This window comes from Hemicordylus capensis, chromosome 3, assembly GCF_027244095.1.
Source record: "Hemicordylus capensis ecotype Gifberg chromosome 3, rHemCap1.1.pri, whole genome shotgun sequence".
Classification (NCBI taxonomy): Eukaryota; Metazoa; Chordata; class Lepidosauria; order Squamata; family Cordylidae; genus Hemicordylus; species Hemicordylus capensis.
Genome location: NC_069659.1, coordinates 308,216,341 through 308,288,429, shown reverse-complemented (window position 1 = coordinate 308,288,429; position 72,089 = coordinate 308,216,341). Strand labels below are relative to the sequence as shown.

At 47.9% G+C, this 72,089-nt stretch overlaps 1 protein-coding gene across 1 annotated transcript; it reads left to right on the top strand.

Moving 5' to 3' along the window:
• Positions 1 to 27,280: 27,280 nt before the first annotated feature.
• On the top strand, positions 27,281 to 30,906 carry LOC128350910 (uncharacterized). The gene has a single exon (XM_053309786.1). It carries the CDS (start codon positions 27,502 to 27,504, stop codon positions 29,311 to 29,313), a length of 1,812 nt encoding a protein of 603 aa, XP_053165761.1. The 5' UTR covers positions 27,281 to 27,501; the 3' UTR covers positions 29,314 to 30,906.
• The last annotated feature ends 41,183 nt before the right edge of the window (positions 30,907 to 72,089 follow it).

The window sequence follows — 72,089 nt, the reverse complement described above, 5'->3', positions numbered from 1 at the left end:
GCATACATACGGGGAGAGAATCACCAAAGAAGTCTAACACAGACACTTAGAATTTCAGAAGAGGAAACTTCTCCCAAATGAGGAGTATGGTGAAAAGAAAGCTGAAAGGAAAATCAGGAGAGTCACTTCGCTCCAGAATGCATGGAGTTTACTCAAGACCACAATACTAAAAGCCCAATTAGATTGTATACCCCATAGGAGGAAAGGTACCACTAAGTCCAGGAGGATGCCAGCATGGATAACAGGTAAAGTCAAGGAAGCCATAAAAGGGAAGATGACTTCCTTCCGACATTGGAAGGCCTGTCCAAATGAAGAGAACAGAAAGGAACACAAACTCTGGCAAAAGAAATGCAAGGTGACAATAAGGGAGGCGAAAAGAGAGTTTGATGAACATTTAGCCAAAAGCATCAAGGGGAATAACAAAAACTTTTCAATACATCAGATGCAGGAAACCTGCCAGGGAGGAGTTTGGACTTTTGGATAATGAGGGAGTGAAACGGGTTACTAAGGAGGATACAGAGGTTGCAGAGAAGCTAAATGAGTTACTTGCATCTGTCTTCACAGCAGAGGATACTGAGCATATACCTGTTCCTGAAACAGGCTTTTTAGGGATGGAGGCTAAAGAACTGAGTCAGATAGCAGAGACAAAAGAAGATGTTCTAAACTGTCTGGTAAAACTGTCTGTTCTAAACTGTCTGGTAAAACTAGCAAATCACCAGGGCCGGATGGCATCCATCCTAGAGTCCTCAAAGAACTCAAATGTGAAATTGCCAACCTCCTTGCTAAAATATATAAGTTATCCCTGCAATCAGGCTCTGTACTGGAGGACTGGAAAGTAGCAAATGTAACACTGATTTTCAAAAAGGGATCCTGGGGCAATCCGGGAAATTACAGACTGGTTATCTTAATATCCGTTCCAGACAAATTGATGGAAAGCATCCTCAAGGATAAAATTGTAAAGCACATACAGTAAATCAACAGGCCCTGCTGGGAGAGAACCAGCATGGCTTCTGCAAAGCTAAATCTTGCCTCATGAACCTTTTGGAGTTCTTTGAGAGGGTCAACAAGTGTTTGGATAAGGGTGATCCAGTTGACATAGTATACCTGGACTTCCAAAAAGCTTTTGACAAAGGTCCTCATCAAAGAATCCTGAGAAAACTTAGCAGTTATGGTAACTGCTAAAGTTAAGCAGCGAGGTGGCCAAATTTGCAGATGATGCAAAGAACTCATTCACTTCTCTGCAATCTCCTTATCCTCCTTAATAATCCCTTTCATGCCCTCATCATATAAGGGTCCAACCTCCTCCCTGGTAGGTTTTCTGCTTCTGATATAGTTAAAGAAGTTTTTGTTAAAAAATGTTTAAAGGATAAAATGTTTTGCTCCGTATTCTCTCATTTTGCTCTTAAAGCTTTACTTGGGATCAACACACTCCATTCAACTACTATCACCCTGTACTTCCCTATGCCTAAATCATCCTGTGGATTAACCAAGATTTTATTACTCTTGGAAGACCATTACTTTTGGAAGACCAGCAGCGCAACCATCACACTCAGTGGTGGAGCTTTAATTGCACACACAGGTTCCAAGAACCTGTGCACAGCTGCCATTGGGGCTGCCACGCAGGAACATAGGAAGCTGCCATATACTGAGTCAGACCATTGGTCTATCTAGCTCAGTAATGTCTTCACAGACTGGCAGTGGCTTCTCCAAGGTTGCAGGCAGGAATCTCTCTCAGCCCTATCTTGGAGAAGCCAGGGAGGGAACTTGGAACCTTCTGCTCTTCCCAGAGCAGCTCTGGGGAATATCTTACAGTGCTCATGCATCAAGTCTCCCATTCATATGCATCAGGGCAGACCCTGCTTAGCTAAGGGTGGTGGTGGTATCAGCAGTGACAGCAACCTCCCTGAGGGAGCAGCCCAGAGTAGACTGCCCTGCCCCCACTGCTCAGCCACCATCACTTCTGTGCATGCTGTGGGGAAGATACTCCTTTGAGGGAGTGTACATCATGGGATACTCATCAAGGATACATCAACATACATACATATAATAAACAATACATACATACATACATACACTCAACAATCAACATACATACATACATACATACAATCTACATACATACATACAACAACCAACAATCAACATACATACAATCATACATACATATATCATACATCCTTTGAGGGAGTATACATCATGTTCTCTACCTCCCCATCCCATCCCCAGCATCACTGGAGCACAGACACTGCTGGACAACATTTTCCCTCCCCGTTCCCCATTTTCTTGCAGCCAAGAACTGCAGATGCTTTCCTGGAAAGGGGGTTGGGACTTGGGAGAGGCTGTTCAGTCTGGAGATCCCAGCACTTTAGAGAAGAGCCAAGGCTGGGATCACTAAGGTCGACATTTCCTCAGTTCTTTCTCCAGGGACAGGAGAGATGGCCAGTGTCATGTTCCAGCCATCCCCTAAGCAGGATAATTGCATGTCCAGGAAGCAGGGGTGCTGCCGGGGGGAGGGGGGGAGCTGGCCACCAGTGCCACCAGGCAATTTGGGGTGGACAGCCACAACAAGGGTCGCCTATGCCTTCCCTATGCCACTCATTACACCAAAAGTGCCACTGTAGGTTAGCCACTATAGGCTATGATAGGATTTTTTGATAGCTCTGTATATGTGCAACAGCCAGACAAATTGCTGTGGAACTAGTGGTGCAACTCTCTTGTAAGTCAAAGCAGAAATGCAAGAACTCTGTGCGGATAAAAGGAGAGAGTCTCTGGAAGGATCCTTAGGACAATCCCATTTCATTTCAAGGTGTTAGTCCTGCAGGAGGTGACCTTTAGGCTTCTAGAATTAAATGATGAGTTCTAGAAGTTCAATATAGATGCTTGCAGGTGTAATTATAGGGCTTGCGTTTCTCAACCAGACAACTGATTAGCTATGGGTCAGAACAGAAGTGCATCTGCTCATTTAGCTTCCCGCATCTAGCTTCAGTTCTAAGATTCCCCTCAGAAGGGATGTGTGAACCAGTTTGAGTTCGAACTGTTTCACTATCAATCCAGGCCTGTGCGAAGGCTCGCCCTGAAAAGGACTGGGGAGAAGCCAACGTGGGGAGGGGGAACCTTCTGAGATCCCCCTGTGGTCGCTGCAGCACCCCCCAGAGGCCAGCATCACAACCTGGACCTGGTGGTGAGTTATTTAATTTTTTATTTTTTACAATTAGAACCCTGCACTGCTCAAACTTGAGCTGAACAAGGGTTCTAGTTTGGGAGTCAGAAACAAACATGCCCAGTCTGGTTCGAATTCAGACTCGAACCAAACTCCCCTACCCCTCAGAGTGAGTAGCCTAGGACACTGGCAAAGATTTGAAATAGACCTGGGGCCATCTGATTGGAAAAACAGAGAAAGCAGTTCCCAATTCACATGAAATATGAAGGTTAAACACAAGTGTTGCCACATTTAGGTTTCTTTTCCAAATAGAAGAAAAGGGAGGTTTGATTAATTCTGGAGATTATCCTTGGTGCATTTTAGACTATAGTAGAAACCACACAATTCCTTCCTTAAGTGGGATTTCAGTGGAGGGAAGGAATACTAAAGTGATTAACTTTGGAGGTTCCACAAGAGAATCTGAGACACCATGGGTTGGCTTGGGGTGTGGATCAAGAGAGGGAAAACAAGGCAAACCATATTGTGCCCAGATGGTCTTACAAAAGACCAGTGTAACCCAGGCAAGGGCACCATTAGGCAAGGACCTAGGGGCCCAGGTCCATGTGCCCACTCTCCTAGAGGGCCCGATGATTCCCCCCAAAGTAAAAGAGGTTACCTTTTATATTTCCATAATGTCTTGGCCTAGAATTCTGAAATTTGACACAGATGTTGGACAGGTTATCAGGACTCTGTGTATCTGCGAGAGCCAGGGTGATATAGTGGTTAGAGTGCTGGACTAGGACTGGGGAGACCCGAGTTCAAATCCATATTCAGCCATGATACTAGCTGGGTACTCTGGGCCAGTCACTTCTCTCTCAGCCTAACCTACTTCACAGGGTTGTTGTGAGGAGAAACCTAAGTATGTAGTACACTGCTCTGGGCTCTTTGGAGGAAGAGTGGGCTATAAAATGTAAAAATTAAAAAATAATAATATTGATTTTGTAGCATATCAGTGAATTTGTTGACTTTTAATGATTTTGTGATTTTTTAAAAAAACAAACAAACTTCTATAAGTGGCTTGTTTCATGGCAGAAAATTTACAAAAATGTCTGGAACTGAAGCCTCCTCTTGGACCATCATTCCACTCCATGTGGAACAATCTGCCCTTTACCTTCATAAAATAGGGTAAAGCACTCCCTTTGTGCCCCACCCTTTAGTTCTTCTGAGCACAGGAGATATTGATATTGAGCACAGATGTAGGGCACAGTGGAGGAGCTCTGTGTATTTAATACGAAGTGGATTGGTTAATCCATTGATTTTTATTGATTTTCCTACTGCAGTAAAGCTGCCAGAAAGAGTTCTCTCTATCCATCAAGTACTTCACACACCTAGTGAATGCACTATGCTCCAGTTGGTTTGCAGTCTGGAAGGTCTGAGTGAGTGCTTTGAAGCAAAGGGTATGTGTTGTGCTTTTAACTTTCCCCCTTACAAATGCACTATATGTCCAAGCTGGTTGGACATGTCTAAACTCACCCACTCACTCTCTTTACACAGTATGTCCTCATTCAGTATGATTCTGTAATCATATGAAAGGTTAAACAGGCCTGCACATGCTGATTCACCCCCAACCCCACACTCCCCTAGGGACAGCCCTGTTCAACATCTCCCCCCACCCACACACACCAATCTCCAGAGAAGCCTAGGCACATTGTTGACCAAACCCACTCAAGTAGAGAAGCTCTCTCAATAACAACTCCACCTGTGAAATAGCATAATCAGCCCCAGGCCTTAGCCCCATTGCTGAAGGCCCCTACCGAAGCTGGGCCTCCTTTGGCAACTGCCTGCAGGCAGATGAGGCTAACAGTTATCCAATTGGCTCTCCTATGTATTTATAGCCATGCAGACAAAGTGGTTGCTAGCCAGGCCCTCCTGGCAAACATCCAGTCCAGCTGTAAACAATTTGCTTGTTACTCAGAATCTCAGAGGAACAGGAAAAGTATGACAAATCTCAGCATCTGGTCCTTGGCTGGTACACTCTCTCACCAACAAAGTTTCTAGCTGACATATTTTCTCAAAAATGAAGAAGCAAACTAAAGATGAAAAGCATCTGCTCTGTCCTTGTTGGCTTCCCTCTTTACTAGCAGCTTCTCTGTAACCATTTCTTGCTGTAGCTTGCAATATTTTCATTTCTTTGGCCCAGTTCAGACGTAACGCGGAGCTCCTTACAGCATACCCCAACTCCTCAAAGCATACCCCAGCACTGCAGGCACAGACATAGATCAAGTGGCCACCATACCTGCCAGCACGTGGACAGCAGCACATGGACTACGTAATGAGCCATGTTCGATTTGTGTACATCGGACCGCTTCCAGTCATATCCAGAGGCAATAGGTTCTGCTGTGTAATTCTGGATCATTTAAAGCAACATAGGGTAGGGATTTGCACAGAACCGGCTGACCTGATTTGGTTCAAGTCTGGACTGGACTCGAACCTGTCCAGACCAGTTTGGTCTGGTACCCCCTCAAACCCACCTGGTTCAGCTCGGTAGCGGGGAGGGGCTTGCAATTTTTTATTTTTGTGGATTTTAAAAAACATTTTTCCCCTTCAGGGGATTTATTTGGGGTGGCGGGGTGGTGGTGGTGGTCCACTAAGGTTCCCCCTCCCCCCGCCAGCCTCTGTTCTCACCCCTCTGGCCATTTTGGCCATTTTTTCAGGGGCTCTGTAATTTGCTATGGTGCCCAGAATGGCAGCCACTGTGCATGCGCAAATGGTCTCTGCAAGGCCCCGGGCCATGCCAAGCCTCATAGGCCTCACAGAGGCCTATTTTTTGCCTACCATTTGCGCATGCACGGCGGCCACCACTTTGGATGCCGCACCAAACTACGGAGACCCGAATGGGCTGAAAAACCGGCTGAAACAGCCAGAGGGGGTGAGAACAGAGGTCGGCGGGGGGGAGGAGGAACCTCTGCGGACACACACACACCCCCGCTGCCCCAAGGAACTCCCTCGAAGGGGGGAAAGGTAAAAAAACCATTCCCCCCCACAAAATTTAAAAAAATCGTGAACCTCACAAACTGTTGGAGATGGGGGGGGGTCGATCCAAGATTGGACCAAATGTGGGGGGTTCGGTTTGACCCTGAACTGTCAAACTGGTTTGGGATTGAACCTGTTTGCACATCCCTGGTGTAGGGAGACTGGCAGCGGCCTGTGTGTGGCCGCCGCTGTAGCTCCCTGGCCCCACCCCCCACATCTGACATTAGATGTAGGGATCTGGCTAGCCACGCCCCCACATCTGACATCAGATGTGGGGGACATGGTCTCCCTCCCAAACGGGGCTGCATGGCCCCATTTGGAAGGGAGATCAGCCCATGCTGCGTTGGGCAGTGTGGGCTGGAGTGACTCTCCCTGCCTTAAAGGGAGATCTCTCTCCTAAACAGGGCTGCATGGCCGTTGGGCTGGATCCGTGACTGAATTGCTTCGATCCATATTGAGAAATGATCAGGGGTGGGGCCACAATTGGGAGAATGGGTTCAAAGAACCTGGGCCGCCACCAATCAGAAGCTGCGAGCCTGGCCCCAGACACACACCCTGCATCTGATGTCAGACATGGGGGGGCATTATTTTCATCCCAAACAGGGCTGCACAGCCCCATTTGGAGCCAAAATCAGCCCGCGCTGCGTTAGCAGTGCAGCCGGAGTGACTCCCCCAGTTTGCCATCTAGCCGTTTAGGAGAGAGATGCCCCATTTAGGCCGTGTGGTCCCATTTAGGAGAGAGACCGGCCCACGCTGCATTGGCAGCGCAGCCCGAACAGCTCTCCCTGCCTTTAAGGGGAGTGGACAACAAGTTGGCAAACTCGGGGAGTGGGCAACAAGATGATGTTCTTTATCAAACACTCTGCCTCCTGAGGTTTGTATTGCACCCTCTCTTCTGTCTTTTAAGAAGCTCCTGAAAAACTATCTATTTTGCCAGGCTTTTAGTTTTCTATGTGTGAGTGTGGGGTGGGTGGGTTTCTTTTTCTTTTTTCCTTTTCTTTCTCCCCCCTTGCCCCCTTCTACTCTGGTCTTCATTGTTTTAAGTTATGTAAGCCGCCTCAAGTCTAAGGAAGTCTGGCAGTTAATAAATTTGCTAAATAAATAAATAAATAAAAATGTGCCTCAATGTTAGCAAGTGTAAAGTGATGCATATTGGGGCAAAAAGCCCCAACTTCGCATACAGTATATGCTGATGGAGACTGAACTGTCAGTGACTGAACAGGAGAGGGATCTGGGGGTCGTGGTGGACAGCTTTTTGAATGTGTTGACTCAATGTGTGGCAGCTGTGAAAAGGGCCAATTCCATGCTTGGAATAATTAGGAAAGGGTTTGAAAATAAATCTGCTAATATAATAATGCCCTTATACAAAACTATGATGTAACCACATCTGGAGTACTGTGTTCAGTTCTGGTCACTATATCCTAAGGACATTGTAGAACTGGAAAAGGTATGGAAAACAACCAATATGATCAGAGGCCTAGAGCACCTTCCTTACAAAGCAAGGCTACAACTGTTGGGAATTCTCTCTGGTAGGAGAAACCCTTTTTCATTATAGCAGAGTGCACAGAGGCACAACACAGCAGATTTTAGTTAGGAATGCGTGTATGCTGAGATTAAAGTAACTTAGAGCCAGTTCATAGTTTCAAGTCAATATAAATGGTATTTATTAGAGAACTCCATTCTAGATAGGCAAATGAGGAGTTAGGACCTCTAATCTAGCTAGCTAGCTGGATGCAGATGGATTCTGCATCTCTGCACACATGATGCAGGGGAGAGGAGCTTGCAAGTTGCAAGGTAGAAGGAACATGCGGAGAAGGAAGAAAGGAAGGAAGTGGCTGGAAGGAAGGAAGTGTCCCTAAGAGTAGCAATCTACATTCCAAAGGGATAGTGTCAGAGCAGTAGAGAAGAGATGACCAAGGTCTTGACCCTCTAGCCCTCTGACTCAGTAGTCTGTCCTCCACTGTCATTGAGACAAGAGACAGCGCAAAGTCCTTCACTTCCAACACCCCCTCTCAATGTCTCGTGACTCAGTTTACAAGATTAGATTCCTCTGGTACATTTTGTGAAGATGAATTTGTATATGGCTATTCCTGTGCATTGGAGTCTTTAATTCGGGGATGGAGAACTACAAGCCTCATGTGGATGTTGCACTACAATATGCATCATCCCTGACTATTGGCCACTGTGGCTGGAGATGATGCGATTGTCATCCAACAACAGCTGGAGGGCTAAGGTTGTGCAGCCCTGCTTTATCTGATGTTGAAATGTTTACATTGATATACGTAATGTATATCTTTGAAAAACTTAATAGCAATGAAACAATAGATTTGTTTTGTAGTTCTCTGTGTAATAAGTGTAATAATCCTGTTCTGATCATTGTTTTGTAAGACCAAAGTGCAGTGAATAATAATAAAAATAACTATTATATTTTTGATGTCCAGCTCTGTGAAAACAATGAGACTTTGATGGAAATTCAAGGGGATGTGGATTGCCTGTTCTGTGGAGGAAGCAAATTAGAAATGGGAAATGGAAGAAAAATGTAGCATTCTACTGAAATAGGTGAGTCATTGCATATCTTGTACCATCAGTAGAACTTGCAAACTGTATTTTATGTAGTTTTGTTATACATATTGTTGAGCTGGCTTAGGAACATAGGAAGCTGCCTTATACCAAGTCAGACCAACATTGGTCCATCTAGTGCAGTATTGTCTACCCTGATTGGCAGCAGCACTCCAATGTTTCAGGCAGGAGCCTTTCCCAACCCTACCTGGAGATGCCAGGGATTGAACCTGGGACTTTCTGCATGCAAGCAGATGCTCTACCACTGAGCTAAGGCTCAAATATCTTACAGCAGACAGTGCTCACATGTAGTCACACACTGAAATGCAAACCAGAGGGCCCTGACTGACATATGGAAGTGTCCTCAGGGTAATCATGTTCCATTCCAGCATATTGTGATAGTGCAGGAGGTGACCTTCAGGCTCTTTTGTATGGCTAGTTCTAGAAGATAAATATGGACTACCTCTTCACCTTCCAAGTTAAATTATCAAATTTGTCTTCTTAGTGAGACCACCTACCACCATCACCAATGGTCAGGTGGATTTCTTCATTTACCATGTTTACCTGACTCCAAAACTATTTTCCCCCAGATTATTTGATGTTAGAAATTGGGAGGTTATCTTAAATTCAGAATTCTTTTTCTTATATCTAACCTGGATTTAACTTGTATTGGAGTCGTTTTAAATCCAGAGTAGTCTCCTATTTGAGGAATATATACGACAGCTCCCAGCATTTGTGTTCAGTTCTAAGATACCCCTCAGAACGAGAAGAGGGGAAGAAGAGGAAGGCACAAAGAACGAGAAGAGGAAGGCACAAAGTTTCAAAATAAACCTGGGACCTTTTATATAGAAAGTTGTTCTCTCTGTGGGAAGAAAAAACTTAGAAACAAACGTTGCCACACATTTCCAGCAACAGGAAAAAATGGGAGGATCGATTCGGGAAGTGATCCTGGAACTACGCTGTGAGATCTACGCGTTTGTAGCTCTGACCGCACATTACTTCGTCAATCAGCACATCCGTGGGAAAAGACACTGAAGCGACTGTTCTCTGGACTGGAGATCCCGCGAGAGGATCCGAGACAGCAGGCGGGGTGTGGCCCGGAGGGCGGGGGAGGACCAAGCTCTGTGGTGCCCCGATGATCTCTTAAGAACCCAGCACAGCCTCAGGAAGGAGCGAAGAAAACCGCCCTCCCGGCTTCAGATCGGACTCGGAGCCCTGGACCGCCGGCCACCCTTTTGCTGACGCCGAGCAGAGGTGGCTGCTGCAAGGCATTTGGGGAGCTGAACTTGAAGCTGCCGCCGCCCCTTCTGAGGAGGAGATGGTGTCATGATGGCCGATGAAGCGGAGGATCGGGGCGGGAGCCTGCAGGGAGGAGCGGGGCCGGCCGAGGAGTTGAAAGGGCTCGAAGAAGAGCCTGCGGGAGCGCCCGTCGCTGCCTCCCTTGCCCCACCACCCGCCGGGGAGGCTCCTCCCAGCTCCGAGGAGACGGAGTGCCCTGTTTGCAGCAACTGTTTTGACGGGGAGCGCCACGCGCCCAAGCTGCTCGAGTGCCTGCACACCTTCTGCCTGGAGTGCCTCAGCCAGCTGCACCTGCGCGCCACCCACCCGCTGTACAAGCAGGTCAGGTTCCGGGAGGGCCCGGACTGCGGAGACCCCCAGGGCGCCGCCGCAGCGATCTCTTGCCCGCTCTGCAGGCATCTCACGGAGCTGCCGGATGGCCGCGTGCATAACCTGCCTGTCAACACCAGGCTGGCCAAAACCTTACCGCTGCCTCCGGATCACCTGCAGCCTCTTCTGCCGTGGCAAGCGTCAGAGTCTCCTCGCCTGCGCCCCCTGTTGGACGGGGCAACGACCGCAACTGTCCTCCGCGGCGCGGAAGGAAGGCCGAGCTCCAGCAGCGACCTCTGCAAGCCCTGGCTGATGTCGACTTGGGGGAAGGTGGGCTGCTTCCTCATCTCCGTGGTGCTGCTCTCAGTCTTGGCTGCCATCCTCCTTTCCATGGTGAAATGCAAGTGGGTCTTCTGCGAGGCCTTGGTTTCCATGCCGTTTTTCCTCTTACTATTTCTCGTCTGCTTCCTGGGCTCCTGCTTGATTATCTGTGCTTCCACAAACAGGTGCAAAAGGCCTGCAAGAGCAGCAGAACAAAGGGACTCTCCTGGGCAGCCGCAACTCATCATGCTTTCCAGCCTAGAAGCCAGATGAGGGACCCAAACCCTCTAGCAGAGGAAATTATGGACACACTTGGGCCTATTGGTGGCTGGGGTTAGGGGTGGAGTCTGGCAGCCCAGTTTTGTGGCCTCTTGAACAATGGTGGGAGGAACACCATCCAGAGTGATGCAGAAAGTGGGGGAAATGGATGTGAACTAGTCTCAGGTGTGTCTGAGGTTGGTAATGGGTAGAGTATACAGTGATTAATACTGTGGAAACTGAATATGCTGTCAGTATACAATCAATGGGCATGATGTTGCTTGATGATCAGAGTAGTGAGGAAAGCTGCACACTGCAAGGCAAGACAAATATGAAAGATAAATACATGTGGATTGTGCCATTTGGAAATACCCCAATTTACAACTGATGCACTGTACATGTACACTGAGTGACTGAACAAAATCAGAGTTCTTAGGCAGAAAAAAAAGCAATGTAATAATGCCTCTTTTGCTAATAGATTGTTCCTCACCTGACAGGGCTCCTGTGTGTAATGAACTATGCAGGAAGCAGAAATACATTTACAGAAATACAGGTGTTACACTTGCCCCCTGCAGCATTTCCAGGCCAGAAACAGATTCAATTTGCATATTTGCGCTTGCTAGCCTGTTCTTGCCATATTACAGCCACAAGTGCCAGCACTAATAGAAAAAGAAAGCACTTTGTGCCATTTGTTAGAGGTGCCTTTTTTCCTAGCAGGCTTCTGTGCCTTTATGAGGAATGAGGAGCAAGCATTGGACATGCACAGTACAATATGATGACCAATATTTATATATTTTCAATAAAAGTTCCCAAAGCAGTTTACATAGATATGATATAAATATATAGGCTCCCAAAGGGCTCACAATCTAAAAGAGAAGCATAAGATAGACACCAGCAACAGCCACTGGAGGGAGGCTGGGCTGGGGATGGATTGGGCCAGTTGCTCTCCCCTGCTAAATAAAGATAATCACCACTTTTAAAAGGTTCCTCTTTGCTCAGTTAGCAGGGCTGTTAGGGGATATGTGAAGCTTTCCTTTAAAAAAAAAAACAAACCACATAGGGATATACTGGTGGTGAAGTCTTTCAGCTTCTCATGCGGTTATTCCAGGCTTTAGGAAGTGTGGAGGGGAGTAATATTATCCTTTATTGGAGTAATTTGGTCAATTTGGATCAGGTCCGTGGGTGGGGGATCTGGTCGTTTCCCCATTGTCATGCCACAATCCACTCCTGCAGGGGTGATGGACCAATTAGGATGGTCTGCCCCAAAAGGCCGCTGGACCCAGTAGGGTTCTAAAAGGCCTTGGAGGGTTTCAAAGTCGGTGCTGCAGGTGATTCTGCTGATGCCCTGGTGGGAACCTGGAATAAGGAACTTGCCAGAGCAGTAGATATGATTGCTCCTAAGTGTCCCTCCAGAGGCAGACCCGCTTCAAAATCGGCTCCCTGGTATACCGAGGAGTTGCGAGGGTTGAAGCGGCTGGGTAGGCAACTGGAGTGCAGGTGGAGGAGAACTTGGCTCGAATTTGACAGGATGCAGCATGTGACCCACATGAGGGCTTACGCGGAGGCAGTTCATACAGCAAAAAAGAAGATCTGGTCGGCTTGCATTGCTTCCGCGGGTTCACGTTCGGTGGAGTTATCCCGGGTAGTGAGGAGTCTAATTTCTACTCCTGTTTCTAATCAGCTCCCAGGGGCGTTCTGCTGTGATGATCTCAGTGAGTTCTTTGCGGATAAAATTTCCTGTATTCGGGCCGACTTGGATTCCACTTTTTCTGCAGGGTCTACGAAGGAGGTGTCCAGCAATCCTTCTTGCAGTGTTAGGTTGGATCAGTTTCAATCTGTGATTTCTGAGAATGTGGACAAGCTGCTTGGAGTGGTGCAGTCCACCACTTGTACTCTGGACCCTTGCCCAACTTGGCTGTTTTGAAATAACAGGGAAATTATTCAAGGAGGCCTGGTAAATATAAATGCATTACTGAGGGAGGATAAGTTGCCTCCATGCTTGAAGGTGGCAATAATTAGACCTTTTCTTAAGAAGCCTTCCCTGTATCCCTCAACGATGGATAGTTATAGGCCAATATCTAATCTTCCTTAGTTGGTCAAGATGATTAAGAGGGTGGTGGCCGCCAGCTCCAGGTGGTTTTGGAGGAAACTGATGATCTTCTAGACCCATTTCAAACTGGCTTTAGAGGGGGCTATGGGGTTAAGACAGCCTTGGTCGGCCTGACAGATGACCTTTACTGGGGAATCGACAGAGGGAGTGTGACTCTGTTGGTTCTCTTGGATCTCTCAGTGGCGTTCGATACCATCGATCATGGTATCCTTCTGGGTCACCTGGGGGAGTTGGGGATAGGAGGCACTGCTTTGCAGTGGTTCTGCTCCTAGCTCTCGGGCAGATCCCAGATGGTGGAACTTGGTGACAGTTGCTCTTCTAAAGGAGAGCTGTTATATGGAGTCCCTCAGGGCTCCATTCTGTCACCAATGCTTTTCAATATCTACATGAAACCGCTGGGTGAGGTCATCAGGAGATATGGTGCAGGGTGTTATCAGTATGCTGATGACACCCAAATCTACTTCTCTCTTTCATCTGCTTCATCAGGAAATGGCGTTCATTCCCTAAATGCCTCCCTACAGGCAGTAATGGGCTGGATGAGAAATAACAAATTGAAGCTGAATCCAAGCAAGTTGGAGGTGCTCATTGTAGGGGCTCAGAATTTGAGGGATAAGTTAGATCTCCTTGTGCTGAATGGGGTTACACTCCCCCGGAAGGAGCAGGTACGTAGCTTAGGGGTACTCCTGGATCCACACCTCACCCTGGTATCTCAGGTGGAGGCTGACAGGATTGCTTTTTATCAGCTTAGGCTCATTTGACAGCTGCGTCTATTCCTTGAGGAGGATGACCTCAGAACAGTGGTGCACCATCTGGTAACCTCCAGGCTTGACTACTGTAATATGCGCTATGTGGGGCTGCCTTTGTACATAGTTTGGAAACTTCAGTTAGTTCAAAATGTGGCAGCCAAGCTGGTCTCCGGGGCAACTCAGAAAGACCATATTATGCCTGTTTTGAAACTGCTGCACTGGCTGCCAATATGTTTCCGGGCAAAATACAAAGTGCTGGTTATTACCTTTAAAACCCTGAGCGGCTTAGGTCCAGGTTACCTTAGAGAGCGCCTTCTTCAGTCTGATCCCCACCTCATGCTAAGATCATCTGAGGAGGTCCGGCTACAGTTGCCACCGGCTCGTCTGGTGGCGACCCAGAGGCGGGCCTTCTCTGTAGTCGCTCCTAGATTGTGGAATGCGTTCCCTGCAGAAATCCATAATTTGAATTCTTTATTGGCATTTAGGAGAGCCCTAAAGACCTACCTGTTTGGCCTGGCCTTCCAGGGTTTTAAAATTGTTTTAAAGGGTTTTTTATGTATCGGGTTTTTATAAGGTTTTGAATTGTTATATTTTTTAGCCGCTTTATTGTATTTTAAATTTTTTATTCCCGATCATTGATTGATTTTAACTGTTTTGTGATATTTGTGAACCATCCTGAGCTATTCTGTAAGGGTGGTCTAGAAATCGAACAAATAAATAATAATAAATAACGATGGGATGGAAAGATGCTAGACCACTTTCCCCAGAGATCTGATGTTTCAGTTTGGCTTAGCTCCAACATCTGTTGCCTGTGCCTGAGTCAATTTGTGAAGGAATTATAATGAACATACCTCTATGTGTCTTAAGGGAATAATACTCAAAGTCTAGAGTGTTTATTCTCTGCATGTATAATGGGTAGAGTATTCAGTTTGTGAATAAATTATTATTTGGAGCTTTTAAAAAACCAGAAATAAACATAAGCTGGACTGGGACAGCCATGAGAACCATTTCACTTCAAAATATTTGTACCAAATTTTGCTATGTGAACACTCTGATGTTCTTCCTGTACAGCTGATTCTCACCATCATAGTGATGTGCATGGTCCGGAGCAGTCCGGACCAGCACCAAAGGGGAGCCTATCTTTTAGGGTGGGGAGGGCTTGTTTACCCCTCCTGCGCCTCTTTGCCCCCGCCAGTGGCCGTAATCTACTGTAAAATTGGGGCGCTGGAAACCAGCCGCCCCAGCCGCTTCCGCCGTGCCCCCCCGCGAGCAGATTAGAGAAAAAAAGGCTACTGCCTACAAGGAAAGGCTACTGCCGCCCTGCCGCCCTCCCACCCGCCACCCGCCACCCCCCCACGAGTGCTCACCAAGTTAGAAGAACTTAGAGAGGAGCTCGCGAACAGAGCTCCTCTCTTATCGAAGCCTCCGGCCCAATCGGGGCCTTGGGCGCGTGCGCACGCGCGCTAGAGCTCTTTATCCTATAGAGCTTTTGCCGGAGGCCCGGTCTACCCGGCTTCTTCCCGGCGGGTAGTAGCCTTTCCTTGTAGGCAGTGGCCTTTTTTTCTCTAATCTGCTCGCGGGGGGGGGGAGGGGCGTGGCGGAAGCGGCGGCGGCTGGGGCGGCTGGTTTCCAGCGCCCCAATTTTACAGTAGATTACGGCCACTGGCGGGGGCAAAGAGGCGCGGGAGGGGTAAACAAGCCCTCCCGCCCTTAAAGCAATACCCCCCCACCCGGACCCGGACCAACCAGGGCAGAACCGGTCCGGCAGTTCGGCCATTCTATAGAATGGCCGCCGGACCGGTTCGGACACACCCCTACACCATCATTTGAATATATTGGAACATATTTCTATCTGCTACCCGAAAGTACACACATGGAAGTTCTTTTTTTTAAAAAAAATGCAGATAATCTCATTCTCTCCCCACCCTCAGCTGGGCATTCAGCAATGTGCCTGGATATTGTCTTTAATGAGAAGCTTCAGTTACTTAAAATATTTATATCCTGCCTTTCAACATAATGATCCACTAGGCAGCTAATAACAAGATATCGTCACTAGACCTATGCACAGGAAAAGCATCTGCTTTTGAAGGAGATTTGGATATTCAGTTGATTTGCTCTTTGCACATTTTACTTTGCTTTGACTCATCTTGGAGTGACCCTTTGCTTTGGAGGTGAAGGTTCAGCCACTGATGATATTGAGACTCTGGTTTGAATGGCTGGACCCAGGTGGAGATGGAAGGACAGTGATCCAGATCCACAGGGAACCTATAGTCAGAGGGTCGGCATGGTGTAGTGGCTAGAGTGCTGAACTAGGACTGGAGAGATCTAAATTGAAATCCCTGTTTAGTCATGAAATGTACTGGGTGATCTTGGGCCAGTCACTTCTCTCTCAACCTAACCTACCTCACAAGGTTGTTGTGAGGATAAACACAACCATGCATACTACTCCGGGTTCCTTGGAGGAAGAGTGGGATATAAATAAAAAAGAATTAAGAGGCTATCCCACAGATATTACTGCTGATGTGGGAGATAATACTCAAAGATATTATACTTCATAATTGCCTCTGAAGTAGACTTCTTGGGCTCAAAACATGTCGGGCAACAGTTGTTTGTAATTAAATAAAGAACTGAGTATCATCTGCACAGCACCTTTAGAATCCTCCTCCTTTTATGGACTTTCTGTTGCTCCTTTTCCTCCAGCATTTCCCTTCCTTCCTGTCCCTTCAATTTCCAGGATGCAGCTCTTTAAAAGCACCATAAAAACCAAGCTCTGGAATTCTTTTTGGCTTCTGAGTTTGTTATGCTGAAAGATGGAATTGGAATTGGATGAAGGGCAGCCCTCCATGAGGTGCCCTCAGATGATGACCCACCCCATTTCCAAGCAATTCAAAAGCACCCTTAGAGCCAAGCAAGGGAGATCTACTCTGTTGCTTGGCTTCAGGATGCTTCTGCAAGGCTTCCATCTAGACAAGAGGTGGAGTGGGAGAAGAGATGACCCCTCATAGTGGACCCTCAAGGTCAAAGATCATAGGATTCTTCAGGGAGAATTGTCCTTTATTGCTCTCTCCACAATTTCCAAGGTACAGTCTCTATTCTCAAAAGGATCTCTTGAGAGCAGTAGAGATCTCTGCTTCTTGTCTTCCTACCTCCTTTTGAAGGGCTGGAATTTGGGGCAACCCCCCGCTCCTTTGAAGTAGGGTCGAAACTTTGGGGCAGCTTTCCTTAACTTTGTTTCATTTTAGACAGTTGCTACTTCAGTTCCGAAGCAAAGCTATCAGAAGAGCAATGCTTTGCTTTGATCCAGAAAATCATTTGAAGTTATGCACAGCACTGGTAGCAAAAATACAGCCATTAGGAAGCAATAAAATAAAACAATGCATAAAAATATTACAGCATAAGAGCATCAAAGAACCACCAGAAGCATTGTCACTAATAATCATGAACCTCAAAGTTCATGCAGCAGCACTGTGCTTAGCTTACTTGTAGCCTAAATCCAATCAGAACTAATCCTATGTCAGCCCCATTGGGAAGAAAATTCCATTACTTTACAGTCAATCACTGTTGAAAAGGCCTATCTTTTGTAGCTACATCTCAGCTGACAAGGAAATACAGAATGCAACCACCAGTTATGACCGGAGTACAAGGCCAGGTTCACAGGAGAAATCCCTTCCCTAGGGCCTAAGCAGTGCTCCCTCTAACAGGGATTCCCAGATGTTGTTGACTACAACTCCGATAACCCCCAAGCAAAAGCCATTGTAGCTGGGGATTCTGGGAGCTGTAGTCAAATTCTGGGAATCCTTGTTAGAGGAAACACTGGGCCTAAGGCAGGCCTGCTCAATTTAGAATCCCCCCCAGCTGTTTTTGAAGTACAGCTCCCATAATCCCCAGCTACAGTGGCCAATAGCCAGGGATTATGGGAGTTGTAGACCAATATCTGCAGGAGGGCCAAAGTGGAGCATGACCGGCCTAAGGTATCTTAATCGTAGCCTATCCAGAACTTTAAAGATCAAAAGCTACACTGGATTAAATTCACAAATCAGCAGGAATCCAGTTGTTGATAAATACACACACACACACACACACACACACACACACACACACACACATTATGTGCACAGAACAGCTTGTCCCTTATAAAATGCTGGCTTTTAGTTTCTGAATTCTCTTCAAAGTGATGTGTTTAGAAAACCAAAGAAACTCCATGTTTGCCCAGAATACCACATTCTAACTCAAAGTAACCCCGGCTGAGCCCAGGGACATTACTGCGTCACATGATCAACATCATTATCTCTCTCCACTAAATTGTATCTAAGGAAACTTGGTTCTCACAGCATTCTCACTGTTCTTTGCTGACAGTTAAGAAAACAGAATGTAACCAAATAAGGAGTGATCACCAGATGAACAATGAATCATTCGCATGCGTACTAGATACTTTGTCCACCATTTTGTTGTCACGTATACTATGTCTAGGGTATCAGCATCATTCAGATTGTTTGTATAAATGTAAGATGCACCTATAACCAATTTGTATTCAGCTTGAGAGCGTAAAGCCCGCTGATTACCTGTTGCTACCTGCAGGGCAATAAACGCCTCTAATTGATTCCCATTGAGTCTGTTTGATTGGCTAAAAAGCGGACCCAAGGACGAACCGGAATTCACATCAAAAGGATCTCAATACAAGCATGTTTCAATAATTTTGTTTAAGGATTGTGTTGCTGAGAAGAGAGCTCCTTGGAGTGCATGGAGGAGAGGACGTGTCATGCCCACAGCAAGGCAGTGCTAGCAAACTGTTAGCAGGAAATAATTGCACTCACTAACCACACACAGGAGAATTAACCACACACACTGACACTCCTCGTGATTCAAGAGATCACAAACAGATAATCTGCTTTCTGTGAAGACCAAAACCGGCTTCAGCAACATTCAGAGGAGAAAGCCAATCCTGTCACATCTAAATGAATTATATGCGCCCCAGTGCCTAAAGCCCTGCCCCGTACATCTGGCGTCAGATGCAAGGGGCAGGGCAACCAGCATCTCCCTGCCACTGCTCCTACCTCCTGTTGGCCACCTCTGCTGCTGCTCCTGCCACACTTTTTATCTTGGCCCCCATGGTGGTGGTGGCAGCAGGCAGGCACTGTGATTGCTGGGCCTCTCCAGCTGGCCTGCGTGCCTCTCCGACTGAACTGTATGCCTGTGCAATTCGACTATGGACATTGCATGCCCATGACGTTCACACAACTCAGCTGGAGAGGTACACAGGCCGGCCAGAGAGGCCCGACAGCCACAGCACCTGCCGCTGTTGCAGGTGAGTGGTGGCGGTGCGGCAGGGCAGGGCAGGGGCAGCAGCAGTGGGGCAGTCTGCTTGTGGGACCTTTGGGGGACCCCGACTCTCTGGCCCCAGGGCCATTTGTTCCTGCTTGTCCAATGGATGCTACACCCATGGGCATTATGCTAGTGTGTCTGCTAGGGCATTGCAATGAGGAGGTTATTTGTGGCAATGTGTCTGTATTATTTGGGGTGGCCCTTTCATGAGGCAAGGTGAGGCAGTTGCCTCAGGCAGCAGTTGTTTGGGATGCCAGCAAGGAGCCACTTGCATCCGCTGGAGCAGCTCTTAGGAACTGACCTGGCCCTTGCAAACTTTGCAAGGAGCGCCAGGAAAGAAGAAGCTGCTAGCAACTGCCCCTCCTTCCTGCCCCCATGCACTTTCAAAGCTTGCAAAGGTCGGTTTTGGAAAGGGGCTTCCTCCACCAGGGGCATGGGGCAGGGCACTGTCACCACTCATCAGCATTTTCCTCTATGGGTACTGAAGCAGGGCAAAAGGGTGCCTATAACTTCTTTTAAGCACCTGGTAGGACTTTCATCTGAATGACAATACATAAGATCTGGCTGTGACAGGAGAAAAGAGGGCAAGGTAGGAATGAGAAACAGAAAATTAAGAGAGGGGGGCTGGAAGGATAAAAGAGGAAAGACAGCCACAATAGCAAGAGAAACACAACTGTTAAGGCTGCTACCTTCGGTAGACTTGCCTGGGAGTAAGCTCCTGATGAACTGAGCAGGATTTACTTCTGAGTAAACGTGCATGGGTTCAGTCTGCAGTTGTGCAACAGGAGGAAGAAGAAGGGCCTGGGCCAGGGGCGTAACCATAATAGGGCAAGGGGAAGACAGTTGTCTGGGGGCCCACTGCCTTGGGGGGCCCCCAGAGGCAAGTCACATGACTGACTCCCCCAGCAGCGCACCCGCCCGGGCTTCCTTCAGTTGTATTCATCCTCCAAAATTGATGTGAGTGTTAAGACCTGGAGCTACCAGAACAGCAGGTCTTTCTCTAGTATCATTAAATGACTTGCATCGTCCACAGTTTACAAAACCTTTAAAAAAATAATTTAGGATGTTCTATTGTGGCACATAGGCGCGCGCTCTCTCTCTCTCTTACATATATATATATATATGTAACTATGCTTTTTGTTACCACTATTCAGCCTCATTTAAGATTTCTTTACTTCATGAGCTGAGCTTCAGTGTGGGGGGGGGCATTTTAAAATCTTGTCTCTGGGCTCACTCCAACCTTGCTACGCCCCTGGCCTGGGCAGAAGGAAAGACCAAATTAAGAGGGAAGTGGGGGGTGGGGCTGGAGGAGGTGGGGCAGCAGGCATCCACTGGGGTCTGGTACCATTTGCTTCTCGAGCCGAGGCTGAGGGGACTGCATTCAAGGCGTGGGGTGGGGAGCAACTGCTTGCGGAACAGATTGGGAGGTGTTAAGGAAGGCAGGGGTAAGGAATGACCCTTCTCTTCCTTAGCCCCCCACCACACCCCAACCCACCCTTTGGGGAAGCGGCGGAACGGGGGGGCGGCGGAGATCGCGGCTGCCACTCCTGCTCTGTCAGGCCTCCAAGCACCCTCCTTCACAGGAGCCGCACAGTCGCCTCCTCCGCCCGCAGCGCAGACCATCACTTCCTTTCCCGCCTCTGTCCTAAAAGACGAGCTCCTGGTCTCCATTTATGGCGAAGGACGGTGCGGATGAGAGAGGACTTTCGTTCACGGGAAAAGGAGAGCGGTGTCTCTTCTGCCCCAATAAACTTCCCCAAATTTATCCGTGTCTTTCCCCCAACCACACTTGCAGCCGTTCTGACTGAGGAAGGAGCGGCCAGTCATCCAAACAAAGCCTCTGCGGGCTCAACCGGCCCACGCAGAGGCATGTTGCTGCTGCTGCTGCTGCTGCTGCCGGGATGTCCCATCCTGCTGCCTTGCCTTCCGCCGCAGAGGTTCTAGAGCCCTCAACTTCGCGTTATTCACGCATGCGCTGCCCGCCCGATCGTTCCAAGGAGGAGTTACAGCAACGGTTCCTCTGACTCAGCTCCCCTTTCCTTTTTGGGGGAGGAAAGCAACCGTTTTGCGAGAGAGATTACCTGCCTCTGAGCATATGCAGAATGCATAGCTCTTCATGCGACCCTATGAGCAACAAGGTACAAAGAAGGTACCGCTTACTGATGTCTGTAAGACAAGCAAGAAAGAAAGACAGAAAGTACTAAATAACATTATATAAGCTCTCAACTCAGGGCACTGCCTCAGAGCATACAAAGAGCGAATTTCTCTTCTTTAGACCCTTTGAGAGACAAGGTACAGAGCCTGTGGCTTACTAGTGTCTAATAGTAAGACCCTCAAGACTCCGGTTCTCACAAACTTTTAATTAGAATTTTAATAATTTTAATTGTTTAAATAATTATGTTATACTATTGTTTTATTGTGTCTTGTGTATTTTAATCTGAGTTGACCTTTAAATATTATTTTAAATTTTGTATACTGCCTAGAGATGTACATATCAGGTGGTATAAAAATATGATAAATAAGTAATAGCACAGAAAATAAGAACCGAAGTGTAACTTTGTAAAAGCTGTCAGAAGACACAGCCTGAGAGCATGCACAAAATATATTTCTCTTCATTGATCCCTATGGGGGAAAGGTACAAATAGGACCCAGCTACTGATATCTCTAGAGAGCACAGAGACAAAGTGATAAATTACTACACTGTAAAATAGATCAAGAGAAGCACAGGCTCTGAGCATACAAAGAGTGCACTTATTTTTTATTAAATCCAGTTGGGTTGAAGATAAGTTACATATTCTAACCACAGACAGAAGGATACATTTCTCTTCTTTAAACCTCAAGTTTCTCCCTAATGGTTAAAAGGGAAAGTGGGGAAGGGGGGAGATTAACCTTGACAACCTAGGTCCTTTAGATGTTGGAAACAGCTTCTCACAGGTCCATATTTACATTGCTGTATCATTGTAATTTCTCAGCAGATCTGCATGAAATTTGGATAATTGCTGCATGATGCAATGCAGGTGCTGTGTGCCAAATTTCAGGCAGATAGGTTGGATAGTTTGGATTTTTAAAAAACTGATGGAAGATGCCTCAATCATACCTCTTAAAGCTAAGTGACAGTCATGTTTTATTGAAAGCAAACATTGCTATTATAAAAAGTCAATCAGCTCCACTGAACACATGTAAAAGCAAACCATTCATGTCCATAGTAGAGAACAGTGTTTGAAAGCTGAGGGCAGGGATGCCTGCATTTAATAATGCAGGAGTACTAACCACACACACTCTTCATTCTTCAAGGGATCACAGACAGATTATTTGCTTTCTGTGAAGATGAAAAATGGCTCTTGCAACATAAGCAAATCCAGTCAAATCTAATTGAATTATGTGTAGTTCTGCTAAGGAGATATTGAAGACACTGGATAAGAAAACTAATGCAGGATGGAATTGATGAGCCTCTTTAGTGCCAAAATTGGAACAATAACACCAGATGAAACATTTTCAAATGCATAAACTTTCAATTATGAAGTAGAGAATGGAAAAGACTGCAAAATGAAAAGAAAAGTTGTCTTTCTCTTGGAATAGTTCAAATGTTCTTGGAAACTGACAAAGTAATCAAATTAATAAAAATTGAATTTGCAAAAAGAAAGAAAGAAAGAAAGAAACTGACAAAGTAATCCATACTGAATCATGTCCAAGAGCTCAAGCATTCTAGGTAGATCCACCCTCTTCTGTTTGAAAATGCAAAGATAAGATAAGTGGGAAATGAAATATTTTGCAATATAGCCCATATCTCATCCCTAAACTATGCGTATTTCCTGAGAAATTCCACTGATTTCATGGAGTAAACTTAAAGAGAGGCTCCATTATTTCTGCAAATGGGCAAACATTTACACTGCTATTACCTCTGTAATTGGGATAGTTGAAGAACATTTATTTGATAAGAACTCATACAATTGTCATAAAATATGTCTGTATAATGGGGCAGCCAAAGTGCAGGGTTCTATCCAAAGAGGTGTAGATTTGGGCCTGCAGAATGGAGAAGGAACAGCTGTTCTAGACATATCATGGACTGGGGCCAGTAACTTGTGTAAAAACAAACTGTTGAGCTGGACACAAAACTAGGGCATAGCATCAGATATATTTCTCTGGTTATGTGGGAGTATCATTTGAGGTGGGTCTAAAACTTAGTTTGGGGTACACAGTACCACTCCCTCCTTATTTTATACATATAGAGTATATTACAAGTCTGAGAGCAGTATGTTTTGCAGTGCCTTGGACACACAAATAAACAAGAAGTGTTGGGCTGTACAGATATCAAGGGCCTGTCATAAAGAAATGTATCCTTTATGATGATCTGCTGATTTTGTGGTTCACATTCTTTTATCTATGTACTAGGCATTACTAGATTAAGGGCAGTGCATTTGGAAATGTCTTCCAGAAGTTGAGCATTGGGCCGGATATTCTGCCCACGTGTCCCACTGAGAAGCTTCTCTTGGTCATATGACTGTATGATTTGTGGTGGGCCAAGATTTCTTTGGGGGTGTAAAAACCCCAGTTCCTTGTTTATAAGTGTTTCTTGGGCACATCATGTGTCAAAGCTTTTTGCATAAAAATTATGCTTTGGCCAGGACTAAATCTTTGCGTATCTCACAGCACAGTGCATTGCTGATGGAGATGTATAATATGGTGCACCCCAAAGTTTATTTTGGTGTGCAATGTGATGAACATTTAGTCGCTTATTCAGACTGTGCATGCAGCTCTCTGTCACCATGAGGACTAAGGAACTATAAACTAGCAACCAAGATCAGCCTTGTGAGAGTAACAGAATTCAGTCAGTGACCAGAGACAATGAACAATTGCCCATATGTCTATCAACAGCAAGTATTTGATTATACAGACAACATATTAGGATTATTTAATTTGGGCCTTTCTAGGCAGGGTGTTAAGTTTGGGCTTTACATCCTGATCCATCTCTTGTCAGCCTAGATTTCCCCATGTGTAATCAAACTGCATTGATTAATGGAGATTTCTTTACTACAGTAATTTGAAATCAGTGATACATCTGCTCAATGATTAGCACTTCTAGGCTTTATTTTTGAACAGGCTATAGATGTATGTGTGTGTGCGCGCACGCGCTCATGTGTAACAAGACCACCGCTGATGCAATTCCACTTGTGTCTCCAAAAGGAAAGCAAAAACTGAGTGGCACAACAACAAACAGATCTGGAAGTATCCTTAGGGCAATCCCGTTTTATTGCAAGGTATTAGGAGAGCAGGAGGTAACAGGGTCATAGGAACATAGGAAACTAGGTCAGACCATTGGTCCATCTAGATCAGCAATGTTATGGCTGCTCAACTTTGGCACTCCTGCAGATGCTGACCTACACCCAGGGGCGGAGCCACCATTGGGCCAATGGGTTCAAAGAACCCGGGCCAGTGGCCAATCAGGATCCACGAGAGCGGCCCCGACACGCCCCCCGTGTCTGACGTCAGATGCGGGGGCGATAGTTTAGCTCCCAAGCGGGGACCTCGCGGCCCCTTCGGCAGCTAAACAAAGGCTGGCGCTGCATTCGCACCACCAGCCAGTAGCAGCTCTTCCCTGCAAAGGCAGGGAAGAGTCGCTCCTGGCTGGTGCTGCGAATGCAGCGCCAGTCTAACTAGCTCCTGAAGGGGCCACGTGATGCAGACTGGTGCTGCATTTGCAACGCAGCCCAGAAGCGGCTCTTCCCTGCAGGGAAGAGCCGCTCCTGGGCTGCGCTGCGAACGCAGCACCAGGCTTCGTCTAACTGCCAAAGGGGCTGCGCGGCCCCTTCAGGAGTTAAACTGCTGCAGGCTGCAGCGATCCTGAACGGAGCTTCAAGGCTTCGTTCAGGAGCCAGACCACGCCCCTGCGTCTGACTTCAGATGTAGGGGGCGGGACTATTGGGGCGTCCGCCGCAGCCGCACACGGGCCGCCGGCGGGCTAGCTACGCCCCTGCCTACACCTCCCATAATCCTTGGCTATTGACCACTGTGGCTGGGAAATAAGGGCGTTGTAGGCCAAAAACAGCTGGAAAGCCAAAGTTGGCCTCTCCCAGTCCTACCTGGAAATGCCAGAGAGTGAACCTGGAACCTTCTGCAGGCAATTAGATGCTCTTCCACTGAGTGATAGCCTCATCCCCTAAGGGGAATATCTTACAACTAGCCAATCCGCACAGAGCATCTGTGCATTCTTTGGGGCTGGCTGTTCCCCCCTCCCTCCAGTCCCACTCCCCCTCCCACCCTAATCTCTTGCCCCCCTCCCCCTCCCTCACACCCCCCTCTCTTTCCCTCCCTCCCCCTCCCACCCAATTATCTTGCCCTCCCTACCCCTCCTGCCCCACTCTCTCCTGACTTCCCTCCCCCTGCCCCCTGCCCCACACTCTTGCACTCCCCCTGCCCCACACTCTCTTGCCCTCCCCTCCCCACACTCTCTCTTGACCTCCCCCTCCCCCCTCTCTCTTGCCCTTCCCCTCCCCGCACTAAGTATTTTACCTCCACTGCCACAGGCCAGGCCCTCCTTAGGGCGGCGGGTGGCCGAAAAGGACCCCACCACTGCCGTTCCTCCTCCCAGGCGGCAAACAGGGAAGTCGCGCCACCCGGTTCCCTCCTGCCCCGGCCTCCCACAGGTGCCTTGTCTCAACGGGCGCCTCTGCGGGCGGCCGGGCCCAGCCCGGCACTGCCTCGCCACCACGGCCGGGCCCACCGCCGCCGCTTCACCTCCACGGCCAGGCCCACAGGCCCGCCACCGAGCCGAGTGCTGGCTCCGTGGCCTGCCGCTTGCCTCCGCGGCCACCACTTGCCTCCCAGTGCCAGTCCCAACCCCCACACAGAGCATCTGTGTGCTCTTGGGGGCCGGCTACCTCTCCCCCACCCTACCTGCCCCAGTCTTCGGCCGGGCCAAGTACCGAGACCAGGCTCCCGGGCCGAGTGCCGCCTCCGCAGCCAGGCCCGCCGCCGCGCCACGCCTCTGCGGCCGGGCCTGCCACAACCACCGCTGTGGCCTGGCCCGACCCGCCGCTGCCGCAGCCTGGCCTGCCGCCGCCTTGCCTCTGCAGCCGCCTGGCTAGCCAATTCTCCTGGGTGCACCCCAACCAATCAGGCGCCTCCACCGCCCAGCCAATCAGCTGGGCTCTAGGACGCACATTCCAAGGCACACCCAGGATAATTAATATAATAGATGCTCACATGTAGTCCCCCTTTCAAATGCAAACAAGCAAACCCTGCTTAGCAAAGGGGACAATTCCTGCTCACTACCACAAGACCACCTCTTCTCCCCTTAAGCCTCAGAATGGAACGACCAGTTCCAGAAGAGGCGTGTGATATATACAAACATTTATATCCTACACTTCCTCCAAGGAGCCCAGAGGTTACATGGTTATGTTTATCCTCACAACAACCCTGTGAGGTAGGCCCTGTGAGGTAGGTTAAGCTGAGAGAGACATGACTGGCCCAGAGTCACTCAGTGAGTTTCATGACTGAATGGGGATTTAAATTCAGGTCTCCCTGGTGCTGGTCCAACACTCTAACCACTACACCACACTGGCTATGGACTATCTCTTCACCTTGCTTGCAGGTTAAATCATAACGGTTGTCATTAGTGAAAAAAGGAGACCTCTATAGGTCAGGCGTATCTCTACTCTGAATAATTATTTATTGTGTTTTATATTCTCTGTTTTTAACTAATTGATTTTAATTGTTTTGTTTTAATATAAACCGCTGAGCCATTTTTGGAAGGGCGGTATAGAAATCCAATAAAAACAAACAAACTAACTAACTAACTAACTAACTAACTCGCAACACTCCCGTTCAATTTGAAGATTCCTTTCACAAAGAATCATCGAGGGCACAGGCGAAGATTCAAAACAGATCTCTGGGGCCATCTGATGCGGTGGGGAGGGGGGTCACACAGACAGCTCTTCTGCCTATTGAAATATGAAAGCTGTATTGCCACTCCCCCCGCCCCCGACTACAGGAAAAAGGAGGATCGATTCCTGGAAATGATTCTGGAATTGCTCCTTGGTGTGCATGTGATTCGAGCAGAAGCCAAACATTCCTTTCTCAGCCAAGCTTTCCTTGGGAAAAGTCACTGTAGCGCCGACTCTTAGGAGGTCCCGCGAGAGGACCCGAGATGGAGCTGGGTGGGGTGTGGATCACGAGGGGGCGGGAGGGGGGAATTCAGGCACGATCGAACTTACGAGGGTCCAGCGCCGGAGCGTCAGACATTCAACACAAAAGGCGAAGCGAAGAATATAATCGTCCGGGTTCCTGAGCCGGGTTCTTGTCTGCCTCTTTGTGCAGCACTGCTTGCCCCTTGCTTGCAGGAGGCGATGAGGAGTTGGGCGAGTCCTTCTTGAAGTTTCCGTCCCTTCTGTTGATGAGATGCTGTCATGATGGCCGATGAAGCGGAGAATGGGGGCTGGAGCATAAATGGAGGAGCGCAACAAGCTGAGGAGATGCAAAGGCCCGAAGAAGAGCCGGTCGCGGTGCCACTCTCTTCCCCCCTTGCTTCCTCCGCCGGGGAGGCTCTTTCCAGCTCCGAGGAGAAGGAGTGCCCGGTCTGCCGCAGCCCCTTCGACCTGGAGCACCACGCGCCCAAGCTGCTCGAGTGCCTGCACACTTTCTGCCTGGAGTGCCTCCGGCAGCTGCACATGCGCGCCATCCGCTCGCTGCACAGCGCGGTCAGGGAGGGCAGAGACTGTGCCGACCAGGGGGCCTCCATCACTTGCCCGCTGTGCAGGAACCGCACGGCCACATCAGACGATCTTTTGCACGACCTGCCAGTTAACAGCAAACTGACGCAAACTTTCCCTCCGGATCGCCTGTTGCCTCCTGCGCCGTGGCAAACACCGGAACCTGTTCGCCAGCGCCCCCTGCTGGAACAGAGCGGCGACAGGGCAACGCGCCCAGAGAGAGCGTGGGCTTCGGTCGTCGCCTGCTGCAACGCCTGGAACTCGACGTGGTTAGTTGGCTTCCTTTTGCTCTCGATGGTGCTGCTGTCTGTCGTCGTCGGCATCGTCTTCTCTGCGGTCAAGTGCAATGGCAGCTTCTGCGAAGGGGCGGTTTTCTTGCCGTTTTTTCTCCTCGTAGTCTTCATTTGTATCACGGGCTGTTGTTTGATTATGTGCACCTGCACCAAAAGGTGCAAGGGACTTGCGGTAACAGCCGAAATAATTGACTCTACTGGGCGGCACCAGGTGCGCTTCCGCCCCGATACCAGGAGGCTGCAGGCTGCAGGGACCCAAACCCCGTACCATTTTATGGGTGAAAAGATGGGCACTTCCAGCCATAGCTGGGTGGGGCTTAAGGCAAAGTCTAGCAGCTCAGCTCCGTGGTCTGCTACACAATTGTGGGAAGAACACGAGCCACACTCGCATGTAGAAAGTGGGTGGGGTGGGTGTGTTCCAGGCCCGAGCATGTCACCCGTAGACAGTGGATGCAATCCACGCTCAAGTTTTTCACGCATAGACAGTGTGTTGGGTGGATGCGATTTGGACGCAAGTAAGTCACACGTGACTTTTGAGTGGGATGGGTACAATTCAGGCTTTAGTTTTTCACACAGAGATAGTGGACGGAGTGGATGCAATTCACGCTTAAGTTTTCCACATGTGGACACCGTGCTGGGTAGAAGCGATATGGGCTCAAGTGAGTCACATGTAGATACTGTCTTGGGTAGATGCAATCCAGGCTCAGTTGTGTCACCCATAGGTAGTGGATGGGATGAATGCAATTCACGCTTAAGTTTTTCACACAGAGATACTGTGTTGGGTGTGTGTGATCTGGGCGGAAGTAGGTCACATGTAGATATTGGGTGGCAGGGTTGGGATTCAGGCTTAGGGTTTTCAGCCACAGATAGTGAACAGGGTGGATGCAATCTGGGCTTCAGTTTTTCACACCTAGATAGTGGACAGGGTGGGTGTGATTCAGGCTTCAGTTTTTCACACCTAGATAGTGGACAGGGTGGGTGTGATTCAGGCTTCAGTTTTTCACACCTAGATAGTGGACAGGGTGGGTGTGATTCAGGCTTCAGTTTTTCACACCTAGATAGTGGACAGGGTGGGTGTGATTCAGGCTTTAGTTTTTCACACCTAGATAGTGGACAGGGTGGATGTGATTCAGGCTTCAGTTTTTCACAGGCAGAGCGGGGATGGAGTGGATACGATCTGGGTGGCAGCGATCCAGGCTCATGCCATGAGAACTGAAAAGGTGTTCAGGCCAATGTCACATGTTGACAAAAGTAGTGAGGAAAGATAAATACATACAGTAAACATATGTGCAGTATACTGTACTTATGCAATTTAAAGGAGTCCCATTTTACAGCCAAGGAACACTGAGCAAAGTTACAAGATAAGTCAACTTTGCAACTTGGCAAACTTGCCAAGATAAGTCAGTGAATTCATGGTCATAATTCTTAAGCAGAAAAAAAGTGGGGCAATAATACCTCATTGTTATTATATATGTTTTCACTTCCACCTGATAGGGCTTCTGTGTATAATGAGGTGTATACAGAAATGTTATAGGTGAAGTCTTGTTCTCTGATGTCTTTTCAGATCAAGAATTGATTCATTTTTCACAATTGTGCTCACCAGGATGTTTCTGACAGAAAACAGGATTGCTACCATCAGTGTTTCCACTAATAGGAAAAGGAAGGCTTTAGTGTCCTTGCTTGCTGCCTTTTTTTCTGACAGGACTCCAGATTCCTGTCACAACAAGCAAGGTTTGGGTTTTTACATGGAGATGCAGTAGTGGTGAAGTCTTTCAGTTTCTTATGCAGGATGTTAGGATGTGAAAGGCAACCACCTTTACCCTATTTGGAATATTGATGGGATGGGAAAATGCCAGTTTCACAAAGTGTTGCTGTTTGAGTTAGGGCTTCGTGCCAGAGTCTATTTGTGAAGGAATTATGATGAATGTCCCTCTAAGCATGTAAAGAGTATTATTCTCTGCATCCTGCATGGATTGTGGGAAGAATATACATTAAAAGTTATGAAGTGGGACTTACACACACACACACACACACACACACACACACACACAGAGGTCTGTGATAGCTTTTAAACAATTTCACTTCAAAATATTTGTACCATTTCTTGCTTGCATAAGCACTTTAATTTCCTCCACAGAGCTTAAATCCATGAGCTACCAAGTAGAGCTGATTCCCACAATTCTATGAGCATATCAAAAACTGAAATGTTGCATTGGTCATTGCCTGACCCATGAAGAAACTAGTAGATTGTAGGGTTGTGCGTTTTGTCTTTTTTTCTGTTTTGTTTTTGGCTCGAATCTGAAATACCCCCGTTTTGTTCTTTGTTCGAAACCAGCCAATTCGAAACACCCCAATTTTGTTCTTTGTTCGAAATTGCAAAATCTGAATCCGAAACCTTTTGTATTCTTAAAAATGGCCCCAGGGAAAAACTAGTGTGTGAGGGTGGTAGTGCCCAATGGGTGGAAACTTCCACCCAAATTTCAGAGGAATTGGGCAAAGGGCTGGGTTTTGGTGAATTTTTGAAGTATAGGATTTTTCCCTTAGGGAAGAATTGAGGTTTTAGCAAAAGTATAGCTTTCTGTTGGGGGGAAAGGGGTGGCCTAGAGCAGAGTAGGGTGGGTGGCAGTGCCCAGTAGGGGCAAGGAAGCTGCCAGAATTATTTCAAAGGAATTGGGCAGAAGGCTGATTTTAAAAGATGTAATGGAGTTTGTGTGTCTGTAAAGTTCTTCCCCATAGGGAATGATGGACCTCCATAATTCCTGCCCCATAACTGCACTTGGGGGGGCACCAGGGTGGCCCAGAGTGAGTGGTGGTGTAGACCACATAGGGTGCCAACCACCCCCATGGGTTGCTAACCCATGGGGTACTGGGTTCTATTGTTTCTGAGATGTTTTGAGTGTAGATTCAGGTTCTCTGGTAGCATATGAGAGTGGATTCATGGTTTGTCATTGAAAATCTCATATGCTACCAGAGAATTTACACTCAGAATACCTCAGAAACAACAGAACCCAGCACCCCATGAAACCCATGGGGGCGGTTGGCACCCTATGTGTACTACACCACCACTCACTTCCGGCCCCCCCAGTGCCCCCCCCGGTGGAGTTATGGGTCTGCTGAAACCTCCATTATTCCCTGTGGGGGTGGAACCTTAAAGAAGCGTAAACTTCCAACAATTCCTAAGAAATCAGCCTTTTGCCCTATTCCTTTGGAATCTGGGTTGTGGCAGGCACCCCTTGGGGCACTGCCACCCAACCCACTGTTTTGCCCCTCAGGCCCCCTTTCTGCCCCGAATCTGCCCCAAAGACATTTCAACTTCAGAAATTCTTTAAAAATCAGCCCTTTCCCCAATTCCTGTGGAATCTGGGTGGCAGCAGGCACCCATTGGGGCACTACCACCTGAACCACTCTTCTGTCCCAAAAGCCTCCTTTCTGCCCCCAATCCACCCCAAATAATATCAACATCACACATCAACAACAGCAGAGCTTTGGAAAAAATCAGGCAAATTTCCAAAGGTCATGCACATCCACATCCCCCCTCCCCCGCCCGAAATGCAATTGATCAACACACAACAGTGTGAAACAACAACAATGAAATGCACACTGCCCCACTGGCCAATGAGGGTAAAATTTACCCTTAAATTTGCTTAAAAGGAATAAGGAGGCAATTGCCAGCAGATCAGCCCATGCTTTCGCTGGCCAATCTGCGGGCTGGAAAGGCTGGAAATTCCAACAGATGTCAAAACTGAAAATGAAGACTTAAGGAGAAAGACTTTCTGTGATTGCAAAATGGAGTTCCAAAACAGCTGAAACAACAAAACATTTTGTATCAGAAACAGGGATGTTTTGTTTTGGCTACAAAATTTTCTGTTTTGACCATTGGGTGTTTTGTTTTGGCTACAAAACAGCCGAAATGGCCTGTTTTGTTCACAAAACGTTTTGTATCCGAAACGAAACGCACATCCCTAAAAGAGAGTTAAAGCACAACTTGGTTGGCATCAAGGATGCTTTGTAACACTTTACTGCTTCAGCTTCCAATATTTCAGCGAGTCATTTATCCTCTTTGTCTCTTCTTTAACAAACAAGAAAATGGAGACTCAGAGGCTCCAAAATGAAAGCAGTGCCTAATCAGCATATTGGATATGTCTACATGGATAAAATCAGCTTGTTCAGATGAGATATGGAGCCAAGATTAGCTCCTGGCTTGGTATGATATCCCCAAGACTAGAGAATGCGTACTGTTTCCCCTTCTCCTTTGTGTACTTGATCAGTAGAATTCTGCTTCTGATGCTGGGTTGGAACAAGCCAGAATCCTTTGTGATGTCTGAGTTGAGCAATCTTTTCTAATTATCACCAGAGTTTCAAAATAAACCAGGTTCTGAAGTTTTGGTTAGAAGAAGCCAGAATCGCTTGACTCCGATGCAACAACCCTGTTTCCCCGAAAGTAAGACCTAGCAGTAATTTCTGATGTACCGCTAATTGCCCTAGTGCATTTTGTGGGGCTAAAATTAATATAAGACACTGTCTTATTTTCGGGGAAACATGGAAGTAGTCCTGACTTGTTCTAAATCAGAACTGGAAACTGAATTCTTCCAAGTCTTGTATGTGAAGGTGAAGGTGCAGAGTGCACTCCTGAGGCTCAAGGGCATTATATGAAGCCAGGATTTAATCCTGAGTATTACCTCTGAACCAGCCCAGTCTTTGGGACTGCAAACTACAGGATGAAACATTTTGTATACATAGAGAAATTTTTGTATGGATATTAAAGGAGCTTTTCATGAATGTAGAAATTTTAAAACTGAAATGTACAAATTATATTTATGGAGAATTTAAAAGCAGAGATATACTGAATTTATTATGCTTTCAAAGTCTGTATTATCCTATTTTGATAACTAATTGTGTGTATTTTGTATTCCTGAAGTGCAGTGAATAATTGAAAAAAGAACTATAATGCTGTATGTTATCTAGCTCTATGAAAACAAAACTTTGCTGGGGATGTAGATTGCCCCAGTTTTGTGGAAGAAGCACTTTAGAAATGTGAGACACATTAAAAATGCTATGTGTTGCTAAAATAAGTGAGCCATTACATGTCCCACACCATAAGTAGAACTTCCAAACTGTAGTTTATGATGTTTTAATATGTGTATTGTTAAGGTGTTGTGAGTGCTATTTGCTGAATGATGGTATGCACACTTTTTCTTAAATCTATCAGTCAATAAAACTTCAGTCACAGTATCTTCGATGGAGTCAGCTGCAGGTCATTAATTGTCAAGGAATGGTAAGGAACATGTGATATTGCCTTCATAGATCTGAGGGTGGTGCAGCTAGATAATTTTGGATCCTGGAGTTAATGAGCTTATGCCCCTCCCCCCACAATATAAGCATCCACTCCACATACATATTTCACCACCCACAGGTGTGGGCCAAGGTGCCTTTGGTGGGGGAGACTACATAACCCTCAAAGAATCAATATATCTTCTTAATCATTCACCACAAACCCACAGATCTGGGCCAGAGTGCATTTGCCAAAACAACAACAACAAAGACAATGTAAGCCTCAGTGGATTCACACAACTTATTGACCATTCACAGACTAACTGGGACGCAACACATGCCCCTTCCTCCACAGTTCAAACACAAAACCAACTTTGGGCATGCAATGATTTTGTAAGGAAAGAAAATTATAACAACAACACATGCCCACACGACACACTTGCTTCACAGTTCTCATACAGACCTTTTGGATCACAAACCAACTTGAGTATAGTGCATTTGTTTAAAAAAATGTTTGTTTAGTCCAATGTAAAATAGTTTCACTTTCACTGTGAAATGCTATAAGGATAGAGACAATTCTTTCTAGCAGCTAATAATAATAATAATAATAATTATTATTATTATTTATTAAAAATCACAGGACTGACCGATTTCCTTGAAATAAAAATACACACAGTCCTGCCACCTTGAGCTGCATGTATGCCAAATTTCAGAACTCTAAGCCCATTCTGGAAATGTAAAGGGCTGGGCAAAGGTGGTGGGTGATGCAGTTTTTTTATGAAGGCTAAGGGCAGAATCCTTCATATGGAGGTGGCATTGTGATCCAAAGGGGGCTTCAGTTCCAGATGTTTTAGGCATTAAAAACCAATAGATAGGCCAATCTGATTCAAAATCAATACACATAGTCCTGATAACCTGTACATTTGTGCCCAAGTTCAGAACTCTAGGCCCAGCCATTCTGGAAATATAAAAGGATCCCTATTTTCTTTTGGGGGAAATTATGGGGCCCTCTTAAGAGAGTGGGCATATGGACCTAGGACCCCAGATCTGTGCCTAGCGATGCCCGTTGTGGGAGGGAGAATCTGTACTGCCACTTTAGCATCACATTGCCCTTTGCTCACACCCACGTGTGTGTGCGGGGGGGTCTCTGTGCTTCAGAGGCAAAGCTTCAGTCATGGACAATAATGGGACTCCTGGAATTTGAGTAGAGTAGTAGGAAGCGCAACAACCCAGGGAAGCCTTTCTAAAAGAGAGCCAGCATGGCAGAGTGGTTAGAGTGGTGGACTAGGATGAGGAAGACCCAAGTTCAAATCCCCATTCAGCCATGATGCTCACTGGGTGACTCTGGGACAGCCACTTATCGATCAGCCTAACCTACCTCACAGGGTTGTTGTAAGGAAAAACATAACCATGCACACAGCTCTGGGATCCTTGGAGGAAGAGCAATAAATGAATGAGCAGCCTTTGAAAAGGAACCTGGGAAACAAGCAGTAGGAGAAAGGTGGATTCCTCACTTCCCCCGCTCCTTTTGAAGGGCTGCAACTTGGAATTCAGTGAGGCAATGGGTCAAACCCCACCCCACCATGGATACGAGGAAGTTCAAAACACACTGGGGAGCCCTCTTATGGGGAAGACTGCTTCCTCTGCTGAAAGATGAAGGTTACACAAGCGTCGCCACATATAGGGTTTGCCAACCAGGAAAAGGGAGGATCGGTTCCTGGAAGTGTCTCTGAACTGTTCTGCTGTTCGCTGTGGACATAGGCGGAACGGGGGGGGGGGCAGGCAGGGCACGTGCCCTAGGCGCCACTGAGGAGGGGGTGCCATGCCTGTTCCTGCCACCCCCACCCCACTGCCCACCTGCCCATCCCCAGGGCCCCTCAGCCACTTGCCTCCAGCTCCGGCCTAGGATCGGCAAGGAGGCCTAGGATGAGAGCGGCCTGCAAACTGCAGAGCTTTCTCTCCCCGCCTCTCAGCTGATTGGTGGGTAGGCGGGGCTTCCAGAGAGGCCTCCGAGTAGGCCTCCCTGAAGCCTGAACTTGGCAGGCCAAGCAAGCCAGGAAGGAGGAGGCAGGCAGAGTTCTGCATCAGACCCTCTGCCCAGACCAGCCAGCACAGCTTTTGCCAGGTAGGCTGTGAATTCCTTTTTGTGGTTGCACCCCCCACCACCACCATATATAGGGATCTGCTTGCCATAGGGCTTTGATATGGAGGGGGGAGACTGAGAAGTCTCTGCATACTTAATTTAGAACAGACTGAAAAATTTGCTGGCTTTAAAAAACTATCACAAAAGGCCTATAAGTGGCTTGTTTCATGGCAGAAAACTAAAAAAACTTCTGGAACAAGTATATTTTATTTATTTATTTATTTATTTTCATTCATTAATTCATTCATTCATAAATGCACTTATGTTCAAGTTGTTTTGCAATCCAGAAGGTCTGAGTGAGAACTGTGAAGCATGTGTTGTGCTTTTATTTTATTTTATTTTATTTTATTTTATTTTTCTTGTGTGTGAACTGCTCTCCAATAACTTGCAGGGACTTCAGGGTGCATCTGGCCAGCATGTGAATGCAGCACCTCCATTCCAGAGGAGATGTGTGCTAAAGGGCTTTAAAAGCCTCGTGTGAAAAACCTCCCGGAATCAAACTTTACTGAATTTGTTCAGAATTCTGAGAAAACAAACATAGGCTCACCCTGCATGGTTGAAAGTCTCCTTGGCTAATCTGCAGCGAGGGGGCCATTTTAATAATTAGTGTTGCTACACTGTGTTCTAGGCATTAAAAGTAGCACAAATATATAGTATTCAATGTATATCACTATATACTGTGAAGTGTGTGTATTCAGTGAAATGTATTTCCAGGCAGCATACTTATTTTGAAATATCAGACTTAAATCCTTGGGGGCCTGGGGTGTGCGGAGGCCCTGGACTTTGAGGGGCTGGGGGCCCATTTTAAAATCTCGTCTTGGCCCATTCCAACCTTGCTATGCCCCTGGCAGTCACTACACATGGGTTTCTGCACAACACCTGCACAGAAGAAACTTCCATGTAGAAAATGTATCTCTTGTGAACTGACCGTGAATTTTCCATCCATGACTGGGATATCTGAGAGTTAGAGTCAATAATAAAAGAACAGCACACTGCTTGTGACAGGAAGGGGCAAATTACAATGATTTCTTAGTCTGGCAGGGGCTGGTTTTGGCCCTGGCAGAACTTGGCTATCTGCTCCTGTTGCAAATTCCTCTGTCTAGTGTGGCAAACTAATGTATCCTCCTCCCTCTTGGTGTCAAAGTAAGCACTAGTGTGGTGAATGCACATATACCCCATCATGAGCCAACAGTCATCATAAGACAAAGGCTGGCAGGAATCATTCACTGGTTTATAGACCCACCACCACCTTCTTCTTCCCCTATTTTGCTAGTGGCTATTTGGGCAGGTGATCCTCTAGGACAAAGTCATGTTTTTTAAAAAGAATGAGATGAGACAGAGAAAATAAAACTTGGAATCCTCGCATAACTCCTGATTGTTGTTCTAAGTCTTTTACAGAGATGGCTCATGTTTTCAGGTTTTGATCAACAACCATGTCTAGATGGTACAGTGTTCCTTTTAACAAGGATTTCCAGATATTGTTGACTACAAGTCCCATCATTCCTGTTTGGACAGGGGCGCAATTTCAGTGCTTGCCCTAGGCGCTATTTTCCCTAGTTAGGCCTCTGGCTGTTATTTATAGCTGAAAGCACACATTCCTTCCTCAACCGGCTCCTGAAAAGGCACTAAAGTGGCTACTAGTCTTCGGTGGGTGGGTGGGGGGAGCGAGGTTCAGAAACACTAGCACAAGCACTGTGGTGACCAGCCGGGACCAGGGCAGCCCGAAGAATGCAGCAAAGAGGGAGAAGCGAAGAAAAACTTCACCCGAGTCCAGATTCCAGGTGCGAGCTCTGCCTGCCCAGCTCTTGCTTCTTCCAGGAGCTGCAGCACAGCTAGGGGCGAGTCGGAGTTGGGGGAGCTGTTGGCGTGGTTTCTGCCCCTGCGCCGAGGAGGAGATGGCAGTTCAAGCGGAGAGCGGGGTCTGCAGCCTGAAAGGAGGAGCGGGACTGGTGGAGGAGGTGGACGACGCGAAAGGGCCCGAAGAAGAGCCGGCCACGGTGCCCCTCTCTTCCCCGCCTGCTCTTCCCAGCTCCGAGGAGACGGAGTGCCCGGTCTGCCGCAGCCCCTTCGACCTGGAGCGCCACGCGCCCAAGCTGCTCGAGTGCCTGCACACCTTCTGCCGCCAGTGCCTCCGCCAGCTGCACCTGCGCGCCGCCGCCGCCGCCACGCCTCCCCTGGCAGATCTTGGGCAGAGCGCTGTCGACGACCAGGAAAGGAGCCCGGGAGGCTTCGCAGAGCAGGGCGCCGCCGCCGCCGCCGCCCTTGTCAGCTGCCCGCTCTGCAGGCACCGCACGCTCCTGTCGAACGCTCGCTTGGGCAACCTGCCCGTCAACACCAGGCTGGCCAAAACCTTCTCGCTGCCTCGGAATCACCGGCGGCCCCTTCAGGAGGTTGGGCCACCAGCACCAGCACCTGCTCGTCAGCCCGGGGCGCTCTCCATAGTGGTTCAGCTCGGCGAGCGGGCAATGCTTCCAACAACCCTGGGCTGCCTGTTCATGGGGCTGCAGTTAGGCACGGCGATCGCCCTCTTCTTCATGAGAATGAACGTCAGGGTTGAGCACATGTACCTTCTCTTTGTGCTTTTCTTCTTGCCCCTCTTCTTCGTATCGCTTCTTCTCTGTTTCTGTTGTCGTCGGCCTCGTGGTACTTGAGACTACTGCTTGGTTGGAAGCAGAGGAGGGAGAGAGAGGCGGACACAGTCAAGAAGACTTTCATGCTTGTGAACGCAGACTTTCCAGTCTATGGACGGATGGGGCTAAGTGCGGAGTCGATCGTCTCAGTTTCCGGGTCCTCCGCAGTGGCGGGAGGAAGGCAATCCAGATTCCCGAGGGCCGTAGGAAGTGGGTTGGGCGAATCAGAACCTTTATTATTACAGTCACTAAACAGATAATAAAAGTGCAGCAAAGCATAACGAATAGATTTTTAAAGGTTCCGACGAATACGCTCTAGATCAGAAAGAAGCTGCCAGAGCCTGCAGAATAAAGAATAATATTAAGAAGGGTTTTTTTTTTAACAAGGCAGTTTTAGTTTTCGTTTCAGCTGTGCTTGAGAGCGAGTGGGAGGGGATTAGCTGCAGATGAGTCGCTGCTTGTGGGTGGGGCCACATTCCTGAGTTTCACTCAGTTTGGAAGGAGGTCTTTTGAAGTCAAGAGCCACGCCAGGGGAGTAAGCAAACTTGATTTCTTTTAAAAGACAACATCAAACAAGCTAGAAAATAAATATGTACAAATAAATGCACTAACCAACAAGAAAACAAGGGGGAAAGCTAAGGTGAGCTTCTCAGAGCTTGTCAGGATCAGACTTTCCTAGGGTTTGATTTCTGGCTGGCTCGGGGTGTGTTTCTGACAAGGCAGTTTTAGTTTTAGTTTCAGCTGTGCTTGAGAGCCGGTGGAAGGGAAATAGCTCCAGGTGAGTCACAGCTTGCGCTGGGGCCATATTCCTGAGTTTTACTTAGTTTGGAAGGTGCTTTTGTGAAGACAAGAGCCACATCCCCTTTATCACAAAGGAGACACCAGCATAAGCAGAAGGTGAGTACTAGTGGTGTGCGCGGAATCAGCTGACCCAGTTTGGTTTGAGTCCAAATTGGACCCGGACCAGGCCAATTCGGTCCAGCACCCCCTCGACCCCCCCCCAGGTTGGTTGGGTTGGGGGTGGGTGGGTTTCCTGATTTTTTCATTTCATTTCATTTTTTAATTTACACCTCTGGGGGACTTGCTCTAAGTGGCGGGGAGTCCGTGGGGTCGCCCTCCCCCTGCTGGCCTCCTTGCCTCCTAAACTGGCCTGTTTGGCCAGCTCTTCGGCCCATTTAGGCCTCCCCCCTCCGGCATGGTGGCCATATTGGAGGTCACTGTGCCTGCACAATCAGCCTCCAAAATGGCCACCACACTGGGGGCAGGGGAAGGCCCGAACAGGCCAAAGAGCCGGCTAAACAGGCCGGTTTGGGAGGCAAGGAGGCTGGTGGGGGAGGGAGAACCCCCACCGACCCACCACCACCACCTAAAGCACGTCCCTCAGAGGGGGTACATTCTTTTTTAAAAAATGAAAAAGATCTGCAAACACCCCAAACAGCTGGTGGTGGTGGGGCTTCAGACCAAACGGGGGTGTTTCAGTTGAACCCCAAACGGTCATACTGAACAGGTTCGACACTGAACACATTCGACATCAAACCTGTTTGCACATCAATAGTAAGTACTACCCCACTTTTTAAATTTTCTTGGAGGACAGTGCTTAAAACCTTTAATTAGCTGACAATTTCACCTAAGACCTAGCTTTCAAGTAAACAAGCTCTATACATTCTAAACAGCCAAGCAAGGTTGTGAAGGTAGAATGCCAGCAGGGGAGGGGGTGCTTCCCAGTGTATTACACTGAGTGTTGCATGTATGACTATCTGCCTGAGAGGCAGAAGTTGTGGGTGAGCACTCATTGCAATGAACTCCTGGCTCTCAGAGAACAGGTTTGTTCCCTTGAAGCCAAGGTTGCTGACCTGGAGAAGCTCAGGGAAGCAGAGAGGAGTGTGGGTGAGACCTTCAGGGATGTGATAAAAGCATCCCACTCTCAACAGCTCCTCTGCTGTCTTGTAGGGATGTGCACGTACGGGTTCAACATCAAACTGGTTCGGTTCGACAGTTCAGGATTGGACAGAAACCCCCCTCTCCCACATTTTTTTAAACCTTCTCCCCTTTGGGGGAGTTCCTTGGGGCGGCAGGGTCTGTGAAGGTTCCCCCTCCCCCACTGGCCTCCGTTATCACTTCCTCTGGCCTGTTCGGATGGTTCTTCGGCCTGTTCTGGCCTCTGTAGTTCAGGGCGGGGGGCATTTTGGATGCCACTGTGTATGTGCAAATGGCCTCTGCGAGGCCTGCAATGACCCAGGGCCTCGCAAATGCCATTTGCGCATGCATGGTGGCATCCAGAATGGCTGCCACGCTGAATTATGGAGAACTGGGCAAATGGGCCAGAGGTGGGGATAATGGCGGTCGGCGGGCGGAGGGAGAACCTCCATGGATCCCCACCCCACCCCACCCCACCCCACCCCAAGAAACTTCCCCGAAGGGAAGAAGGTTTAAAAAAAATTAAATTAAAAAGTAATTCGTGAACACACACACCCTCCCGGACCAGACTGGGTGGGGAGGGGTTGAGGGGGTACCGGACAAAACTGGTCTAGTCACAGCCGGTTCTGTGCACATCCCTACTGTCTTGGAGAATGAAAGTCTCAGGGAAGCAGGACATCAGTCTGAGGAAGAGGAGAATGCTCCCTTAGAAGGGACCTCCTTCTTGGGTGATGCATTCATATCCTCTCGCACAGAGGATACTCCTCCAGGGGGTGGGGTCCTCCTAGCAGTGGGTGTGATTTGTATTGTTAGGGGCATATAGAGAAATGGGTTTGTGACCCACGTGAAGACTGCATGGTAACTTGCCTGACTGGTGAGAGGGTTGCGGACATCATGCAGCTGCGAGAGAGGCCTTTAGGCAGTGCTGAGGAGGAGTCCGCTGTCACAGTGCTAAGCACCAACGATGTTGGGCAATGCGGTTGGGAGGTCCTGGAAGCCAAATGTAGGCTCCTAGGTAGTATACTGAAGTGCAGGACCCACAGGGTAGCATTCTCTGAAGTGCTACCTGTTCCATGTGCAGGATTAAGGGGTCTCAATTTGTGGTGGAGATGGTGGTGCCAGGAGGAGGGGTTTAGATTTGCTAGACATTGGGATACATCTTGGGGTAAGCAGAGGTTCCCCTTCCCCTGCCAGCCTCCATTTAATTCCAAATAGCCTGGTTTGGGCAGTCTCCGGCCTGTTCGCGGTGGCCATTTTGGAGGTCACGCAGAGGCCCATTGGGCATGCACGGTAGCCTCCAAAATGGCTGCCGCACCAGAGGACTAGCTTGGAATGAGTTGAAGACCACCCAAACCGAGCTATTTAGAATTCAATGGAGGCTTGCAGGGGAACGGGAAAGTCTGGAGTCACCCCACCCACCCACGCAGCCACATAGAACACACCAGAATAGGTGGCAAATAGTTTAATTACATTTTTTAAAATGTTAAGAAAATTTTTATTGAACCCTCAAACATGAGATCAGGCCGAACAGGGACCAGTTCAGTTGGGGGGGTGTTTCAACATAAACCCATTTAACCTGCCATGTTAGATGTCAAACAGGTTTGAATTCAGACCCATTTGAACATCCCAATTAAGTTTCCCACATGTGGACACCGTCCTGGATAGAAGCGCTCTGGGCTCAAGTGTGTCACATGTGGATACTGTGTTGGGTAGATGCAATCCAGTCTCAGTTGTGTCATCCATAAATAGTGGATGGTATGGATGCAATTCACACTTAAATTTTTCACACACAGATACAGTGTTGGGTGTATTGATCTGGGAGGAAGTAGGTCACATGTAGATATTGAGTGGGGGGCTGGGATTCAGGCTTCTGTTTTTCACACATAGAGAGAGGATGAGGTGGGCCTCCCCTGTGGTGGTGGCAGTGTCTGGTGGGCTTGTCCGGCCTGAGCACAGGCGCATTGGCAGAGGGAGGCCTGTGGCAGCCCGTGTCCAGCCGCAGTGGTGGTCCCCCTCGGTGCACCCCCTGCATCTGACTTCAGATGTGATGGTTAGCCATGCACCCCCACATCTGACATCAGATGTGGAGGGCATGGTCTGGCTGCCAAAGAGGCCTTATGGCCCCCTTCGGGGGTTAGACAGAGGCCAGTGCTGCGTTCGTAGCATGGTCAGGAGTGACTCCTGGCCATGCTGCAAATGCAGTGCTGGCCATTTAACTCCCGAACAGAGATGCACAGCTGATGTCGGATGTGGGTGGCATCTCGGGGCCATGAAGTGTGGCTCCTGAGGGGTTGCAGCCCGGGATCTTTGAACCTGGTCGCCCAATGATGGCTATGCTGCTGCACAGGCGACTGGCTCAGGATCTTGAGCGTCACAAGCCCGAGATGTCATGGACTTCAACGCTCGAGACTCACACTGCGCTAGTGTGTGGGAGCTTCCCAACTGTGCTCAGGCCAACAAGCCACTGCCATGGGGGAGGCCCACTTGGCTCTCACCACTGACCCCCCCCACCACCACCCTACGGCCATGCACAAGGTGGCAAAAACAGGAAAGATCAGTGCAGCGGGGTGGGTGTGGGGCCAGCCGGGGGCTTCTGGGCATATTGCCGGTAGCAGAAAGAGAGTTAAAGCATGATGTGGAGACAAGGATGCTTTGTAACCCCTTCCTGCTTCAGCTTTGCATATTTCAAGAAAACTGAGAATCAGATGATCCAAAATTAACGGAATGCCTAATCAGTATATTGGATATAGTAGATATGTCAACATGGATTAAAACCAGTGTTTCAAATCAGGATCTGAAGCTCTGGTTAAAAGAAGCCAGCATTGCTTGACACAGATGCAACTAGCAATCCTGACCTGTTCCAAACCAGAACTGGAAACTGAAGTCTTCCAAGTCTGGTGTGCTTAAGGTGATGGTGGAGAGTGCCCTCCTGAGGCTCAAAGGCATTCTATGAAGACAGGATTTAATCCTGACTCAGTATTATTACCTCTGAACCAGCACAGTCTTTCAACAACAACAACAACAACAACAAATATTTATATACCGCTTTTCAACAAACATTTCCAAAGCGGTTTACATAGAGAAACAACACACAAAGATGGATCCCTGTCCCCAAAGGTCTCATAATCTAAAAGGAAACACAAGACTGGGACTTGCAACCTACAGGGTGAAACATTTTGTATACACTTATGTCCTCTGATACATTTTATGAAGAGAAGTTTTTGTATGGATATTAAAGCAATTGAAACCTTTCATGGATGTCGAATGTTAAAAACTGAAATGTAGGAAATTATATTTATGGAGAATTTAAAAGCAGAGATATAATGGATTTACTATGTTGTTCTCAAAGTCTGTATTTTCCTATTTTGATAACTATTTTTATTTTTTGTATGCCTGAAGTGCAGTGAATAATTGAAAAAAGAACTATTATTTTTTGTGTTATCTAGCTTTATGAAAACAAAACTTTGCTGCATGAGGATGTGGATTGCACCAGTTGTATGGAAGAAGCACTTTAGAAATGGGAAACATCAAAAATTCAATGAGCAGGGTCTCACGATTAGTGAAACCCGGTTTCAGGAGCTGTGCGGGGAAAGTGGACTAAGCCCGCTCTCCCTGCACACAAGCGGGGAGGGAGCCCTGGGCAGCTGGATTGGCCGCCCACATGATTGCTGGCTCCGTTGATGGAGCTGGCAGGGGCTGGGGAGCTCAGGGGCTGCGTGCAGGGCATACTGGGGAGACCCCCAGAGCCGGGAGGTGGGTTTTCGCCTCCCCTCTGGGGGTCTACTCACGAGTAGACATGCCGCAGAGCCATGCCGCGGCTACTCACGATCGGGAAGCCCAGGTTTGCAGAGCACTCACTCCACAAACCCGGGCTTCAGAGAGGGCTAAAAAATCGGGCTAGCCACTAGCAAGCCATGGGGCTCACCTGCGAGTCCGGTGGTTTACATGATCAGGCAAAATCAGGCTAGGCTCCCCTAGCCCGATTTTGCCTGATCATGAGAATAGCCCCAATGTGTTGCTGAAATGAATGAGCCATTATATGGCTCATTATATAACCCATAAGTAGAACTTCCAATACTTTATGGTGTTTTATTATGTGTATTGTTAAGGTGATGTTAGTTTTATATGCTGAATGATGGTATACACACATTTTCAGTAAATAAAACCTCAGTCACAATACCCTTCAGTGGAGTCAGTTGCTAGTCATTCACTGCCAAGGAATGCATAGAGATATATGAAGCTGCCTTCATCGATTTGGGGGTGATGCAGTGAGGTAATTTTGGACCTTGGGCCTAATGAGCTTATGCCCCCACCCTTTCAAAATAAGCATTCTCTCTCTATACACACACACACACACACACACATATACAGTATATATTTCACAACCCAAAAGTGTGGGGCAAATGGGTTGGAGAAACTACATAACCCACAAAAGATCCATACATCTTCTTGACCATTGATCACAAACCCACAGATTTGGGCAAGATTGAATTTGCGAAAACAAAACAAACTATGCACACCTCAATGGATTATAGGAATGTGAGAACTGGCTCGAGGGTTCGCCCTCGAGCTGGACTGGGCTGACTTCGAGCTGAAGCCCCGAACCAGCTTGGTACAGGAGTTGAGATGTTTGTTTGTTTGTTTGTTTGTTTGTTTGTTTTTGCAAAACTCACTGCTGGGCCTGGGGTCATCTTGCTGCCTCGGGGGGGGGGATATTGCCGCAGCCATGGGGGTGGGAGTCCCCAAAGCTCCCCCCACCCGCTGGCCTCCCCTTGGTCCTGGCCAGTTCGGCCCTTTTTCTGGCATTCCCGGCCCAGTCTCACGGCTTACGGTGTCCATTTTGAATGCCCTGCACATGCGTATGGGCTACTTGCCCAGGTCATGCAAAACGGGCTGAACTGTCCCAAGAAACACAGGGGGAGGCAGGTGGGTGAGGGAGAAGCTGTGGAGACCCCCCCATGGCCATTGCAGCACCCCTCAGAGGTGGCAAGATGAACCTGGGCCTGGTGTTGAATTTTGAAAAAAAAATTAAAAATGTTTTAATTAAACACCTTGAACCGCAGACTGGCTTGAATTCAAGCCAAACTTGGAGCGGGGGGCTGGGGTGCACAATACAGAAGATGCCTGGTCCAGTTTGTGTCCCATCCGGACTTGAACTGAACCAGGCCAACCGGTTTTGTGCACACTCCTAATGGATTCACACAACTTCTTGACCATTCACAGACTAACTGGGACATTACACATGTCCCTTGCTCCACTGTTCAAACACAAAACCAACTCTGGACATACAGTGCATTCCTAAGGAAAGAAAATTATAACAACACATGCCCATGACACAGTTGCTTCACAATTCTCATACAGACCTTTTGGATCACAAACCTACTTGAGCATAGTAAAAAAAGGTTGTTTATTCAGATCTAAGTTACGTTACTAACTAATGTAAGTAAGTTAGTAAAACATAGGTTTATTATGTTTAATGCAGGGGCGTAGCAAGGTTAGAGTGGGCCCAGAGACAAGATTTTAAAATGCCTCCCCCTCACTGAAGCTCAGCTCATGAAGTAAAGAAATCTTAAAAGAGGCTGAACAGTGGTAATAAAAAGCATAGTGTTATATACACTAGTATCTTTCAGCCTGTTAAATTAACGGGCGCTAGTAGCCTTCTCCGCCCACCCCCGCCGCCTCCTCCCGCCCGGGCCCACCGCCTCCTCCAGCTGGGCCAGGAGCCATCTGGGGCCGCTGCCGCCTCGCCCGGCTTCCCCCGTCGCCTCCTTGCTTTGCCCGGCTGTCTGGAGTCGGCGGCGGCCGCTTGTCCTCGGCGCGGCTGCCCAGCGGTGGCCGCTTCTCCTCGGCCTGCCGCTGCTCCTCCTCCCACCCAGGCCCACCGCCTCCTCTGGCCGGGGCCGGCGCCATCCAGGGCCGCTGCCGCCTCGCCCGGCTTCCCCTGCCGCCTCCTCGCTTTGCCCGGCCATCCGGTGGTGGCGGCGGCCGCTTGTCCCCGGCGGCCGCCACTTCTCCCCGGCGGCCGCCGCTTCTCCTCAGCCTGCCACTGCTTTCCCCCCCGCCCGGTGTCGGCGGTGGCCGCTTCTCCTCGGCCCGCCACTTCTCCGCCACCCAGCCAACATGGCAGCCGGTGCCTGCGTCCTTGCCTCCCTCGCTGTGTTCTGTGCACATGCACCATGCATGCTCAGAACACCCGAAAAAGACACGGACGCAGACACCAAGCATCTTATTATATAGGAGATATATATATATAGATATAGATATAGATATAGATATAGATATAGATATAGATATATGATGTGTTTTAGAAAACCAAAGTAACTCCATTTTACTTAGAATACCTCACTCTAACTTAAAGTAACCCCAGCCCAGCTCAGGCCAGCTCAAGGACACGGCCTCACATGATCAACGTCATTATCTCTCTCCACTAAAATGTATCTAAAGAAACTTGGTTCTCACCGTTCTTTGCTGACCGTTAAAGAAAACAGGATGTAACCAAATAAGGGGTGATCACCAGATGAACAATGAATCTTTCGCATGCGTACTAGATACTTAGTCCACCATTTTGTTGCCAAGTATACTGTGTCTAGGGTGTCAACATCATTCAGATTGTCTGTATAAATGTAAGATGCACCTGTAACCAATTTGTATTTCAATGCAGAGCAATAGCCCATTGATTTACCTTGCTGGCTGCAACAGCAAATAAAATTGCCTCTAATTGATCCCCACTGAGTCTGTTTGATTGGCTAAAAGGCGGACCCAGGGACGAACCGGTATTCACATCATATACACACACACACCAACCTATGTGCCACAAAATTACAATGCAAGTGATTTAATGGTACTAGAGAAAGACATGCTGTTCACTCACATCAGTTTCGGAAGATGAATACAACTGAAGGAACCCTGGACAAGTGCGCGGCTGGGGGAGTCAGTCATGTGACTTGCCTCTGGTGGCCCCCCAAGGCAGTGGGCCCCTAGACAACTGTCTCCCCTTGCCCTATTATAGTTGTACCCCTGGTTTAATGTGCTCTATGAATAGAGATAATTGTCCAGAAGCTTTCCTGCACTAGGGGAAAGGTTCATTAAAAATCAGGAAATCAGGATTGACTGATTTCCTTGAAACAACAATACAGAGAGTCCTGCCATCTTGGGCTACATTTGTGCCAAATTTCAGAACTCTAAGGCCAGCCATTATGGAAATGTAAAGTGCTGGACAAGGGCGAGGGGCATGCTGCACTTTTTAAAATGAAGGCAAGGAACAGAATCCTTCACACTGGGGTGGCATGATGATCCACATGGGACTTCACTTCCTTAAGCTTTTGTAATTTTCTACCATGAAACAAGAGAAGTTTGAAGTTTTTAAAAAAATAATTAAAAATCAGATTATCCCGTGCCTAGCGATGCCCCTTGTGGGAGGGGCAATCTGTACTGTGTGTGGGGGGGTGGGGTGGGGGTGTATGTGCTTCAGAGGCAAAGCTTCATCGACAATCATGGGACTCCTGGAATTTGAGTGGGGTCGTAGGAAGGGCAACAACCCAGGGAAGCCGTTCCAAAAGAGCAGCCTTTGAAAAGGAACCTGGGAGACAAGCAAGAAGAGAAAAGTGGGTTCCTCACTCCCCCAGCAGTGCACCTTTTGAAGGCCTGCAATTTGGAACTCAGTGAGGAAGGTGAGAGGTGGTCAGACCGCCCCCTCCCCTCAATGTATCCGAAGGAAGTGTTGTTGTAAAACGTCCAGAGACATGCGTTTTGGGCGGTTTAAAAATATGTTCGATAGATAGATACATAGATAGATAGACAGATAGACAGATAGATAGTGGGGAGCTTATGCTTGTCTGTGACCATATTAAAGATGTTTGATTGAAACTGGGGAGACCTCTTGTGGGGAAGATTGCTTCCTCTGCTGAAAAATGAAGGTTATACAAGCGTTCGCCGACAACAGGAAAAGGGAGGATCGGTTCCTGGAAGTGCCTCTGGAATTGCTCTGCTTATTATTTATATTATTTATAGCCGAAAGCACACATTCCTTCCTCAGGCGGCTCCTGAAAAGGCACGAAAGTGGCCACTAGTCTTCGGATGTCCCGCGAGAGGATCCGAGACACCCGAGGCGGGTGGGCGGGCGGGGGCGAGGTTCAAAAACACGAGCACAAGCACTGTGGTGACCCGATGATCCTACAGCCGGGACCAGGGCAGCCCGAGGAATGCAGCAAAGAGGGAGAAGCGAAGAAAAACTTCACCCGAGTCCAGATTCCAGGTGCGAGCTCTGCCTGCCCAGCTCTTGCTTCTTCCAGGAGCTGCAGCACAGCTAGGGGCGAGTCGGAGTTGGGGGAGCTGTTGGCGTGGTTTCTGCCCCTGCGCCGAGGAGGAGATGGCAGTTCAAGCGGAGAGCGGGGTCTGCAGCCTGAAAGGAGGAGCGGGACTGGTGGAGGAGGTGGACGACGCGAAAGGGCCCGAAGAAGAGCCGGCCACGGTGCCCCTCTCTTCCCCGCCTGCTCTTCCCAGCTCCGAGGAGGCGGAGTGCCCGGTCTGCCGCAGCCCCTTCGACCTGGAGCGCCACGCGCCCAAGCTGCTCGAGTGCCTGCACACCTTCTGCCGCCAGTGCCTCCGCCAGCTGCACCTGCGCGCCGCCGCCGCCGCCACGCCTCCCCTGGCAGATCTTGGGCAGAGCGCTGTCGACGACCAGGAAAGAAGCCCGGGAGGCTTCGCAGAGCAGGGCGCCGCCGCCGCCGCCGCCGCCGTCCTTGTCAGCTGCCCGCTCTGCAGGCACCGCACGCTCCTGTCGAACGCTCGCTTGGGCAACCTGCCCGTCAACACCAGGCTGGCCAAAACCTTCTCGCTGCCTCGGAATCACCGGCGGCCCCTTCAGGTTTGGCCATCGCCAGGGCCAGCGCCAGCACCTGCTCGCCCACTCGGGGAGCTCCCGATAGTGGTTCAGCTCGGCCAGAGGGCAACGCGTCCGGCAGCCTTATCCGCAGAATCAGGGCTGATGTTTGCTCTTCCGAAAATGTGCCGCGTCTTCATGGGGCTGCTGTTAGTCGTGGGGGTCGCCTTCTTCATTAGAATGGCCGTTGAGTACCTGTACAATGTCATTGTGGTTGTTTTCTTGCCCTTCTTCTTCTTAGCGCTTATTTTCTGTTTCTGTTCTTGGCCTCGTGATACTTGAGACTGCTGCTTGCTTGGAAGCAGAGGAGGGAGAGAAGCGGACACAGCGATGAAGCCCTTTCATGATTGTGAACACAGACATTGCCGTCTATGGTCGGATTTCCTTGCCCTCCCCCCTGAGGAAGGCAATCCCAGTTTCATGGCAAGACCGTGTAAGACCTGAGATGAACGGATCTGCACTTACACTTTTTACGAATATTAAGCTACTGTTACTTCTTTTACTACTATTCATACCATTATTATTTATATACGGCAACGTCGGCAAAGAAAAAGTTCTCAAAGCAGTTAACATAGAAAACGAATAATATTAAGAAGGTTTTTTTAACAAGGCAGTTTTAGTTTTCGTTTCAGCTGTGCTTGAGAGCCAGTGGGAGGGGATTAGCTGCAGATGAGCAGAGGTCCCCCCCCCCAATTTAATTCCAAATAGCCTGGTTTGGGCAGTCTCCGGGCTGTTCACGGTGGCCATTTTGGATGCCACACAGAAGCCCATTGGGCACGCACAGTCGCCGCCCAAATGGCTGCTGCATCAGAGGACTAGCTTGGAATGGGCTGAAGACCACTCGAACAAGGGTGTAGTGATTCAAAGAACCCAGGCCCTCCAGCGACCGAGGGGCCCTCCAGCTCCACCCCTCCTTATTTTTTTCATTACTTCCCTCATTCCGAGGGGCAGCCAGAAAGAGGGGTGAACACGGGCCCCCTCTCCCCTAGCTATGCCCCTGCACCTGAACTGGGTTATTTGGAATTAAATGGAGGCCGGCAGGGGGAGAGGGAAACTCTGGAGTCCACCCAATTGCAGCCACACAGAAGCCCCCGGACCAAGTGGCAGATAGTTTAATTACATATTTTTAAATGTTAAGAAAATTTTTATTTAACCCTCAAACATGAGATCAGGCCGAAGAGGGACCAGTTCAGTTTGGCGGAGTTTCAACATAAATCAATTGAACCTGCCATGTTAGATGTCAAACAGGTTTGAATTCAGACCCATTTGCACATCCCTATTAAGTTTCCCACATGTGGACACCGTCCTGGATGGAAGTGCTCTGGGCTCAAGTGTGTCATCTGTAGATACTGTGTTGGGTAGATGCAATCCAGTCTCAGTTGTGTCACCCATAAATAGTGGATGGGGTGGATGCAATTTACACTTAAGTTTTTCACACACAGATACAGTGTTGGGTGTATGTGATCTGGGTGGAAGTAGGTCACGTGTAGATATTGAGTGGGGGGCTGGGGTTCAGGCTTCTGCTTTTAGAGAGAGGATGAGGTGGGCCTCCCCCGTGGTGGTGGCCGTGGCTGGTGGCCTTGTCCGGCCTGAGCACAGGCGCATTAGCAGAGGGAGGCCATTGGCAGCACATGTCCAGCCACAGTGGCTGCCCCCCTCACCCCACCCCCTGCATCTGACATCAGAAATGAGTGGTTAGCCATGCCCCCCCATGTCTGACATCAGATGCGGAGGGCTCCATTCGGGAGTTAGATTGAGACTAGTGCTGAGTTCACAGCACGGTCAGGAGCGGCTCTCCCTGCAGGGTTGTGCAGCCCCATTGGAGAGCTAAATCACACCCCCACGCATCTGACGTCAGATGTGAGGGTCATGTTGGGGCCACAAGGCATGGTGGCCTGGGTTATTTGAACCCGGTCACCCAAAGCTGGCTACACCCCTGCACAGGCGACTGGCTCAGGGTCCTGAGTGTCACAAGCCCGTGATGTCATGGACTTGTGACGCTCGAGACTCACACTGCGCTAGTGTGTGGGAGCGTTCCAACTGTGCTCAAGCCCATAAGCCACTGCCATGGGGGAGGCCCACTTGGTGCTCAGCACTGACCCCTCACCCTACGGCCATGCACATGGTGGCAAAAACAGGAAAGATCAGTGCAGCGGGGTGGGTGTGGGGGCAGCTGGGGGCTTCTGGGCATATTGCCGGTAGCAGAAAGAGAGTTAAAGCATGATGTGGAGACAAGGATGCTTTGTAACCCCTTCCTGCTTCAGCTTTGCATGTTTCAACAAACAAGAAAATTGAGGCTCGGAGGCTCCAAAATTAAAGGAGTGCCTAATCAGGATATTGGATGCAGTGGATATGTCGACATTGATTAAATCAGCCTGTTTTGATGTGACACTGAGCAAAGACTAACTCCTGGCTTTGTACAAGATCCCCAAGGCTAGAGAATGCATACAATTGCCCCTTCCCCTGCCCTTTGTGTATGTGCTCAGAAGAATTCTGCTTCTGATGCTGGTTTGGAAAAAGCCAGAATCCTTTGTGATGTCTGTGTTTAGCAATCTTGGCTTATTGTAATCAGAGTTTCAAATCAGGATCTGAAGCTCTGGTTAAAAGAAGCCAGAATAGCTTGACACAGATGCAACAAGCAGTCCTGACCTGTTCCAAACCAGAACTGGAAACTGAAGTCTTCCAAGTCTGGTGTGCTTAAGGTGATGGTGGAGAGTGCCCTCCTGAGGCTCAAAGGCATTCTATGAAGACAGGATTTAATCCTGACTCAGTATTATTACCTCTGAACCAGCACAGTCTTTCAACAACAACAACAACAACAAATATTTATATACCGCTTTTCAACAAACATTTCCAAAGCGGTTTACATAGAGAAACAACACACAGAGATGGATCCCTGTCCCCAAAGGTCTCATAATCTAAAAGGAAACACAAGACTGGAACTTGCAACCTACAGGGTGAAACATTTTGTATACACTTATGTCCTCTGATACATTTTATGAAGAGATGTTTTTGTATGGATATTAAAGCAATTGAAACCTTTCATGGATGTCGAATTTTAAAAACTGAAATGTAGGAAATTATATTTATGGAGAATCTAAAAGCAGAGATATAATGGATTTACTATGTTGTTCTCAAAGTCTGTATTTTCCTATTTTAATAACTATTTTTATTTTTTGTATGCCTGAAGTGCAGTGAATAATTGAAAAAAAGAACTATTTTTTTTAAATTTTTATTTATTTTAACATATTTTTATACCGCCCAAAACCTATGTCTCTGTGTGGTTCACAACCAGATAAAAACAAAGATAAAACGTTAGTTAAAAAACAAAACAAAACTTAAAACACAGCAATTTAAAAACAATTTTAAAAACAATATTCTAAAAACAAAACTAAAATAATTAAAACAATATCTGTTAAAAGCCTGGTTGAACAGATGTGTCTTTAGAGACTTTTTAAAAATTGTCAAAGATGAGGAGGCTCTTATTTCACTAGGGAGTGCATTCCAAAGCCTCGGGGCAGCCACGGAGACCGGCCGTCCCTGAGTAGCCACCAGATGAGCTGGTGGCAAATGCAGACGGACATCTCCTGATGATCTCAATGGGCAGGGGGGTTCATAACAAAGAAGACATTCTCTTAAATACCCAGGGCCCAAGCTGTTTAGGGCTTTATAGGTTATGACCAGCACCTTGTATTTTGCCCGGAAACATATCGGCAGCCAGCGTAACTCCTTCAATATGGGAGTAATATGGTCTCTCCTAGATGATCCAGAGACCAGCCTGGCTGCCGCATTCTGGACCAACTGTAGTTTCCGGACTATATACAAGGGCAGCCCCACATAGAGAGCATTGCAATAATCCAGCCTGGAGGTTACCAACAGATGTACCACTGTTTTGAGGTCGTCTGTCTCAAGAAACGGGCTCAGCTGGCGTATCAGCCAAAGCTGATAGACGGCACCTCTGGCCACTGCCTCAACCTGGGACACCAGGGAGAGACTTGGATCCAGAAGCACCCCTAGACTGCATACCTGTTCCTTCTGGGGAAGTGTGACTCCATCCAGAACCGGCAGATCAAAATCGTCTCTCAAGTTTCGACCCCGCACAATGAGTACCTCCATCTTATCTGGATTCAGTCTCAGTTTGTTATCGCTCATCCAGCCCATTACTACCTCCAGACAAGCATTTAAGGGGGTTATGCCCTCTCCCAATGATGCTGACATACAGAAATAGATTTTGGTGTCATCGGCATACTGATAACACCCAGCACCAAATCTCCTGATGATCTCTCCCAGCGGTTTCATGTAGATGTTAAACAACATCGGAGACAATATGGAGCCCTGAGGGACACCATACAAAAGTTCAGATTTTGAAGAACAACAGTCTCCAAGGGACACCATCTGGAACCTACCAGAGAGGTAGGAGCGGAACCACTGCAGAGCAGTGCCTCCCACCCTCTCAGACACTCCAGAAGGATACTATGGTCGATAGTATCGAAAGCCACCAAGAGGTCCAGAAGGACCAACAGAGTCACACTTCCTCTATCAATTCCCAGTTGGAGATCATCCATCAGGCCGACCAAGGCAGTCTCCACCCCATAGCCAGCCCGGAAGCCAGTTTGAAATGGGTCTAGATAATCCATTTCCTCCAAGACTGTCTGGAGCTGGGAGGCCACCACCCTCTCCATTACCTTGCCTAGCCATGGAAGGTTGGAGACAGGCCAGTAGTTACTCAGCTCCGAGGGATCCAAGGTAGGCTTCTTTAGAATAGGTCTAATAATTGCCTCCTTAAGACTAGGAGGCATCCTACCTTCCCTCAGATATGCATTTATGATCTCTACCAGGCCTTCTACAACAACCTCCCTGCTAGATCGAACTAGCCATGTTGGGCAAGGGTCAAGAGGACAGGTGGGAACTGATCCAACCTAACCACATAAGAGGAATTGCTGGACAGCTCCACCTCAGACCCTGAAGTAATTGCGGAGATGGAATCTAAGTCGGCCCGAATACGAGATATTTTGTCCACAAAGAATTCATTAAACACATCACAGCGGGTGGTAGATGGTTCCAGATTCTGATTCAAGGGAGGAGGGGCACATACTCTCCCTCTCACAACCCTGGACAACTCCGCTAGACGTGAACTTGCGGATGCAATACGGGCAGAAAAGAATCACTCCTTTGCTGCACATATCGCCTGAGCATAGGTCTTCAAATGAGTTCTATGTTGCAATCTGCCGGATTCAATCCAAGTTTTTCTCCACCTGCGCTCCAGTCATCTACCTCGCCGCTTCAGCCCCCGTAGTTCTTCCGTATACCAAGAGGCCAGTTTTGAAGTGAGTCGGAGAGGACGCTTAGGAGCGATCATGTCTACCACCCTGGTGAGTTTGCTGTTCCAATTTTCCACCAGGGCATCAACAGGATCGCCAACAGAGCCAACACTAAATCTCTCCAAGGCTTCTTGAAATCCTATCCTATAGGATCCAATAACCTTCTCGGGCAGACCATCTTTATAGGTCCCTCGCCCCTGCAAAGGTGGGGTGTGACTGTGAGTCCAACCTTAATCAGATGGTGGTCCATCCATGACAATGGGGAAATCACAGTATTCCCCACCCACGGAACACCACCCTGATCAGAGTGAAAGACCAAATCAAGCATGTGACCTGCAATGTGCGTCGGTCCTGAGACCACCTGAGATAGGCCCATAGTCGTCATGGCTGCTATGAACTCCTGAGCTGCCCCAAAGTGAACATTGAAGTCCCCCAGCACCACAAGCCTGGGAGACTCCAACACCAAACCGAAGACCAAGTCCATCAGCTCAGTTAGGGACTCTGTTGAGCAGCGGAGCGATCGGTACACCAACAGAAGTCCCAGTCTATCCCTGGTCCCCAAACTTAAGTACACACATTCAGTATGGTCAGACACTCTAACAGGGATCCTGGTAAGGGAGATACTATTCTTATAGACCACAGCCACTCCACATCCCTGCCCACAGTCCCTCACCTGCTCCTCAACAGAGTACCCTGGAGGGAGAAGCCGGGACCACACTGGGCCCCCGGCCTCCCCCAACCAGGTCTCTGTAATACATACCAGGTTGGCACCTTCATCCAGAATCAAATCATGGATGGTTTCTGATTTGTTTCGGACCGACCTGGCATTACAGAGGAGCAAGGTGAGGTTCCAAGGGTGGTCAGCACTGCTCCCCAATTTTTTGTGTTATCTAGCTTTATGAAAACAAAACTCTGCTGCTTGGGGATGTGGATTGCACCTGTTGTATGGAAGAAGCACTTTAAAACTGGGAAACATCAAAAATTGAATGTGTTGCTGAAATAAGTGAGCCATTACATGTCCCACACCGTAAGTAGAACTTCCAAGAGTTTATGGTGTTTTATTATGTGTATTGTTAAGGTGTTGTGAGTTTTATATGCTTAATGATGGTATACACACGTTTTCAGTAAATAAAACCTCAGTCACAATACCCTTCAGTGGAGTCAGTTGCTAGTCATTCATTGCTAAGGAATGCATAGGAATACACACATGGACAAATGTGTTGGTACCCCTCCATGAAAAAAGAAGAACCCACAATTGTCTCTGAAATATCTTGAAACTGACAAAACTCAGGTGCGGAGCCTGACCGCCAGTGGCCCGTGTGCGCAGAGGCGTAACTATAGGGGGGGCAGGGGGGGCACGTGCCCCGGGCGCCATCTTTTCTGGTCACGTGGGGGGGCGCCGCCATGACCATTTTTTTAAAATTTTTATTTATTTATTTTTTAATACAAATGTTTCCTGCTCAGTGCAGCAGTGCTGCAGCAGTCAAGGGAGCGCGTCGGTGCCCCCTTCCCCACGAGCGGTCCCTTCTGCGCCGCCTGCGCCCCCCCCATTGCTTTGCTGGCGCCTGGCGGCCAGTCAGTGGCCTGGCTTGGCGGCGGCGGCGGGCGCTTGTGAGGAAAAACCTAAGTATAATGTAGTATGTTGGGGGCACGGTGGGGGGGGCACCATTTCAGTGCTTGCCCCGGGCGCCGTTTTCCCCAGTTACGCCTCTGCGTGTGCGGCTGTGGCGGCTGCCCCGCTCACCCCATCCCCCCGCATCTGACATCAGATGCGGGGGCTAGCCATACCCCTGCCTCTGATGTCAGAGGTGGGGGGCGTGGTCTGGCTCCTGAATGGAGCCCCATAGCTCCATTTGGGAGTGTGTGTCAGGCTGGCACTGCATTCAAGAAAATTGAGACTCAGAGGCTCCAAAATTAAAGGAGAGCCTAATCAGGATATTGGATATAGTAGATATGTCAACATTGATTAAAACCACAGTTTCAAATCAGGATCTGAAGCTCTGGTTAAAAGAAGCCAGAATCCTGAAGCAGCTGTGCGGGAGGGGCTGTGTGGGGCCTTCCTGAATGGGGACTCCCTGAAGGAGTCGGGGGACTCCTGAAGGGGCTGCACAGGTCCTTCCCTGCCTTAAGGCAGGGAACAGCCGTTCCTGGCCACATCATGAACTCAGCAGCCATTTAACTCCTGCACGGGGGCCACGTGGTCCCTGCTCGGGAGCTAAACCAGCACGCCCACATCTGACGTCAGATGCAGGGGCGTGTCAGGGCTGCAAGACATGGCCCCCGATTGGGCACGGCCTGGGTTCTTTAAACCCATTGGCCCAATGGTGGCTCTGCCCCTGACAAAAGTAATTGGCACCCATCATTGTTTATTCCTCATTCAACAAAAATCAGACATTGCTTTAGAGTTTTGATGCAACAGAATATTTCAAATAGCACAAATGAAAATGGCATGGACAAAAATGTTGGGAATCTTAACCTAATATTTTGTTGCACAACCTTTAGAGGCAATCACTGTAAACAAGTGATTCCTGTAGCTCTCAATGAGACTTCTGCATCTGTTAATAGGTAGTTTGGCCCACTCTTCCTGAGCAAACTGCTCCAGCTGTGTCAGGTTTGAAGGGTGCCTTCTCCAGACTGCATGTTTCAGTTCTTTCCATAGATGTTCGATAGGATTCAAATCAGGGCTCATAGAAGGCCACTTAAGAATAGTCCAATGTTCTGTCCTTAGCCATTCTTGGGTGCTTTTAGCTGTGTGTTTTGGGTCATTATCCTGTTGGAGGATCCATGACCTGTGACTGAGACAGAGCTTTCTGACATTGGGCAGTACATTTTGCTCCAGAATGTCTTGATAGCATTGAGATTTCATTGTTCCCTGCACAGACACAAGTCGCCCTGTGCCAGATGCAGCAAAGCAGCCCCCAAACATAACTGAGCTTTCTCCATGTTTCACAGCAGGTATGGCGTTCTTTTCTTTGAAAGCTTAATTTTTTCGTCTGTGGACATAGAGCTGATGTGACTTGCCAAAAAGTTCCAGTTTTGTCTCATCTGTCCAAAGGACATTCTTCCAGAAGCATTGTGGCTTGTCAATATGCATTTTAGCAAATCCCAGTCCAGCTTTTTAATGTTTTTCTTTCAACAGTGGAGTCTGTCTGTGTCTTCTTCCATTGAGCCCACTCTCACTCAAAAAGTGATGGATGGTGCAATCAGACACTGATGGACCTTGACCTTGGAGTTCAGCTTGTATCTCTTTGGAAGTTGTCCTTTACTTTTTGTCTACCATTCTCACTATCCTTCTGCCCATTCTGGGGTCAATTTTCCTCTTGCGGCCGCGTCCAGGGAGGTTGGCTATTGTCCCATGGACCTTGAACTTCTTCATAATATTTGCAACTGTTGTCACAGGAACATCAAACTGCTTGGAGATGGTCTTATAGCCTTTGCCTTTAACATGCTTGTCTATAGTTTTCTTTCTGATCTCCTCAGACAACTCTCTCCTTGCTTTCTCTGGTCCATGTTCATTGTGGGACACACGATGATACCAAACAGCAGAGTGACTACTTTTCTCCATTTAAATAGGCTGAATGACTGATTGCACAATTGGAGGTGTGTATGATACTAATTAAAGAAAAGAGCTAACTTGAAAAATCACTCTAATCCAATTATTTATTATCTTTTCTAGGGGTACCAACAAATGTGTCCAGGCCACTTTAGAACATCTTTGTAGAATAAGCAATACTTTATCTCTTTTCACACTTGCTTTGCTTTACTCTATGACATATCAAAGGCATGCAGGTATACATGGGACAATTGCTTTCCATTTAATCGCATTTCAAGAGGTATAAAACACTTTTTCAATGAGCTGTAAGGGTCCCCACAAATTCGTCCACGTGTGTATATGAAGCTGCCTTCATAGATTTGGGGGTGATGCAGTGAGGTAATTTTGGACCTTGGACCTAATGAGATTATGCCCCCACCCTTGTAAAATATTCATCCTCTCCAAATATATACATATTTTTCACAACCCACAAGTGTGGGGCAAATGGGTTGGAGAAACTACATAACCCACAAAGGATCCATACATCTTCTTGACCATTCATCACAAACCCACAGATTTGGGCAAGATTAAATTTGCCAAAACAAAATAAACTATGCACGCCTCTGTGGATTCTAGGGATGTGAGAACCAGCTTGAGAGTTCACCCTCAAGCTGGACAGGGCTGACGTTGAGCTGAACCCCACAGGCCAGCTCGGTACAGGATTTGAGATATCTATTTATTTATGTATTTTTGCAAAACTCACCGCTGGGCCAGAGGTCATCTTGCCGCCTTGAGGGGTATTGCTGCAGCCATGGGGGGGGGAGGGGAGTCTCCAAATCTTGCCTCCCCTTGCCGACCTCCTCCTGGTCCTGGACAATTCAACACTTTTTCTGGCATTCCTGGACCTCTCACGGCTTGCAGTGGCCATTTTGAAGGCCCTGTGCATGCGTATGGGCTATTTGCATGTCCAGGTCATGCAAAATGGGCCAAACTGTCCCAAGAAAGACCAGGGGAGGCTGCTGGGGGAGAGAGAAGCTGTGGAGTCCCCACCCCATGGCCATTGCAGGTGGCAAGATGACCCTGGGCCCGGCGGTGAATTTTGCAAAAAAAAAAATAAAATAAAATAAAAGGTTTTGCCTAAACTTTTAAAACTGGCTTGAATTCGAGCCAAACTAGGGGTGGGGTGGAGGGCATTGAGGCACACAATACAGAAGATGCCTGGTCCAGTTTGTGTTCCAACCGGACTTGAACTGAACCAGGCCAACCGGTTTTATGCACACCCCTAATGGATTCACACAACTTCTTGACCATTCACAGACTAACTGGGACACTACACATGTCCCTTGCTCCACTGTTCAAACACAAAACCAACTCTGGACATACAGTGCATTCCTAAGGAAAGAAAATTATAACCACAACACTTGCTGGACAAGGGTAAGGAGCAAGCTGCACTTTTTACAATGAAGGCAAGCAGCAGAATCCTTCATACTGGGGTGGCATGATGATCCACATGGGACTTCACTTCAAAAAAAAAAAAAATCATTAAAAATCAGATTATCCCATCTGCTTCAAAATCAGTACACTGAGTTCTGATATATTGTACTACATCTGTGCCCAATTTCAGAGCTCTAGGACAAGCAATTATGGAAATATAAAGGGAGGGTATGGATAATATTTACCCTTTATCATGGAGGCAATGAGCAGTTTCCTCCACATGAGGGTGGAATAATGGTCCAAATGTGGGATTCAGTTCCAGAAGCTTTTGCAATCTTCTGCTATGAAACAAGCCACTTCTAAGCCTTTTTTGGGGAAGTTTTTTTTTTAATTTAAAAAAAAAACTAAAAAAAAAAACCACAGATTGACCAATCTTCTTCAACATAGATACATTGAGTCCTTCTAACCTGTCCAACATCTGTGCCAGAATGATATCAGCACTGTAGATCAAGCCATTCTGGAAACATAAAAGGATCCCTCATTTATTTTGGGGGAAATTATGGGGCCCTCTAAGAAAGTGGGCACATGAACCTGGGCCCCCAGATCCGTGCCTAGCGATGCCCCTTGTGCGAGTACCCCTTGTGGTACTGCCACTTTAGGTTCAAATTACCCTTTGATTCCACCCACTGGGTTGGGGGGGCGAGTGTCTCTGTGCTTCAGAGGGAAAGCTTCAGTCATGGACAATCATGGGACTCCTGGAATTTGAGTGGGGTCGTAGGAAGGGCAACAACCCAGGGAAGCCATTCCAAAAGAATAGCCTTTGCAAAGGAACCTGAGAGACAAGCAGCAAGAGAAAAGTGGATTCCTCACTCCCTCCGCACCTTTTGAAGGCCTGCAATTTGGAATTCAGTGAGGAGGGTGAGAGGTGGTCAGCCCGCCCCCTCTCCTCAATGGATCCGAAGGAAGTTTTGTAAACCGCCCAGAGACGTGCGTTGTGGGTGCTTTAAAATATGTTTAATTAATTAATTTAATTAAAAATAAAGTGGGGAACTTATGCTGGTCTATGACCGTAATAAAGATGATTGATTGAAAATGGGGAGCCCTCTTGTGGGGATTGGAAGATTGCTTCCTCTGCTGAAAAATGAAGGTTACACAAGCGTCGCCACATACAGGGTTCGACGACTACAAAAAAGGGAGGATCGGTTCGGGATGTGCCTCTGAACGGTTCTGCTGTTCGCTGTGGATACTATTTTTTATAGCCGGAAAAAGCACACATTCCTTCCTCAGGCGGCTCCTGAAAAGGCACGAAAGTGGCCACTAGTCTTCGGATGTCCCGCGAGAGGATCAGAGACACCCGAGGCGGGTGGGCGGGCGGGGGCGAGGTTCAAAAACACGAGCACAAGCACTGTGGTGACCAGCCGGGACCAGGGCAGCCCGAGGAATGCAGCAAAGAGGGAGAAGCGAAGAAAAACTTCACCCGAGTCCAGATTCCAGGTGCGAGCTCTGCCTGCCCAGCTCTTGCTTCTTCCAGGAGCTGCAGCACAGCTAGGGGCGAGTCGGAGTTGGGGGAGCTGTTGGCGTGGTTTCTGCCCCTGCGCCGAGGAGGAGATGGCAGTTCAAGCGGAGAGCGGGGTCTGCAGCCTGAAAGGAGGAGCGGGACTGGTGGAGGAGGTGGACGACGCGAAAGGGCCCAAAGAAGAGCCGGCCACGGTGCCCCTCTCTTCCCCGCCTGCTCTTCCCAGCTCCGAGGAGGCGGAGTGCCCGGTCTGCCGCAGCCCCTTCGACCTGGAGCGCCACGCGCCCAAGCTGCTCGAGTGCCTGCACACCTTCTGCCGCCAGTGCCTCCGCCAGCTGCACCTGCGCGCCGCCGCCGCCGCCACGCCTCCCCTGGCAGATCTTGGGCAGAGCGCTGTCGACGACCAGGAAAGGAGCCCGGGAGGCTTCGCAGAGCAGGGCGCCGCCGCCGCCGCCGCCGCCGTCCTTGTCAGCTGCCCGCTCTGCAGGCACCGCACGCTCCTGTCGAACGCTCGCTTGGGCAACCTGCCCGTCAACACCAGGCTGGCCAAAACCTTCTCGCTGCCTCGGAATCACCGGCGGCCCCTTCAGGTTTGGCCATCGCCAGGGCCAGCGCCAGCACCTGCTCGCCCACTCGGGGAGCTCCCGATAGTGGTTCAGCTCGGCCAGAGGGCAACGCGTCCGGCAGCCTTATCCGCAGAATCAGGGCTGATGTTTGCTCTTCCGAAAATGTGCCGCGTCTTCATGGGGCTGCTGTTAGTCGTGGGGGTCGCCTTCTTCATTAGAATGGCCGTTGAGTACCTGTACAATGTCATTGTGGTTGTCTTGCTCGTCTTCGCCTTGTCGCTCTTCTCTTATTGCTGTGCTGCTCAGCGTGCTTGAGATTGTTGCGAACAGGTTGGTGGAGAACATGAGAGGCGGAGTGAAGAAGCGTCTCATGATTGAAAACAGAGATAAAACAGAGAAACGGAGAACCAGCGTGGTGTAGTGGTTAGAGTGCTGGACTAGGACCGGGGAGACCCGAGTTCAAATCAACTAGCTGGGTGACAGTGGGCCAGGCACTTCTCTCCCAGCCTAACCTACTTCTCAGGGTTGTTGAGAAAGAGAAACTCAAGTATGTAGTACACCACTGTGGGCTCCTTGGAGGAAGAGCAGGATATAAATGTAAAAATAATAATATTCTAGCCCATGGACGGACCATGGGCCTAACAGCAGAGTCGATCAGCTCAGCTTCTGGCCCGCTGCACAATGGCGGGAGAAGGCAATCCCAATTTCCGTGGGCCGTAGGAAGTGGGTTGGGTGAATCAGAATCTTTATTATTACAGTCACTGGCCAGATAATAAAAGTGCAGCAGTGCATAACGAATAGGTTTTTAGAAGTTTGGGCAAACAGGCTCTGGATCAGAAAGACACTGCCTGGAATGACAGTGCGTGTAGTAGGCCAATCGATTCAGATCGCAAAAGTAGAGAGGATAACTACACATTGCATGGCAAGACCACCGTTTAAGACCGGAGATGAATGCATCTGCTTAAGGAGGCAATTATTGGACGCAACTGAAGAAGCCTACCTTGGATCTCTCAGTGTTGAACAACTACAGGCCTGTTTCCAACCTTCCCTGGCTGGGCAAGGTAACTGAGAGAGTGGTGGCCTCCCAGCTCCAGACCGTCGTGGAAGAAACTAGGTCTTGAATTATCTAGACCCATTTCAAACTGGTTTCAAGCGGGCTATGGGGTAGAGACTGCCTTGGTCAGCCTGATAGGTGATCTCCAACTGGGAATTGACAGAGCAAGTGTGACTCTGTTGGTTCTTTTGGACCTCTTGGCCGCTTTCGATAATATTGACCATAGTATCCTTCTGGAACGTCTGAGGGGACTGGGGGTGGGAGGCACTGCTTTGCAGTGGTTCTGATCCTACCTCTCAGGCAGGTTCCAGATGGATCGTATCCCTTGGAGACTGTTGTTTTTCAAAATCTGAACTTTTGTATGGTGTCTCCAATGTTGTTTAATATCTACATGAAACTGCTGGGAGAGATCATCAGGAGATTTGGTGCAGGGTGCTATCAGTATGCTGATGACACCCAAATCTACTTCTCCATGTCAACTTCACCAGGAGAAGGCATAACCTCCCTAAATGCCTGACTGGAGGCAGTAATGGGCTGGATGAGGGATAACAAGCTGAGACTGAATCCAGATAAGACGGAGGTACTCATTGTGCAGGGTCAAAACTTGGGAGAGGAATTTGATCTGCTTGTTCTGGATGGAGTCACACTTCCCCAGAAGGAACAGATACCCAGTCTGGGGGGTGCTTCTGGATCCGAGCCTCTCCCTGGTGTCCTAGGTTGATGCAGTGACCAAAAGTGCCTTCTATCAGCTTCGGCTGATATGCCAGCTGCGTCCATTTCTTGAGACAAACGGCCTCAGAACAGTAGTACATCTGCTGGTAATCTCCAAACTGGATTACTGCAGTGTGCTCTATGTGAGGCTGCCCTTGTGTGTAGTCCGAAAATTACAGCTGGTTCATTATGTGGCAGCCAGGTTGGTCTCTGGGTCATCTTGAAAAGACCATATTACTCCCATATTGAAAGATCTACACTGGCTGCCGGAAAGTTTTCATGTAAAATACAAGATGCTGGTCATAACCTATAAAGCCCTAAACAGCTTGGGCCCTGGGTATTTAAGAGAATGTCTTCTTTGTTATGAACCCCTCTGCCCATTGAGATCATCTGGAGAGGTCTGTCTGCATTTGCCACTGGCTCGTCTGGTGGCTGGCTTTGGAACACACTTCCTGCTGAAGTAAGAGCCTCCCCATCTCTGACAACTCTTTAAAAGTCTTTAAGATGCACCTATTCATCCAGACTTTTAATTAAATATTGTTTTAACATAGTTTTAAAATGTTGCTTTAAAACTTAAATTGTAATGTTTTAACTTTTACTATATCATTTATTTTATTTTAACTACTGTTTTAAGTTTTCTGTTTTCATTTATTTTAACTAATGTTTTAACTTTTTCTTTGCTTATTGTAAACTGCCCAGAGATGAGAGTTTTGGGCTGTACAGAAATATGTTAATTAAATAAATAAATAAATAAATAAATAAAATATTGTACTTACACCTTTTACTACTATAATACTATTGTGTATAGTATAGTGTCCCACTGAGCAAATAGGCACCTTTTAAAAGTGGAGAGTCTCTGGGGGGCAGGGGGGACTGGCCCTATCCATCCCCCGCACAGCATCCCTCCAGTGGCTGTTGCTGGTGTCTCTTTTATGTTTCTTTTTAAAAATTGTTAGCCCTTTGGGACAGGGAGCCATTTATTTATTTATATCTATGTAAACCACTTTAGAAACTTGTGTGTGTGTGTGTGTGTGTGTGTGTGTATATGCAAGCAAATATAAATATTTGTTGTATAAATATTCTTCATTGTTGTAGTATTTATATACCATGAAGAAAAAGTCCTCAAAGCAGTTCACTAATAAATAAATAAATAAATAAATAAATAATAATACTATTATGTATAGTATAGTGTCCCACTAATATGATTCTCTGACACACACACACACCCCAAGGGCTCACAGTTTTAAAAGAAAGATAAGGCAGAAACCAGCAACAGCCACTGGAAGGGTACTGCCCTGGGGCTGGATAAGGCAAGTTGTTTCCCTCCCCCCACCCCCGCTAAATATAAGAGAATCACTACTTTGATTCCCTACTTTTTACCCTGCCTAGTTAGCAGAGAATGAGGATATTTGTCCCATTTTACAGCCAAGGAACACTGAGCAGAGTAATGAGTGACCAGTCAAGATCAGTCAGTGAATTCATAGCCAGAATTCATGATGTAATAAAACTTGCTTTGCTAAAATATTTTTTTCCTTCCACTTGGTAGAACTCCTGTGTCTCATAAGCTGTGTAGCAAGCAGAAATAGATCAAGCAAAGTCTTGTCCTTTGTTGCATTTCCAGGCCAGGAATAAATTCAAGATCCAATTGTGTGCCAGTCAGGCTGTGAACCTTTAGGACTGCAATGTCACCCAGAAGGAGGGAAGCCGTGCGACTGTGTTTCATCGTTAGGGTTGATGCTTATTTTTCTGAAAGGGCTCCTGTATCTTTTAAGATTTGCATAATGGATAAGGATTCAAGTTTTACAACATGAACAGGCACTTATGACATTGTTCCACTTGTATAGTGGTCGATAGCATTAGCAGGCCAAGGGAAAAAGCAACAACCTTTGCTGTAGTTGAATATGGTGGGTTGGAAAGTTGTGCCCTGACCCTGGTTGTTTCTGCCAGGGATGTATGAAGGAATCACAATGAGTGTGTGTATTTGTCTCACTGCTGCATCATATTAAGGAGAGAGGACACAACTTACTTCATTATTTATTTCTCTAGCTTTGCATGACTGTCCATTTATAGAGATATTAAAATATTTTTTTAAAATTCATTTTAGGATGGGAGTTAAGGTGCTTACATTTTTTACTCATCCTATAAAAAGCATGGAAATTGGAAGTTAATGTGGTTACCCTAACTTCCAAACCATGTAAGCAGTAAAGACTTCATACATTTTCAAATATTAGGCTGATTTTATTAATTAGGCTCCATGCATTCCCACTTTGTATTGGTATTCCACGGGAGGCCCCAAAACATTTTGCCACCAGAAACAAAGGAGAATGTGGTACCCCCTGTCAACCCATGCCAGGTCTTTGAGGGTGCTGGAGCAAAGCCCCAAAGAAGCCATTGGTGCATTGCCACCTCACCCCACCTCGATCTCCCAGATTACCTGAATGGGAAGGGAAAGGATGTGGCAGCAGCAAGCGGGTGTGGTGGTGATAGATGGATTGGGACAGGGCAGTTTGTAGTTTCTCCCTTTCCCCTTGGCAACAGGGACAGGGCATAGGTGGGGTGGGGGCTTGGGCTTAGGGTTTGCCACCCCTATTTGCCCCACTCACCAGGAGGAAAGGAGAAGAAGCTCCTGTTCTAGAACCTTATGGCAACGTCTCCTGCTCCCTGCCCCTGTAAATGACACTTCACAGAATTCCTTGCCTTACTGCAGGGGACGTTAAAAGGAAATGTGGAAGGGAGGGCAGAAGGAGGCAAGTGTCTCTTGCAATAGCAACAGCTACATTGCTAGCTCCTAAAAACATCTCAATTTGAGCCTGTTTCACTCTTCTCCCTTTCTCCCAGGAACTCAGGGGTATGATACATGACTTCCACAAGCATATGAAGCCAATTCACCCCTAGTCTGTTGAGCATTCCAACCACTACACTATACTGCCTTTTTAATATAGGGACTTGATCGTACGGGCAGCCAGCAGAAGCTGACCCACGGTTGTATTCAGTTATGTAAATTGGAGTGGACAGAGTTTCATTTCATGGAATTTATTTATGCATGATGGAGGTCCAGGGTCTTGGAATCCAGAAGTCAAAACCAGTTGCAGAAATGATGACTTGGGGAGGCAGAGCTGTCCTCATTTATCTGGTAAACCCTATACACCAAGACCTGTCTATATTGGTACAACTTGATGTCTAATTTACTATCAATCAGAGAGTTTAATATAAAACCCTAAAAAGGCACCAGGAGAACTACACAGAGACTGTTGGCCAGAGGGCCCACCTAGGGCCCACCTTTGAGGCCTAAGGACCAAAAGGTTACTTTTTCATTTGTGTGTAAACCTATATGTCTATACAATCTGTGCTTGGCCAGAAAAAATGTTCAGTATTAGACTGATTGCAAAGAAACTGCTTACTGCAAAGGAAATAGCTTGTGGTTAGAGATTTTAGAAGTGTATCAGGCAGGACAAAACTTACTTATCAAAAAAGGAGTTTTGCCAGGGTGTATGTTTACTGACAGCTAGGCAAAGGTCTGAGGACATGAAGAAGAGGTCAGAATCCATGCCAAATATTGTCACAGAAGTGCAAACAGAAGCATGTGAGAGGTGAGGGAAATCAGTGGCATGACCTGCTGGGTCCAGAGCAAATACAGTTTGTCCGGGGACTGTGTCCAAAGATGACAACCAGGAGGCAACCAATCCAAATGAGGGGCTGCACCGGAGATCCAAAGGGAGATGAGAGGATGAAGATGCCCATGCCTCCAGTTACCACCCCCCACTGAGAGATAAAATGCAGAACACTCCGACATCCCCACTGCAAGTTAAGCACACACACACACACCCCAGACACACACACTGACACACACAGTATTTTTAACATGTGGGTTCATGAGGGCACAAACAGCAACTGAACTCACAAAAATGTAAGAATATAAAACAGATATATCCATGCAAATATGCATTAGCAGAAACATTTCAACACACAACTTAATAGATTCCCATCCCACATCTTTCTTTCCTCTCTCCTCCTGCTGTATCTAAAGTCACACTCAGCCACCCAGCGCAGGTCACAGTCCCTCTCTGTTGCCTGGCTCAGTGTGGGCCTGCAGTGCGGAGCGGTGGTGACCACACCTCCTGAGACAGACTAAACTGGATTTGGGGGGCCCCACGGGGTGTGGAGACCCTGGACCAGCCCGGAAGTCCAAGACCAGCCTGGAAGTAAGAGTGCCTCTGCCCTCTACTTGCTGTAACAAGACCTGGTCATAGATAGGAACGAAGAAACTCTGTCATTTTACATATAAGGACTACCAAAATAGTGTCACCACTCATTATCAACATTTTCCTCTACAAGTTCTGAATCAGGGTGAAAAGGTGCCACTGACTTCTTTTAACCACCTGGTAGCTTCGGTGGGAGGAGGATCACATGTAGGTTGGTTAAGGTTGGTTTCACAGCCACAATCTAGCCCTGCAGCAGTGGTGGACCTATTAAGATGGTCCACCTGACAAGGCTTCTGGATCCAGTAGGATTCCAAAAAGCATTGGAGGGTTTCAGTGTTGGTGCTGCCAGTGATTCTGTCGATGCCCGGGTGGAAACCTGGAATAGGGAACTCACCAGGACAGCAGACACTGTTGCTCCTAAGCATCCCTTCTGACCTGCTTTAAAAGTGGCTTGGTATACAGAGGAGTTAGGTAAGGTAGGTGACTGGAACACAAAGGGAGGAGAACTTGCCTCGAATTTGACAAGACACAGCATAGAGCTCATTTGAAGGTTTTTGTGGAAGCGGTGTGCGCAGTTAAAAAAACAATTCTGGTCTGCATGCTTTGCTTCTACAGTTTCTTATTCGGCAGAGTTGTCCCCAGTTGTGAAGAGTTTGATTCAGGCTTCTTCCAGTCAGTTGAACCAGTCCCAGGAGACTATGTTCTGCTGTAATGCTTTTAATGGGTTCTTTGGGGACAAAATCTCTTGTATTCGAGCCAACTTGGACTCCACTGTTTTTGTAGAGTCTATTAAGGTGGTGTCCAGCAATCCCTCCTGCAGTATTAGATTGGATCAGTTTCAATTGTGATGCCCAAGGATGGGGACAAGCTGCTTGGAGCAGTGCAGCCTACCACTTGTTCTCTGGATCCTTGCCCAGCTTGGCTGCTTCTATCTAGTGGGGAAATTGTTGGAGATGGCCTAGTTAATATCATTAACTCATCACTGAGGGAGGGTAGGAAATCTCCTTGTTGGAAGGAAGCAATGATTAGACCACTTCTTAAGAAGCCTTCCCTAGATCCCTCAGCAATGGATAGTTATAGGCTTGTCTCCAATCTCCCATGGTTGGGCAAGGTGATTGAGAGAGTGGTAGCTTTTAGCCAACCAGCTCCAGGCAGTTTTGGAAGAAACCGATTACCTAGACCCATTTCAAACTGGCCTTAGAGCAGGCTATGGTGTTGAGCCTTGGTTGGCCTGATGGATGACCTTTACCAGGGAATCAGCAGAGGGTGTGTGACTCTGTTGATTCTTTTGGATCTCTCAGTGGCATTCAATACCATCAACCATGATATCCTTCTGGATCGCCTGAGGGATTGGGGATAGGAGCCACTGCTTTGTAGTGTTTTCAGTCCTATCTTTCAGGCAGATTCCAGAGGGCGGAGCTTGGTGACGGTTGCTCTATTATATTATATATACAACTTGAAGAGCACCTCAACACCATAGGGGCCACAGAAATCACCATCAGCCAATTACAAAAAGCAGCTTTACTGGGAACAGCCTATATTCTGCGACGATATCTATAATAACAGCAACAACATTGATAATAAAATTCAGCCATCCCAGGTCCTTGGGAAAGACTCGATGTCTAGATAAAACAAACCAGTCAATAACACCTGTCTGACTGTGTAAACAACAATAATAAAAGTACAACAGGCATTTTTCAGGTCAGAGTGAGCGAATTGCTAGGAAGGTCTAGCAAGAACTGAATGATTGTTTGTTCTTAAGCATGTACAAAGTGCCTTTCTCTCAGCTGTTCCTTTCCCTCAGCTTTGGTGGGTTGACTGTTTATTCAGTAGAGAAGGAGAAGAACACTGCATCAGCAGCTGATATTTGAGAGGTTGCCTTAGAAAAGGAGAGGGAAAGAAAATTGGGGAAAACTTCCTGAAGAACCCGAACTGTAAGGCTGAAACCCTATGCACACTTAATTGAGAGCAAGTCCCACTGAATTCATCAGCACTTTCTTCTCAGTGACAATGCATACGATCTGGCTGTGAGGGGAGAAAAAGAGGGCAGGGAAGGGATGAGAAACAGAAAATTAAAAGGGGAAGGGAACAAAAGGATAAAAGATGAAAGACAGCCACAATAGCAAGAGGAATACAAAGCCAAGGCTGCAACCTTCTGCAGACTGGGAGTAAGCCTCACTGAATTTAAAAGGTGCACCTAGGTAATTTTGGAGCCTGGACCTAAACGGAGGCGCCCCCTCCCCCAGCTGCAAGTTAAGCATCACCCCCCACACACACACACATACACACAGAGTGACACATGCAGTATTTTTTATCAGGTGGGTTCTTGAGGGTACAAACAGCACGTGAACTTGTAAGAATATAAAACAGGTAGATTTATACAAAATGCGTTAGCAGAAACATTTCAACATGCAACTTAACATATTCCATCCCATCCCATCTATTTCTCTCCCTCTGTCTCTAAAGCAGAGTTGAGGCTTGGCCGCCCAGCGCAGTGGCCACCCGGCACGGACTAAAGAGGATTTGGGCCGCCCTCCCAGGGTGTGTGGAGGCCCTGGACTTGGGCGGGAAGTCCAGAGATAAGAGTGTCTCTGACGGAACTGAGCAGGACTTACTTCTGAGTAAACGTGCATGGGTTCAGACTGCACAGTTGTGCAACAGGTGAGGAAGAAGAAAAAGTGCCTGCCTGGGGGCAGCGGGAAAGACCAAATTAAGAGGGAAATTGGGCGCGGGCGGGCGGGGTGGGTGGCATTCACTTTGATACCATTTGCTTCTCACGCTGCATTCCAAGCAAGGGGGACAACTGCTTGCGGAACAAATTGGGAGGTGGGCTGGCAGGATCAAGGAACACCCTCCCTTCCTTACCTCGCCCTACCCCTTAAGGAAAGGAGGCAAATCGCGGCTGCCCACTTCTCCCTCTTCCTCCCCTTTTACCACGCCCTTGCAAGAGCTGAACCTCATAGGAACTGCCCCCTCCCCAGACACACACCACTCCGCCTCCTCATCGTCATCCCTTAGGTCAAACCCTCACTCACTTCCCAATCCTTTCCCGGCCGGCCTCCTTTCTAGCAGAAGAGCCCCCTCTGATCTCCATTTATGGAGAAGGGCTGCTCGGATGAGAGAGAGGACTCTCGCTTACCGTTACCCTAGCGAAACTTGCAGCAGGAACGCTCCAGGAAGAAGCAGCTTAGTAACTCTGCACACACCACTAAGTCTGGCTGGCTCATCTCCAGCCCACCCAAGTGCAAGAGTGCAAATATTCCCGCTGCGTGTTGCCGCTGAGCTCTGCTGCCATATCTACTTCTGAGCCTACACATATTTTAAGAAGGACATTATAGAACTGGAAAAGGTGCAGAAGAGGGCAACCAAGATGATCAGAGGCCTGAGCAGCACCTTCCTATGAGGCAAGGCTACAGCATCTGGGCTCTTTATTTTGAAAAAGAGGGAAACATGATAGAGGTGTATAAAACTGGGCATGGAGTAGAGAGAATGGAGGTCACCTAATGGCACAGTGGGGAAATGACTTCACTAACAAGCCAGAGGTTGCTGGTTTGAATCCCCACTGGTATGTTTCCCAGACTATGGGAAACACCTATATCGGGCAGCAGCGATATAGGAAGATGCTGAAAGGCATCATCTCATACGGCACAGGAGGAGGCAATGGTAAACCCCTCCTGTATTCTACCAAAGACAACTACAGGGCTCTGTGGTGGCAGGGAGTTGACTCGATGGCACACTTTACCTTTAGAGAGAATGGTCAGAGAGCAATTTTTCGCCTCTCTCACACTAGAACCAGGAGTCATCCAATGGAACCAAAGGTCAGGAAATTTAGGACCAACAAAAGGAAATATTTTTTCACACAGTGCATAATTAATCCATTGAATTCTCTGCCACAGGGTATGGTGATGGCTTTAGAAGGGGCTTGGACAAATTCATGGAGGACAGGTCTATCAATGACTATTGGTCTGGTGGCTATAGACCACCTCGAGCCTCAGAGGCATGACACCTCTAAATACCAGTTGCAGGGGAGCAACAGCAAGAGAGAGGACATGCCCTCTCCTCTTGCCTGAGGGCTTCTCAGAGCCATTTTTGGAAGGGCGGTATATAAATTGAATAAATAAATAAATAAATAAATAAATATGGTGGGCCACTGTGTGAAACAGGATGCTGGACTAGATAGGCCTTGGGCATGATTCAGCAGGGATGTTCTGATGAAGTATATGCTCAAGGCTTATTTTGGGATATAAAACTCCCAGTTCTATATTTATAAGTATTGCCTAGAGGTCTCATGAATCAAAGCATTTATGGGAAACTGAACTAGGAACCAACATCAGCATCATGACAGTCGAAAATTCATATGGATACGGGATCAAAGTACTCTCCAAGGTATCTATCAAATAGCAAGTATTTGATCTTATAATTGCCATATTAGAAATATTTAATAAGTGCAATCCCACCTCATTTCAGCTGTGGCATGTTAGTATGCTGGAGAAGCAGGAGAATGCCGGCAGAACACTGCTTCATCAGGGTAATTTTCAGCAGAGAAACAGTCCTCTGAGAAATAGTGCCCACCCTGGATGAGGCTATTTTTGACCACAAAGACGGCATTTCCGGTTACACACAAGCCTGCAAAGTATGTGTTTGCATGTGTGCAGGGAAAGTTTCAAAATATGCCTGGGGCCCTCTTATGGGGAAATCACTGAGAACTGCTCCCTCTATGGAAATATGCAAGGTAAACATGAGAGTTGTGATACATGGGTTTATTCTCTGACTACAGGGAAGGGAGAACAATCAAAAGAAGGACCAATGTCACG

Bases quoted from the DNA above. Each gene is read 5' to 3' on its own strand.
- LOC128350910 (XM_053309786.1), top strand. From the start codon at position 27,502: ATGATGGCCGATGAAGCGGAGAATGGGGGCTGGAGCATAAATGGAGGA.